This window comes from Platalea leucorodia, assembly GCF_965183815.1.
Source record: "Platalea leucorodia genome assembly, chromosome: 14".
NCBI lineage: Eukaryota > Metazoa > Chordata > Aves > Pelecaniformes > Threskiornithidae > Platalea > Platalea leucorodia.
In genome coordinates this window covers 4,442,845-4,514,933 of record NC_138836.1, presented here as the reverse complement: position 1 = coordinate 4,514,933, position 72,089 = coordinate 4,442,845, and the positions used below count along the sequence as shown (strand labels likewise).

General features: G+C 42.3%; 2 protein-coding genes across 2 annotated transcripts; one reads left to right on the top strand and one right to left on the bottom strand.

Annotated features, from left to right (window-relative positions):
- Nucleotides 1-21,480: 21,480 nt before the first annotated feature.
- On the bottom strand, nt 21,481-32,310 carry PCTP (phosphatidylcholine transfer protein; the record flags this gene model as incomplete). Its single annotated transcript, XM_082327061.1, has 6 exons — nt 21,481-22,458; nt 22,960-23,027; nt 23,738-23,909; nt 24,245-24,324; nt 27,945-28,062; nt 32,164-32,310. The coding sequence occupies 6 exons, from the start codon at nt 32,308-32,310 to the stop codon at nt 22,393-22,395; spliced, it is 651 nt and encodes a 216-aa protein (XP_082183187.1). The 3' UTR covers nt 21,481-22,392.
- An 11,791-nt stretch (nt 32,311-44,101) lies between these two features.
- On the top strand, nt 44,102-47,946 carry TMEM100 (transmembrane protein 100; the record flags this gene model as incomplete). Its single annotated transcript, XM_082326400.1, has 2 exons — nt 44,102-44,180; nt 47,480-47,946. Exon 2 carries the CDS (start codon nt 47,542-47,544, stop codon nt 47,944-47,946), a length of 405 nt encoding a protein of 134 aa, XP_082182526.1. The 5' UTR covers nt 44,102-44,180; nt 47,480-47,541.
- Between the last annotated feature and the right edge of the window lie 24,143 nt (nt 47,947-72,089).

The window sequence follows — 72,089 nt, the reverse complement described above, 5'->3', positions numbered from 1 at the left end:
AAGATGTAATGAAAAAATCAGATGGAATGAACGAAGAGGGTCCAACTGTTGCAGACAGAGGGCAATCATTGGGTGAGTAGGGAAGGGGAAAAAAAAGAGTTCTTGTAAATGTACAAAGCGTAAACCCTCTCTGATGCCAAGAATGACATCCTTGATGGATATTGTGACAAGAAATTCCCTGTTTGTCTTACAAGGACGTCATGAAATGGAACTGCTGCCATGAAAGTCATGTGTACTATTTCGTATACAGCTAACAGAAGAAAAGCAAGCAATGAAGTAGGGAGGGGTACCGCTCTAAAGCATCGGTGGGACCTACACTGGTGCTGAGTTTCTGTTGTAAGAGAAGTACTGCTTTATTACAATCCTCGACTTCCTCTGTTTCCATAAAGTTGGAATTTGACAAATATGTTTGCTAATTTTTCACTCCTTTAGGCAGCACTAAACACATTCTGAGCCTTAATCAAATATGATACTATTGTTCTCTGGAATAGAGACAATACATAATAAAAGAATTATTGGTGGTATGTTTTACATGTGGAAACATCAGACTCTTATCAAGACAAACTGCATCAGAGACGGTATTTCTAATTTTGAATAAAGAAATCAATGCTCATTTTGTTTTGATTGACGATCACTTTGTTTTGAAAAGCTCTTTAGACAGGCAAATTATTAAAAAGAATTGGATGGAATATCCACATCTGGAACAGGTTAGAATTCATTAATCAGACTTTCAGCTGAAATAAATCTTTCTTGGTCCAGTTAAAATGGTAGAAGTGTTCTGATTTGTACCAGTTCACTCTTTCCCATCCTTTGCATTGCACACACATTATCATTTTAAAAGGTCTTAAATACAGCAAATCGAACAGGCAAATACAGGAATAAATACACAGCGAGACATTAAATCTTTCTTAAAGGCACTTTTGTTCTGTGAGTTCTATAACTAAGAAATCCATAATCACTGTAATCATTTTTCTCATGCTAAGCATGCAGATGCTTCCATTTTCTCTGGGGCAAACTCAGAATAAACCTTCCCTGCAAGAACAGATTTCTTCCACCTCCAACAGTTTATTGTGAAGTCTGCAGTTCCTGACAATTACTTCAATTATACAAAAAGAATTTGCACTTCTATGGTATTGTGCAATCTAAAAGATATCAAAGAGAGACTTCACATGCAGTATACAAAGACCAAACTCATACTTCCAGTCATTTCTGGAAGAAAGTATAAAAGCATTTCTCTACAAGAAAGTATACACTTCAGTATTGAGAATGTGAAGCAAGAAATTATTCAAATCTGAAGGGAATGTGAAGTGGGAAGAATGTTAATTGCTCAAGCAAGCATTGGCCCATTAGATTCATAAATCAGTTTTGCTTATCTAAAGCACTTTCTTTCCAATGATACAGAACTACAAATGGTTCAAAAGGGGAAGACTGTTATGTGCAAGGTCTCAAACTTTGCCTCAGTGTCTTCTAGGCAGCTGTTGTACAGCATGTTGAAAGACAATACCCGAAGGCGGGAGGGCAGAGACACAAGGTACTCGGCTGTAAAATGAGCCCATTCTGATTATACTAAAAGATCCTGTACCTTCAGATGGATGAATGTCATTATTGAATCACTCCTCATTAAAGAAACTGCTTTCTAATTACATTTTCTCTGGAGAGAGAAACATCTTCAATTATCTTTTCACATTTTCATTGAAAAAGAAAATTACCTTTCAATAAAAAAGGATGGAAATGAAACCTACCTTTACAATTCCTTTTTCTTCCACAAGAAGGGGGTATTGAAGGAAAATACCTTATTTAAAAGTAAGGAAACAGTCCATTCCTTCCTCATTGTCCTGTTAAAAATGGAGAAGGGCAGTCACATGAGAATTGCCATTTTTTAGAGCTGTGTTTAAACACGATGCTCTCCACATTACTGCATGAAGAAGACCAGCCTCAGGTGGCTGATATTGTCAGAATTACATGAGAGTCAGAGGAGGTAGTGCAGATTTACACCAGCTGTAGGATTGACTCAAAGACTATAATCTTGGTTTCTTGGTTTGTTTGGTTTTATTGTTTCGTTTCATGGGGTTTTTTTAATCCCTCTAGCTGCTTCAGTACTCATCAGGATGATATTTTAGAATCCCAGTGCTGAACAGTCCACGGTTTCATGGCTCTCTGCATCTGTTATTGTACAGAGGCCAGGGGTCTATATAAATCTTTTAAAATGGCAAGGGATGGAGAGAGGGAGAATTCACTCTTTTTCTGTCTCAGTTTTTGTGGTACTGTAAGCCACAGAGAAATAAAATAACATAAAGACCACGTCACTCATAAAGGTGGGGTTTTTTTGTGTAGAAGCAATATTCATAGGCATAAAAACCCCAGACAAAGCTCTGCTCTTATACCCAGCACAGATTCTAAGACAACTGAACAGCTTTTCTGTGGCCACTGAGTATGTCATCATTTCATCCTCCTTTTGTGGAGTTTTGGCCGAGAAACAACATGAAAATGAATACTCCCACACTACCACTGTAACAGAAGATGCATCCGTATGATCTGCATGCAGAAAAACCTTTGCCCATGGCTCTTATGCCTCCTGACAGCCTGGGTATATGTTACCTTTAGAAGCCTCTGTATTCATAAGATGGACATGGGACAATGTGATGCTGGAGAAATAAAGCGTGTTGTGGGACAGGGTATACCGGTTTACCTCTTGCAGCCTTTCTGGGGAGGAGAGTATCAGAGGTCCAGAGGAGAGTCAGCATGATCTGAAGAATGGTTTGGAAGATGGGCAAGGACATAATCTATCAGTACAGCCCTCTAAGCATGTGTCCTGAAATTTTAATGGCATGTGGTTGTATCTTTTTGAATCTGAATTTTAAGTCACTTAATCATCATCCTAAAGTGGCTTAGGGTTTCATAAATACAGACATTCCTAGATTGATGTGGTTTTAAAGGTTGACTTTAAAACATCCTTTTCTATCAATGAGAGCATGAACATGGGATATTTTAAATAAACAAGGAAGGTGTTATTTTCCTTAGAATCACTAATGAGAAATCTAGAAGAATAAAAAACTCCAGAGAATGGAACCTCGTATATAATCATGCTGAATATAATAGAACTGCTAATAATATAGAAGACAGTGTGGTATACTAATCCTGGTAAAAGATAATAATGTTAATCAGCCGCTGTGAAAAAGCCAGTTCTGCAAGCACAATAAAAACTAAGTAGCAATCAGTTTCCCATGCAAAGTGTCCTTCCTGGCAGATACAACTCAGGAAATATTTTAAATATGCAGACTGCTCACAAGTGTTCTGATCTGGTTGGAGAGAAATTAATTACACTATACATAATACATATATACATTCTGTGACGTGGATGATTCACTTTCAAGTGCACCATTTATTCCAATGCATTTAGCTGATTAGCAGGGAAAAGACAAAACATTTTTGACAAATGTTAGTAATTTTCTGATTGTTGAATTTACTTACAGTGATGGTGAGTTTACTGAGTTGCTGCTGGATTTTTTCTACAAAGGACACCTTGATATGCTTCATTCATGTGGAACATCTGAAATGAATAACAAGGAACGGATGGAATTTTCAAGAGAAAAAGAAAATAATAAAACGCCCACCATAAAAACTAATTCTCTATAAATAATCTCAATCAGGAAAACCTTTACCCCTGAGACAATCCAAGGCTGCCTTTTTAGTAGCTCTTTCCCTTGTGACAAGAGCAAACTTTCCCATGCCACAAATCATTCCCGTCTATCATTTTGATAGAATCTGAAGGAAAGCCATCCTACTATTGTAATATGCCCCATTTTATTCAGGCTCAGATAGGGACATATTTGCATATTTGGCTGGTAGGACTTACTAAGCTTAGAATCGGTAATTATGATCTTTCTGGCTGTTTTTCTTGCTTTAGACCAGCAATTTCATTTTTGTAGTTAAGTCCTTGCTTAATTGTCTTCTCAAGCTTAATCCATTTCTGCTGATGTTCTTCTTTTGGATCAGCTTTTCCAGTTATCATTGTGTTCCCTAGTTTATATGACATGATTCACACTGTAGAAGAACGATGCTTGTCTTTGCAAAGAGGGCACAGGAAAAGGTCCCATGGATCAGTATAGTAGTGCTGGTTATTCAGAAACTGAAGATTTCTTTTCTGTCTCCTTGATGGAATGGCCTTTCATTTAATCCTGCGAAGCAGTCTGTCTCAGTCTCTTCTAGAAGCTGATTTTAACTAAGTCTGATTTGTGAAGAGGGCTGTTTCCTCCATGCTTCTGCAGCCTCTCTTCTTGTATCATACCTATCATTAAGGTCACAGAACAGAAGCAGTTCCAGATCCGTCATTAACAGCTCCCAGGATTGCTACCGCTGTTACTTGGTTTCTTATTCCCTTGCTGTGGTTGCAACAATAGGAAATTGTTGGACTTGAAAGCAATACTCTTCTATTAATGCACATCAAGCCTGTTTTGATTGTAAGTTAGGAAAAGCAAACAGTTTCTCTTCGGTGGGAAATAACTGCATTTGCCATTGGTTTTGGGTTATGTACATCGCAAAGAAAATAACTAGCTAATGGGCAGGTTTTTAGATGCTTTTTTCACTCTTTGGTAGCCTGAGGGGAGACGTATTATTTGCCAAGTCAGGAGATTTGTAAGCCTGGTTTGAGTTATTGACCGTGTGGGTTTGTACTGCACAAGGAATTCCAGTAATAAAAAGCTCATTCCTAGCCTGTGTTATTGGTTGTCCGTCTTGGGCAGATGCTAGAAGATGTGAACCAATAATGATCCTAGAAAGCAGAAAGCATTGTCTCAGAAGAGCCTGAATGATGACTTGAATATATGTAAAAATGGGAGAGGGACCAGAAAAGGGAGGAAGTGACCAAGCTTGCAGGCCTTTGCTCAAGAAGATCATTGATAGCTACATCACCGCCTTGTCCGATGGTGCTAAAATGGAGAGGCAATGACTAGCTCCTGGAATCATTGTAGCAGTGAGAATGACCTGCAGGCTGAATGGTAAAGCCACAGCTTTGGCTGTTGGGTGGCAAAAAGACTAAAGGTTGCCCCAAACAGTAGGCGCGTTCCCATTTTTACAAAGCATACCATTTTGGGATTGATTCCCTGTTGTTCTTATACTCAACAGTGCAAAATGACAACATTCCACTGTTTTTGTTGTTTTATAAAGGTTATAAAATGTTAGTCCAATGCAGGGCAAAAGGAAATGAAGATTTGATCTGTAATCTGCTTCTTATAACACCAGAGGGCTGTTGCAGATCTCACCAGCACTCCTATTTGGTATTTTTATTAAATTCAAGAAACAAATGTTACAAATTTGACTTGGATCTTACTGGTTTTAGCATTCCATTCACTATAGGATGAAGTTGGACTGATGTGTATTTTGCTAGATGTTATTGTAGGGTTCTTGCACATTGCAAGGTAGAAGTGGCTAGAAATAAAAAAGGATTCTCTTTGAACTATCACAAAAGAATCACAAGGGGCTGCTTTTCTACATGCTCTCCTAGAAATTACTCTGAAGTATTACTCCTACTCCGGTTGCAAGCTATGTAATTCTATTAACTGGAAAAGAATGACTTCTTATAATATACTTTCACCAAATGGAGAAATGAAGACAGCTACCTAAATTATGTAAAACTGATTATACTAAGAAGCTGTCACAAACTTCTTATGAAAACATGAATGACTGCACTTGGCAGCAGCTGGTGTGACATTTCATCCTTTGTCAATAAAAGAAAGCAAGTTTACAATAGCATGTTTTGATATGCTGTAGCATTTATTACACTACTCTCTCAGTGGAACACATCATGAAGATACTGTTCAGTTGCTTCAGCAAAAAGGCAAGCATAAATAAGAACTTACAGGTTTGATCCAAATAAAGAGTTGAGAGAGAATGTCATTTGCTTTATTTTTACTTTGAGCCACGTTTGAAAAAAAAACATTATTTGAATCCTTTAAAAACTTCAGATTTCAATTTAAACTTATAATTTTACCTCTAGGGCTTAATCAGATGACTACTGAAGTATATCGAAGACTTTTAAAGATTTCAGTGGGTATTGAATGAAGCTTATACTTACTGCTTATATCCAGTTTATCAACTTGCTGTAGAATATACTATAAAAAAGAAGACCATAGCTGAGGGACTTTTTCCAATACTGTCCAAACTGAGTGAATAATTATCCTAACCTTTCCAGTTCCTGAGCAGCATCTCTATTTGGAGAAATAAGAATGAGTTTTAAATGAGAGAAATGCAGAAAAGACTTTTGCATGTGTTTTTTCCCACAAATATTTTAACTCTGCACTGTTCATGCTAGTTATAAACCATACTTGAAGTTCTTATTACACATTTTGAAGTGCTGGCCCAAAATTCAAATCAAGAGTCCCATGGACTCTGAAAAGTTTTGGATCAAGTTTTGAACTATTTCCGCACGAATGGGTTTTTTTTTATTATTTCAACTTTCCTACTACTGCACCAATAACAATTATTGTTGTCAATATACATGAGATACTCAGTGCTGACAGCTAAAGTTATTTTAGTCACATACTATCTAACAGTGCTCAGAGTCCGTACAGTCAAAATATGTTTTTCCTTTGGCAGCCTTTTTTTGTGGTTCAGCATCATTTCCCTCCAAGTGTCTTATCAGTATCCAGAAGTTGGTCTCATAAAGCAAAAAGCAAAACTTTAATTATATTCTTTTCATTATGAGTCAAGGGTCTAAATTTTGACCGAGGAATTGCCTTAGTCTTGAATGTTGACAAATTTTTACCATATGAACTTAGGAAAACTTTAATGGGAAACCATCTGTAGGCCACCTGAGAGTTCTGGGGTTTTTATTTAACAGAGGGAAAGACAGCCCTATCCTGGCTAGGGATTATTGGCTCATTGAGCAACTCCAGTCTTCTGATGTTGTCTCTGAAGATAATAGTCTTCACTTTTGCAGCATAGTTTCTACCATGCCTCTTGTTTGATTTTGGAGCTTTTTCATTGTTACGATCTTATTTTACTCCATATAAATAGAGGACAGATCACAGGGCCAGACCAAAAGTCACCATGTCACTCAACTGTATTCTAAGCTTCATAGATCAACTGATAGGAAATGTAATCTTTTTATCTAATGCTCCCACGTGTCGTATTAAAATATTGTATTTCAGTTGTATGACAGAGGCTGAGTCTACTGTGTAGCACTAGATGGCAGTAACATATTACACTTCCCAGTGAAATCATCAGCTCACTGTGTCATTAGTCATCTGGGTTGGGAAATGTAAACTAAGTGCAAAATAGAACCACATTTCTTTTCTGAGTTTGTTTTGGTCTACAGTCTGAAGTTGATCTAAGCTGACCACAAAAACAATTTCTCATGCTGCATACAGCATACTTCCTTGCAAGGGCGAGCTAATTAAGCTCTTTATGTGTCTGCCAAGAAAACTGTAGATATTGTTAGATCAGACACCAGCAAAATCAAACAGCTTTATGCATATCACATTTAGCAGAATCTGCCATCATGCAATTGCATTGAGTATTAGATAAGTGTGATTAATGGCAATGGCATAGTGTACAAAAATGTTTCAGTTAGTCTTGCATGGAGATATTTCATCAGGTGTAAATTGACATAACTGTACAAGAGTCTCTGTTCTTATTGTCCAAAACAGATGTGAAACAGCCTGTGAACTGTTGAACACTCTCATGTTTTCACTGCAGAAGCTTCTGTTAGTAATGTGCTGATATTGAGATGATAGATGTGTTCACTTGAAAGATGCGGAGCTATGATTTAAGGAATGTCCAAGCCCTCTTATCAAAGATGGATTTTTGTCTCTTGCTTTCACCAAAACACCTCTTGACTGTGGACCAAGCAGAATTCTTTGCTGAGGCAAAGTTTTGACTAATAAAGTTTTGTGTGCGTGAACTTGGATGAACTATCTTGAGTGAAGGTTCGCCCAAAGGAGGGTTGTAGAGTTGACCACATGCTGTTTATTTCATGATAAAGTCGAAGTGTCTTGCAGAGTTTTGTAGTGACTGATCCAGAAAACTTGAGGTTTACTTCTTGTTCTGCTGTTGACTGAGTGGATCACTTTATCTTGTCTCTGTCTTTAAAATGTAAATAATGATATTTAACTGTTTATGAAAGCACGTCAAGATAAACAAATGAAAGCAGGTTTCAGTTGCAATTGCTACTGACTATTAAGTCATATCCTCTCATTTCATTTCAGCCATAATGAGGATTCTATCCTGTTCTTTGCACTTCATTACTCCGTGCTCCTTCAGGCAGAACCAATATTTTATGAGCAGAACCAGTAAGTCGCTTTAATTTTACACTAGTTCCTTTTCTCCCTCTGACTTTTGACAAATGGGGTCCTTACAGTGTAAATCTCTTTAGAGGAAAACCCTTACACATTCTTACCATGAGCTATGTGGTGCCATATAATGTTATTTTTATATATAGTCGAGAGAGCAAGAGAGAATAATCTAGATCTTTCCAGACCCTGTTCTCCTCAAATGAAAATGTTAATGCCAGAATCCATCTCTTGAGCCAACATTTATTCATGCTTGAGAAAAGGATTCAGTCCGACATATTGGTAATATTATACCTTGGTAAGTCTCAGTGAGAAACTGCAAACTTCCATGAGTGATATTTTGGACAATGCTTAAAATTCTTCTTGGTCTACTTTTAAGATGCTATGTTTTTATTTTATAAAATCTAAGTGAAGTATCTGTACTCTGATCTTTCTGCTCAGGTTGGTTGGTATTTTACTCCATGAGAAACTTTGTGATGTTGAGATTACTTACTGTGAAATGTATTTATTACTCTTTAAGATTTTAAGGATCAGAATTTGTGTCAAAATGTTAATTCCAGCTCCTCCTGAAAACACCCTCACCATGATGATGCAGTTTCAAACAGCCTATGTAGTGAAGCAAAGTAATATTTTTCCTAATGTGCTAAGGTTTCGGGTTGCTTTGGAGTGATCTCACTAAAGGAGAGGTTAGTTCAGGCCAGCATCTCAGTTTAAAAACAAATTTGCTGAAAGAAGAGTTTGGAAGACTTGGAGAGTAATAAGAGGGCATTTTTGTATGCCAAGTCATAACAATATGCAATAGAGCAGTCTTCGCCTAAAGCAGACATTGCTCTGCATTGCAGATTTTCATAATATCTTTCTATTTGTTACTTAGAAAAAGAACTTGGGGATTTGATCTGTAAGTTCAAGGCTCAGAGGAACTTTGCACTGGGCTTTAAAGATTTAGGTGTTTTTGTTAAACAGCTAGCTAAATAAATAACATTAAAATGATTGAGTGTCAGTGTATTCTTATTTGGTTACAACAGCTATAATTTTGAACAAATCTTTATTATTTCTCCTTCCAATCTCCAAATTGCCTTTTATAGATCTAATTAACCTTATTCCATGCCCTTTCAGACAAAGCTTAGTTTCATGAAATTTCTATGTTCAAAGAACATTGTAAAATGTTCTTTGCCCCTAGTAAGACAAAACCCACCAAGCCTTTTCTAAGAATACAAAACAGCACAGTGTTTTTTATTACTCTGGTTAGTTCATTGCCATCTGTGATCAGCATGAGTGATCTATTGATGTTGCTAAAATGTTTATCCTGTCTACGGACCTGTGAGATATGGCTGGCTGCAATTAGTATTTGTCTGTTCCCAGGAGGTAGGAAACAATATTTTAATCTGTTTTCCTGGCTGTGATGAAGATACTGTTAATGCATTTACATACTATGAAGCTGGAGAGATAGTATCTTGACTTCTTACAGAGTGCTGTTGCATTTACTGGTGGAAATTTGGGTCAAACGAATCATTTTTACAAGCCAATGGGGGGAAAAAGCATGGCCCAGTTCCAGTTCACTGTTCCTGTTTATTTCAAACAGAAAAAGCAGCTAAACGGTCCAAATCTACTGCTACATTTACTTTTTGTCCTCCTTTTTCTTTCATTACTTGCTTTTTTTGTGTCTTGCAGAAGTAGATTTATTACTACGAATAACATCCTCAAAGAGGACTAAATGTCTCTTCCCAACTTTTTGTACCTCCCAATTTGATGTACATCAGTAATGTGTTCCAATGGGGAAGGCCAGTGTTCCTTGAATCCATCAGTCTTCTGCAGAGTAATTAGACCCATATGAAAGATGGTGTAAAGAGAAGCACACAAATATCAAGTCACCCTTACAGGGACATAGTAAACTAGTAACAGAAGTAAGTAAATAATCCCATTCAGCCCTGCTGAATCTAAAGGCTAGATTTCTAACCCTAAATGGGATTAGCATAAATTTGTAAGATTTTAATCTAGCTAGTGCTGTCCTTTTAAAGATTTGTCTCTAAAAGTCCAGACACTTTGAAAGAATTCTGTCATTAAATGCCCACAATGTAAGCAGATTTCTTTTGGGCCTTAATTCTAATAAAACAGTTGAATTATTTTTTAAAAATTCTTAGATCACAATGAATTGTGTGCAAATGGAATGTACATTATAATCTGCTTTTGTAAATGAAAGCAGTAGCAGCCAATGGCAGATACAATGTTGGGGATTTTGAGTTTTCTTAATTTGGTTTAGAATGGGCCTTTTTGAAACTGCCTAATGTTCAGCTGTACCATACATTACAAGACTGCAAAACAGAGTGCTCGGTAAGGAGAAGTATTTTAGGATGTTGCTTTTTGCAGCACTGCAGGAAAAAGTCATACTATCTAACAGCCCATTTGTCATCCAGGGTGGTTTCTTGCAGAGGGGACAAAATATCTGTAGAACTTTTCAAGAAGGTTTCCTGTCGTTGTGTGCAATTTGTGTGAGGTTTCACAGCTATAATTTTACAAAGCAAGAAGCAAACACTCTTACTAAATTCAGAGAAAAATGGCTCCAGTCTGCTCAGTGATGCCACAGCCTCGTATTTCTATTTTCCAGGAACTCTGTTTTATACAATCACCACCACTAGGTGTCACCAAAAAAATCCGGTAACTCCTCACAGGCGCTGTTTTAAATAAGCGATAAAATCACAAAATGTTTAAAAATACAGTTTGCTTAGTATGAGAGAATAATTTTACAGCCCTAATAGGCTGATTAGAAGCATATCTCCTGAGCAGAATTTATTTGTAGATTCTTCCCCTTTTTGCACTACCAGTGATTGACTTCAGCAGGGCAAGATGACACTTTTTTTGTAATCTCTCCTGTGCATACGGGAAAGTGATTTGGAAAATGTGACAAGTTTCTAAGCACTGTTCATTTTGCCCTGTGGGATTGGCTTAGAAGAGTACCTAATGCTAAGGCACTGTAAGGATTTAGTAAACATAAGCACTGAAGCAGAAAACAAGTAGGTGAAATACTAGAAAATCCAGGTCTTAGGAACATAGCAGAGAAGCTGGGGGATAGACTCCTCTAGGTGACTGCTGTGTCACTGTTTGAAAAAAGGAAGAGCGTGGGACTGAGAAGACATCAAAATTTATGGCTGAATGGAGATATCAAAAGATTAAGTCATAGACAACCAGGTATAGCTCCAGATTTTGGGATCTGCAAAGATCCAGATATAAGTCAGACGTAACAAGGGCAGACTGTTCATACAGAACAGCTACTAGAAAAAAGAAATCAGTCAAATTTTTCATTTGCTTAAATAAATACAAAGTATTTGGTGAATATGGGGAGGAGCGGAAGGAATGTTTTATGTTAATCTAGGCAGTTTTGACTAATAATCCAAAAGATATTACCAGCTAGAAGTTTAAAACACGAAATGGCATTTCATCCATTGGGTTTTTATTGGTAGTAAATGAAGCATGAAACTGAGTGCTTCCTTGGTCACATGGTGACCAGGAAAAATTCAGAAGACAAAAAGAATTAATTTCTTTTGTCACTCTAGAAGTGAACAGGAACCAAAAAGAGATTGGGTACATGGAAGGCAAAACAAAACTCCCACTGTCTTAGTGTAGGACTTCGGCCCGTGTTTACAGCAGGCAGTTGCAGACTGTAATTAATATATCTGAGAACAAGGTTGACAGTTCATCATTTTGCTGAGTTTCATGATTTGGGGGAGATTTAAAACTTTGAGTTGCCAATCTTAGTATTTACTTGGTTTTCAAGCATATTTGCAGTCTCCATGATTAAGAAGCTTGGAAACAAATTTTCTAAAACACCTACTATCAGATGAGAGAAATACGTGTTTTGTGTGTGTGCATGTGTGTTTGTGTAAGGAGGATATTGATACAATTTTGAAGGTATTGTCTTGAGGTTTCTGATTCATTGAGACAGTGAAACTGCAGGGTAAAGTTTCTGTACGTCTGCACCAGAATTCACCTCTGTGTGTGTGAGTGAGTGGATTCTCACGGAGACCTGAGTGAGGGTCCTTCCTAGGAACTGATACTCCCAATTCAGAATTTGCCTCAGTGTTTTCTTCAAGTGATGGGCACATCCTACTGTTTTTCACAGACAAAAGTCTGAGAGCTGTACTTTAGCTTCTGAATAGCATGAATTAGCAAAATAGTTATGTTTTTTTAAAACCAAATAACCTTTTTTTTCAGTTTTTCTGGTCTTTTTCCAACCGTGTGTGAAACATCAGGAAAGTATCAGGAAAAAGGAAACCAAATGCTGATGTGACTTCTCAGATAAAAAAAAAAATGATACTGTGTCCACATTGCTTGTATTTCCCCAAATCCCTGATGTTGTAGTCTGCAGAGCTCAGTAAGCAGCGTGTGCCCAGTGGTGCCCTTATTTGTTACACCGTACCTGTGGCCCTTTCCTAACGCTTTGATACGCCTTCCTGGTTCTGCTGTGTTTGGGTACCCCGTTTCCTGTAGTCTTTCCTCACTATTAAGCTCTATTTACTGCCCTTTTCCAGGTGCTGCTTTGCCCTCATTTACTTCACATGCATGCCTTTCTGTGCATAGGTATTTTTGTTTTCCTTCCCTTCTGCCACATTTCAGAGGCAGTAATCCCACGCTTGGAGCCTCTGCCAGTTGACCCACCAGACTGCGTATGCAAGGTCATTCCGTAAGATAACGAGGCTGCCAATTTAGCAATATCATCCACTGGATCAGAACACGTTGGTTTTGTTTCTCAGCTTCCTCAAGTAATCAGTATCTGCTGTCTTAAGTCCATTAACTAGAGATCTTATTTCCTGTGCAGATGTGGTTAGCTCTCTAGATAACACTACTGAAGCAAAAGTTAGAATAATAATAAATATATTTATTTCTATCCTGCGAGTCCCCTTTGGTTTCCCAAACTGTGGCCTTCCCATAGAAATGAAACAAAATAGTATTTGAAGTCATATGGCAGACTGAGTTGCCTTACTTTGAGATTGCTGGCTTCAAGATGGGAGTTTAGTCTCTTACTCATAAACAGTTTGAAGAGATTAATGTTTTTGTACCTGGACTGTGCTGCCCTGTGCAGCAGCTCTTCGACACAGGCAGAATTGACCCAGGTCAATGGGGAAAAGAGGCAGGATTCTTCTAAAGGCTCTGCTGAGAGGGAAGTAACACCATGGAGCAAAGCCAATGCTGAAATCCTTAAACAGTGTGGGGGGTGACTTTCCACTGCTGCTAGTGCCATACAGCTGTGACGGAAGGAGGGAGTTATTTGTTTCTGCAGATTTAATTCTTTGTGTTTGTTTTGTCCAGAGTATAAGCTGCTTTTTAGCAGTGGAAAAGGCTGTTAGTAGTTGAAAAATGTTAAAATTGTTTCACAAAAGAAAAGTAAAAATACTATTTTCCTTGTTTTTCTGTGACAGTTGGAGCATTGTCCCAGTTTCCCCCCCAAATCTGAAGATTTATTTATTTTCCTCACTTGCACCTTTCTCTAGCTCCATTCTATTTTTAATAATAAAAAATTGAAAAGTGTGAGGAAAATAAGGTGGGAAAAGCTTAAATATTTTGTATTTGCATTTGAAACTAATCTAATACATATTCGTTTCAGTAAGTTTTAAAACTGAGTGACAATTTTGAACTTATGCCACTGCTTATTTGTGTACTTTACCACATTACAGACTTCATTAGTACTCGAAAAAAATTATTGTTTGTGGGACAGTGTAGGTGGTGTAGACAAAAACCCAACCTTGCTTGATAAACAGCAACTGACAGAGAGAAAACCAAAGTGGAAGGCTCAATATTTGTCCTTTTAACTCACCTAAAAGCATGTGACATTAGAATAGCCTCCTACAGTATTTGCAATTTCCTCTAATATCCCCAGTGAACCAGATGAGCTTTGTGGATGCTTGCTTCACTACCAAAAATAGACTGCACTATCCCAGCTTGCTGATGTTTCATTCATTTGATCTCTGCTGTGGAAACTCCTGAAAGCATATACTGATACTGCTATTCTGAAGAGTTAAAAAAGGAACCTTTTTTGTTTTCCTCCTCGTTTGCTGCTGTAGGCAATGAACTTATTCTTACTCCCAGACAAAACAGTGTTTGAATTGGAGCCTTTCTGCAAGGCAAGGGTGGAGCAATGTAGATTATTTTTTTTTACCTTTCAAAATATTAGGAGAAAACAGGAAACTGCAAAAGTTGAACCTATCTTGTCTAGGGAAGAATGCTCTAAGAGCTTGGCGTTTCCATTAGTACAACAGTGCTAAACTAACACAGGTTTGCAGTCTTAAAAGTCAGAAGGCAGTATTTACTGGGACTCTAGCAAACATTTTTGTTCTTCCATTGGTTGGCACAGCAAGCCAAAAATGTCGCAATTTCAAAATATGTCTCTGCTTAATGAAAAAAGGGACAAATGTACCTGAAGAATTGCCCTGTTTTTTTTAATGGAAATCTGATGAAAGGTTTTATTATAAAATACAGTGCATATACTTTGTCACAGCATTTTAAACAAAAACATATTCTGTTTTCGGAATGCTGCTTAAGGCTGACCAACATAATTTCATATTCAGTACTGTCTTTTCAGTCCAGTTTGAATTTTTCCCCCTCATTTTTCTTAGTTTCAACAGTTATCAATTCCAATAGGCATAATACTTATTCCCACATAAATCCAGATACATAGATCCAATCCCATATTTTGGGAATGAAAATGTATCCGAGATTTCTATAATACAGTAAAATGCACAAGCACTGACAGGCATAAAAATTACAGGTGGGTAGAAGAAGATCCTTGAGAGTGATGTTTGTGCTTGACTCTCCAGAGCAGGAAGCATGGCGAAGTTGGTAGCTCACTGGGCTAAGATGTCAGAAGGTCGGATCACACATTAGGATTTGGGCTCATCCCAAGCGTTGACACAATATTGAAGGGGGAAGGGAAAGGGAAAGGCATGTGACAATAAAGGACATTGTATTCACCAGTAAACATTGATTGGAAATATCCATCACTGGACCAGGTAGAGGAAAGTCCACTATAGAATCAACACAAAGATTTCTTAATCTTCTCTTGCTAAATATTGAATTAGGCTGGTAATGAGCACCAGGTCTGGTGAAGAAGACCCTACTTACTAAATATCCTTTAATATTAATTTAATTTCAGTTAAATATGATTGAGTATATATTCCCATCTGACAAAAAGAGAGTCTCACCATGTATAAGGCTAAAATTTTGTGAGTGCTATTTGGCTAGCCTGTCGTCTTTAAAAATACCGTGCCATGATAGTTAAGGTAAAACTAGAGGACCATTGTGGAATGCTTAGATATTCTAAATCTGCATTTCATCTTGTCTTTTTATTACATCTCAACCTTGCCCAGTTGAGCCTTTCCCAGCTTTAACCTTTCAAATACGATCTACAGCTGCTGGATGCAACAGGAAATGAACAGTAACTGGCATCAATCACTTTTTTCTGAGTGTGCAGCACAGCCTCGGTTTGTCTGCGATTGCTGTCCTTTTCCAAAAGTAGTCATCATGTTTTCACTCAGTAGTGTATTTCTTATGATATTAAGCTTCACGAGCAAAGATTCAGAAAGTCTGCTTTAATTTAATTTAGTTTAAATTTCCCGGATTTCTCACCAAACTCCTAGCAATAATTTTAGTTAAAATAATAAACTAAAGCAATAATGCAAGCCTACAACAAGCATCTTGGCAACAATGTGTATGTACCCGTTCCTAAGACAGATCTTGATTACAGGATTTTCATACATTTTTGCATCTCATTGTATATCATAGGAATTTACCTCATTCAAGTTGGTTTGTTAAATAACAGCATTTGGAAAGAAAATAATGCTGCCTTCTCAGAAGGATTCATGCTGTAATCTCCTGGATTTATTATTATTAAAAATCATATAATAATTCAGCTTGGAAGGGACATATGGAATCATCTTATTATCTGGTCCAACCCGCAGCCCAATGCGGCACCAAATCTGAAGTTGTATCTAATTTCAAGGTCAGATGAATTGCCTAGGGCCTTACCCAGCTGAGCTTTGAGTATCTCCAAAAATGGAGATTTCACACTCTCCAAGAGTGACTATCATCACTGTGAAAAAACCCTTCCCTTACATTGTCATAAAATATTCTGATATCTACTGATCACAAAAATGATGAAGAGCAAAGTATTAGTTCTCTACTCAAGTCATATTTTCACAATAAACTTACTAGCAAAGATATTAAGCATACAGAATTACTAGGCTGAAAGAGAAGATGGGTTAAAAACATACGTGTGACACATACTTTATGAAAGGGAATGATTTATTTTATGTGATGCCTGTAATTGCATTTGGTGATCCAGCAGGTATTCCTAGGCCTGTCTTTGCTGAAAGACCTCAAAGGGACCTCAGATTACTTGTTTATTCTTATTCTCTAACTTGTTCCAAATGGATTTTAAAGTCCTTTTTCTAAATTACTGACATGCCTGCCTGCCTGCCATTGTAGTGAATTAATCAAGCTCATTATTCAGTGATAATGCTCTCAACTTCATGGTTCCGAGAACCACGCCTTAAATGTTATCAAGGGTCAGTTTATTCCCATGTTACAAGAAAAAAATCAGTGGAAGGCAATGTACTCTTTCACATACCCACCTCACGCTCTGAGACAATAGACCCTTTTAGTGTCAAAGTAATTTCCTGCTGAAGAAATGTTCCTACAGTTTGTTTTTATTTGAATAGATGAACAGCATCACAAGCCTTTCACAGGGTAAATGGGTGGGCCAGGCAATTTTGGCTTCTTGTGGGATCATGCTCTCCACTCAAATGTACAAATCAATTATATGACTTCCATGCTGAGAAAACACATTAACTTTTAAAATGAACGGCAGCAGCCTGGTCTTAATAAAAATGTTTAAAACCCACTCTTAAACCATAACTCCAAGTTGCAGCTGAATATGAAACATCCATTTGTGGCCAATTACACACAATTTCTACCATGCTTTGGAAGATATGTATATGCACTAGGAATATTAAAAGCCCAAAACCCCACAACTCTAGCTGAAATAGGGAAAGACTTAAAACCTTTCAAGATATGCTTAGGCAGAAATGCAGTGAGCCTTGTAACTTAACAGCAGGCATCTGTTGAAAGTATGTACAGCACATAGGTAACCCTTGGCCTTCCGTATTACAGAAGAAGAACTGCTACAATCCAAAACTTGCCATTCTAGGAACAACACAGTCTATTAAAATGATTCATTCTCAGGAGTTTCTTCCATAGACAAAGAATAATAAGAGAATTAAGCTTGGGGCAAAAACTGATTCTTCCAGTGTCACAAAGCCCATAATAGAATCTCTCCGACCTCCAGTGATGAAATAGACCTCAGAAAAATCTAAAAATCTGCATGAAATGTAGTGAGGACAGGCAAAAGCAAACTCACTTAGTAATCGTTAAAGTTACAGGTACTCGTGCTTAAACTGTAGAAACAGCTTTCAGTTTAACCAGTTGCACAGCTGGGATGCAGGAAATTTTTCACAAGGCTACAATTAATACGTATATTCAAGGCCCCGCAACATAATTGCTTATTATGGCATGTTCCACTGAAACACTTATTCACAGGATGCAGTTTTTACTTTAGAAATGAAGGTTTCCAGTGGTGAGTTGCTCCCATTTAAAATGTTCCTGTCTCACAGCAGGACTCCAGGATACTTTCGTAATTCAGATTCCAGATGAGAATAATCGTTTATGGTCAAGTTCTCAAAGAACAGGCAATACTGAACTAACAGAGAAAGACGACATCCTCTTCATGTGTGCATATGTGTTCATATGTAATCCTAATTAGTATGTTAATTGGCAGCTGCAGGGAAGAAGTAGTAGGATGCTTAAACACCAGCTTTATTTACCTTATTGGTCAGGATTCCTCCTAAGTCTGCAGTTATAAGCCAGAGTGGTATGAAAAAATTTCAGCAAAACTCACCTTGCTATGGAGATTTGTTCTTGTTATTGCTCCTCAAAAAGCATTTATCTTCCATGTAGTCCATCTAGATTTAGAACAATTTACCTCCTGTCATAAGCCTTCCTTTCTGATTTTGTATGGAAGTTTTCAGTGTCTTTTAACCTTTAAGAGATGAGCGAAAAACAGTTTTCTGTCTGAAAGTCTAGTAGTCTCCTCTGATCAGAAGACTACAGTGGGGCAATAAATTTGGCTATGACTTATCCTTCTGTCTAGAGGAAGGCAAATGCGTGCTCAGGGAGAGGTTATGCTCAGCTAAGTGAAATTTAAATACCATTAGATCCCATTTGAAAATGTTCTTTACACATAGAAAACTAACATAATGGAAAGCAAAAGCATTGGTGGGAAGATATATCATCTACTAGTGTGCATTAATATGAGAAGTCTATCCCCCTATCTTCCCACATTTTTGTTCCACTAAATTATAAAAACAGCCAACGACCTGCTTGAGAAATGAGGCATCAACCAGATGTTTCCTGAGCAAAGACAACTTGTGTTTCCCTTTACACATCATCTTCTGAGAGGCAGCACTACAGCGATTGCGTATCTGACATTCACTATGTTGACTTTGGGTTACTCAGAATCTTTCCTTTACTTTACCTTCCAACTCAAATACAATAGTTTTACAGAGAGATCACATGGAAAGAACGGATTTGAATGACTAGGATACAATGTGGAAGAATGCTTTATATTCACTTTGTTGCAACATCACTCCTTATGGAAACAGGGAATGGGTGGCCAGTCATCCCCCAAAAGAACCACTTCTTTATGTGAAGAACAACGTGCAAAAACATGTTTTTGTAAGAGCTGGTAATTTTAAAACACAAGTTCTATATGTGAATAGAACCAAAGCTCATTGTGATTTACGAAAAGTCTGATTATTCCGCTTTGGATCAGATGCCTGTTTATTGCCAGAAACTACAGCATTTTTCTAGTTCTACTTAGCTACTAGAAAAACTTCATTAGTCCCTATTAATCTGTAGAGTGTGATACCTACCGATCTGTTAATGGGGGTGGGATATAGAAGAGAGGATCAATCATCATCAAACAGAAATGCTTCATTCTTTTTATTCAAACAACCCTATGTTTACAACAGATCCCTCTAAAAGAACAAACTTTGAGCTCCATTTTTAGGCAAGCTGGTGGAAACAGAAAGCTAACTTTCAGGTGCTACATTAACAAAGAGCACGGGAAGAGGGGTTCCATTTTTTTTTAACCCTGTGCACCAGACCTCATAACACATAATGACTTACAACTTTCACAGCAGGTAAATTTCTGTTCAAGCTCTCCAGAAAAGTTCACATGATGCATGTATAATTTATACAAGATCAGTATTTAACCAGTCATGAATAAAGCTCTAAAATGCTTTATGAACGTCTTTACATCCAAAGGCTGAAAAATACCAAGGCTTTCTTTCTGGTCGTGATCTCCCATTTAGACAAGAAGCCACATCACACAAAGCTGGAACTGCTTTTTCTTCCCTAGTAATATAAGATAGGTGTAGTAACACATACTCAAATAAACTGAAGCGTCACTGCATATTTAGGTCGCTATGAAAGCCCATGAGGACCTAAATTTAACAGATCTGATGTTGTACTCATCTCACATCATTGGTTAGTTGCTTGGAAACAGAGGAGAAGCTGTTTTCAGTAGGTACTGTTTAATCATATGTGTTTTAATTTGGAAAGTTGCGTACAGCACAAGAAACTGACTGTGCAATAGTTTTAATAAGGGTACGTGAGCAAAGGCCACGTATTCTGTATTCTCAGTGTGGGGTCTGTAGGAAATCAAGTTTTCAGCAAGATTGACACTGGAGCCATTCAGCCTCTTGAATGCTCAGTCTTACTGCTTCAGCCCACTGCAGACAAACATATACATCTTGATGACAAATAACTATAAGGACAAAGATGCAATCATGAATTTATGAATATAAAATGCTTTCACTCTTTCTCCTGCTTTCATTTCATTAAAGACTAAACAAAATTACAAATTGGTTGGAGAAAAAGGATGAAAAAAAAATTACCTCATCTGTACGTGATTCACCTCTGTGCACATACGCAGCTCACCAGGTACACATTTCTTATAAAACCTTGGAACTCCAAGTTTTAAGGTAGGTTGACAATTACAGATAGGTTTTGTACTACCGTGGTACAGAGATCAGTTTTGTTCAGAAGGAGTTGGAAATCAATTAGTTTGCATCATTGTTCCAGGAAGATTCAGCCTCAGCTAGTCCACTTTTAAAATTATGTTTTATCAAGTCTAGAATAGTTTGTTTTGCTTTTCTGTCTTCTTTTTGAACAATCTACCTAGTCCTGCCTTTGCTGCTTTGCCTCATGACATAACTTGTATCCACATCCTGTTGTTCAAAAGCAACTCTGGTATTCTTGTGATTGCTTATGACATTTGAATTCCCACATACTTAGCACATTGCTAAAATGCTTTCTGAATTCTGAAGGTAATTTTTTTGAACACTGCTGAAAAAAGAAATTTGAGAATTGATATACTGAGGTAAAGCACCATCATATTCTTGGTATGATGGAGATAGTTCATTTTCAGTACACATAAATAAAATTTGGCTCCAGTTCCAGTAAGCGCATGTGTACAAAAATTATGGAAAGTTAAAGGTAATTATCGTTCAGAACTATTCTCTCTTGATGTCTGTTCTTTTATCTGCTGGAAAAAAAAATGTGACAGCTACATTTAAAATGGATTGAAAATTGTCTAGCACTGTAATATTCAATTCAGTAATGGTCTCCAGGTCAAACACACTTGAAAAATGCCTGAACTGCTGGCAGCGAGCTCTTCAGAACACATGGAATCCTACTTAGTTCTCATGAATCCAAGTTATTCTTTCAGAAGCCTTTAAAAATAAAACAGCCCATGATATCAGCCTGTTGTTTGTGACCTGCCCAGCACAGCCACTCTTAAACGTGAGAGATGGAACAAGAGCACTGCATGGACAGAATAATGATTTATTGGAAACAAATATTTACACAAAGTATAAAGGCAATCACTTCAACCATTTATTTTTTAACAAGACAAAGCTACCCCATTACAAGATTTGTTCCGTAACAGGATTAGATTTAGTAACGATGCAGAATATTTTAAATCCCTGAGATTGAGGCCCTCTCACCTTTTATCCACCCCATCCTCACCCACCCCACCCCCCCTGCAAAGGTGCTGGAAATTTAATTTCCTGCTCAGTTGTGCTTTTAGCAGATTACCATCCAAAATTACTCTTTCATTCTTTACATCAGCATGAAATTTAAAAATGCAAGCAAGCCCAAGTTTCACATCAAGTTCATTCATGCTCAGTTGCAGGCATCCAGTTTAAAATTACTTCCAATTTAAAGCTGGTATCCAAGCTGCTTCATACATAAGGCTACTGACCCTGAAGATGTAACTTGTTCCCTTAAAAGGCTCCTCCTTTTGTGCTAGCTGGACACAGCTGATTGTTTTTACTTTTCATACAGGGGTACTGAGATGTGAATGCAAGGCTTTAGGCACAAGTCCTTTTAAATCTGGACTTAAAGCCATCACAGGGAAGCTTAGTAACACAGTTCCACTTCCTACTGCAGATTTCTAGTAATTTACCTATACGCCCTCAACATTTTTTAGGTTTATAGCAGGCAGCCAGTTTAAGAATGACAAACTTGGGTAGCAAAAGTGTTTCCTCCTAAGCGATCCAAGTTCCATTGTTCAGTTTCAGTAGGAAGCCACCTTGCAAGGCCACAAAGGCAGATCCAGGCATAAAACACACAGAGAATTTTCAGTCCAAGTTCAGACATTTTTCCTAGCAAGATAGTTGTCTCTTGTCTGAGGATGTAATATTTCGATCAACAGAACTCCTCTAGCTGACATGTGACAATCAGCATAAGCAAAGCATGGGGGACAAGGCTAAACTCAAGTACTTTCAAAAGGATGCAGCTGATGCTGGTGTTACCTTGTCCGCGGCTAGCTCTTCAGTTGGAGATGGAAACAAAAATCCAATAAAATTCAAGGCATAAACCAACTAAAATAAAATTCTTTCCAATATTAGAGGTAGATTTTATCCAGTGTAATATATAATAGCCACTCCTGTAAGTGCAGAGCTCTAAGAATTAAACAATTCAGATCAACTTTGACCTATGTGCTCTTAGAATAATTACGGCAAGCTTTTTGCATATCCTTCAAGAAAGTAGGCACACCGCTCTGTAAAGAGAAAAGTGGAAAAGACATTCTTGCGTAATGTAATCAATAAAAACTATAAGCAAGATGAGAATTCCCACTATATAGATCAAGGCCTTCAAACAAATACAGGACAATTCTAAGATCTTATACAAAGCAGCAGACCATTCCTTTAATCCTTCACGAACGGACTGCATTATTGAAGTTTGCTTGTGTTAAGGCTATTCACATATGCTCTGGAACATGGATTAGTTGTTGTTGTTGCACAAATTTACCTGCCTGGTTGACTAACCAAGGGAATTTGATAGGAATTAAAAAAAAAAAAAAAAAAATTAAGACAACTGCCATGAGAGCAGACAATAGTGAGACTCTAAAAATGGGATTGCATAAGAGCTAGAAAGGTCAATGCAACCATTTCAGAAAACAATAAGTCTACCCAACATGCAGAAGACAGGTATGGAGGCAGTGAATACATTGTCTGAAACAGATTAGCCAAAGACAATGGTGCTGTCAACCTTTACTTACCTTGGCAGCCCAATTGACCAGCCATGATGGAATCATGCCACCAGGATTATCAAAATAGTACATATAGACTAGAGATGAGAGAGAAGTTACCAGAAAGTTATCCAGCCATAGTCCGAGTATTAACTCTAATACCATACAACAGAAGCTGTCGGTGTGCATAACTGAATCACCAAGTACAACAGTTCTCCTCTAAAGTTTTCACAAAAAAAAAAAAAAAAAATCAACTTGCACTGAAGTGGAATGTGAAATAAGTATAGCCATTCCCAGGTAACCTCGGGGACGCTGAGAGTGCCATAATATTAATTTAGACTATTGCAAACCATTTTAGGCAGCCTGTCTTATAAAATAACGTTATCTTTAAAGGACTACTCTCAGACAGGGGTCAATCTCTAGGCAAACCCTTTCATCTATAAATCTGTCAAACATGATAATTATATCATTGCTGAGTTAACCAGATTGCAGCTAGCATCAGACTCTACCCAACTGAACCGGCTGGCAGGAAAAGCGCAGGCTGGAGGTGGCGGGGCAGAACGAAGTGGTCAGCAGTCTATTCTCAACTACCCAGCCCAACTGTTCAATAGAAGATTCTTAACAATAGCACACTGCACTGGACATTTCCAAAAGTTTCATTCATTTTAGAGTATTCCTAGTGCTCAGTACATCCACTTCAGAGTAACTGTTTTTAGCTTAAAATTTCCAGCATCCCTCTTTGTGCATATTGCCAATGCATACATTCTTTGGCTACATGACTTGTGATCACACTTTCTTGACCTCTTACCTTTAGATCCAGTCTTGCCATCACTTTCAATTGCCAGACTTTGTTTATAGCTTTTAACTCTGATAATACCAGGCTTTTCAGGGCACTGAGGAACAGACACACTTTGAGCTAACACAACCCAGATCTTCCGCCCATCAACATCCATCTCCCGACATTCACGAATATAGACATACTGTATTCCAAGTTGAGGAGACATGTCAAAACACTGTCAGCTTGACATATGATGAATTGACAAGTGAATTCCATTACAAACACCAGCCCCTTCAAGTTATTTCTTATGCTTCTACAGGATTCAATCCTGCAGAGTAATAATTCAGCTATGTGAGCTTTAGTTGTGTGTGGGAAGAGGCGCCCACACTCTTCTTCATGCTATACATATTCATGCAACACAAGGACTGCAAGGTCTTAGATTCAGTGCAGCAGAGCAGTAGAATCAGTACATTGCTCGGATCCCTGGATGACCAGGTGACAAAAACTGCAAGAGGAACAAAAAGCTTGAAAGGATACATCTCTGTTTGAGAGAGGAAAAGGGTACTTCACTTCCCAGTAGATTACTTTTTCACCATCATATGTTTTCTCATGCAGTTCTACAGTTGAAAAAGGAAGATTGTTAGATATTTTTAATTTCTACTGCAACAGAACCATACAGGGCATCAAGAACTGCTCAGATTTCTGACATGAACACATTTTACATGCAACCCTTATGTCAAAATTGATATCTATGTGAAGTTGTAGCAGCAGAAGACATTAAAAGAAAAGTTCTGTAGCAGGGTTGTTCAGGAACCAAATACACAAAAATAGGTGGCCTGTTTTTCTGCTGCTATTGAATTCACTGATGGAAAAAAACAAACAAACACCACCATCCCACCACCCCCTCCCCCCCAGAAAAACCCAAAACACAAAACCAGAATAATTCTGGGGGGAGGCAGAGTCAAATTCCTTTTCGGACAGTTAGCTCATTCAAAGCCTTTCCTTCTCAAAGCTTTTTCCTCACCTATGCATATTCTGTATAACTCTGAGCCACAACTACAGTATGCTTTTTCACAAGCATGTCATTATCCTTGTAAATGATTCTGAGTTAACATGGAACTAGGATGAATACTGCTTTCTAACACCTGAAGAGGTCTTACATGAGGAATTAATGAAGTTTGGAAAAGCTATTAGGAATTTTACAGCAGTATATACAGGCAACAGTGAACAAGAAGCTTGAGCAGTTTATGAGCCTTCATTCCACCACCTTCACTCTGCCTGGAAACTCAATCAGAAGGCAGCTGAATAGGAAAAAAAAAATATCTAAGAATAGTCCCTAAAACATAGCAGTGACTCAGATAGTAGTATGGCATGAAGGAGAAAAATTAGTTCAAATCAAACTACATAACTGAATTTGAAAAACTGTGTACTGTACGGCTTCTTCCCTAGCAGCAGTAACTGCCGTTATCAGGTAACAGACCTGACAAGCCTTGGGGCTGAGCCAGGGCCTCCTGTCTGCTCAGGGACTGGTCATTACACGGGTGCAGTGACAAAGGGTGTGATCCAGAAAGCGGTTCCCATCAACAGTCAGAGCGGTCTGTTCCTCCTTTAGAGCAGACTTCTGCCCGAGGTGCTGCATATCCTTCAGAGCTATGCACACAGTCTGCCACATCGCTTTCAGTGGTTTTGAAAATAAGGCAAGAACAGACTGATAATCTCATTGCTGAGGCAGATGGGAGATTCTTTCCCTATATAACATGTTCCAAACCGGGCTTCTGTTAGTCTGCCCTGCAAGTCCGCTGTCACCGCAAAAACAGCTTCTCCTCTTCTCCGGGTTACAGCAGTACTGGATGCACAATACTCCCACCATTGTAATAAGTGACAGCATTATGCTATCCACCAGAGGTCACTGGAGCATTGGTTTATTGCCTTTACTTTCATTTCTAACTGCAGAGCAGTCCTTTTTCAAAGGGATTAAGACACTATTTTAAAGACCTCGATTTTTAGCTACAAACTCATCTACCTTTGCATCTTTGCAAACACAGAAAAAACACACAATAGGTAAGTCACGTCCCATCTGTATTCACTTTAGTCTGTCAATACTAGTGGACAGCTTCTCATCAAAGCAGAATATACTGCATTTGAATCAATAACCAGATTTCACTTAGCATTACTAGGATAGATCACAAGTCCTTCCTATTCCTAATAGGCACAGCTGCATTTGCTGCTTTAGCAGTCAATTATTACCCTTACATTGTTGGGAAGTATGATCTCAGTCAGGATGGTGTTGCAAGCAGGAGTAGCAAGTTTCAATATCGCTGCAGCACAGACCAGGCCTCCGGATGCCCACATCTTGTGGATATCCAGGAGCCTGCTTCGGAAATAGCCAGGGTACTAACAGCAACGCAACAGCAGCGGCAGACCAACACCAGAATTTCTGAGGCCTCAGGCAAATCCTTGGCAAGAACAGATCAAAGCACGACCATCTGAAAGACTCACAGGAATCCTGTCCATACCTGCCTCCAGTCAGGCCTTCATAAAGAGTTTTGCTGAACAGAACTAGAGGACAGAGATTAGCTCCTCTTACGCCTAGCGCAGGAGCAGTTACCTTTTCAACTAACAAGGCAACTGCTTCTGCTCTGGTCACATTTTTATTTCAATGCCAGCCAGCAGTTCAGCAGAGAACTCTTCTTTGGACTGCCATTATTGCATAGCTGTAAGAGCAACAAGGAATACAAACAGTAAAACAAATAGCATGAAGGCTCTGAATGGAAGTTTTCTGGTTTTTCTCCCTAAACATGAAAGGAGAAAAACGAAGCTTATGTAGTTTACATGGAAAACGTTGGCTAGCACTATTTCATCGTATGTACAGTTCTAAAGAATGGGTGGGCTTGTGTCAATTTTTAAGCTAAAAGGAAAGCGTTAACATTATGTTTATGCCCTTCAAGAGTTAACTTCTGTGAAATGCTGGAGTTGAAGTACCAGCACAAGTATAAATTCACATATCACGGTCAGCAAGGATATAAACGCCAGCTCCGCAACATTATCTAGCTTTTAGTTTAAGGGTGTAGCTTCCCCCAACTGCTTCCTTTCTTTTCTCTAAGAAGGCATTACAAAAAAAAAAAAAAAAAAAAAAAAAAAAAAAAAAAAAGTGTTTGTTTAAGATGGATTCAGTTCTCCTAAATACACTTGAATCAAAGACTACAAGACTACTGAAAAAACTTAAAATAACATAGTATTTTTACATCCAATATGATAACGTTGCGTCCCACTCCAGCTCTTTTTTTTCATTAACAGCAAAGTGGCCTTTGCTACAAGAAAGCTCTTGCCCATTTTGACAAATAACACTTGACCAAGTACTGACACGAGTCAAATACGTGGTTCTCTGTACCAATACAGCCAAAGGCATTACCAGTAACCGTTCACCATAGAGCTGTCCTAGACTTAACAAGCACAACATTTAACAATTCTTTGGCTTTTTACGATGTCCTTTGTTCAGCAAAACACTTTGACCATGTTTCAGTTTTATTGGCCTGAACTGATTTTAAGCACAGGCTTAAGAGGGAAGGGATCCTCATCTTTAAAACAAGTGGATTTCTGGATGCCTACATCAGCTGAATCCTTGCCTTGTCACCACTGACTTAAGACGTTTTAACATCATATGGATAGCCAGGTTCAACTCCCTTTTTCAAAGACAACATTAAATAAACACAACTAAATTAGTTATTCCTTTCTCTGCCAAAGCCCGAAGTCACCAACTATTCTCTCGATACACCCATTTCTGATTGTAAAAGGTGCCAAGAACAACCAGCGTTTTCAGGAAAAGACATTCCATCACACATCAAACTGGTGCAAGCCATTGCACCGCTCCGCTGCAATACGCAAAGATGCACAAAAGGTACCAGCTCCATTTCTCCCCAGAACATCTACTGAAATTTAACCTAGGAATTACAACTAGAAGCTGCAAGGTGCTCCAGCGTAACCGATGCCAATTATGTGCTTTAACCAACACGGAAAGAATTCATTCCAGAAGGAAGCTATATGGCGATTAGATGTTAGCTGTTCCACGTCAGTGTTTACTGGTACATTTGCAGAGTGCAACCTTATCCCAAAAGATACTGAAGTCTGGCTGAAAGTCTTTGGATGCAGCAACTTTAAAACACCCTTGAACAAACTTTTAGTGGGAAGAGTCAATGTGGACATAAATCTTGCTTTTAAACTGCCTAGATGGGCTTACCTTTAACATACTGATCCCATTGTTTTCTGAAATCTAAATCCATATAGACATCTGCACACAGTTTTGGGGGACAGTCAGCAAGACCACCGAAGATTTTATACTCATAAAGTCCTGATTGCTGTGGAAACAGAACAGGGAGAGGAAAAGTCACACAGGAAAGGGAAGTATTCTGCAGCAGGGAGAACAGCTGAAGGAAGTTAGGTGGGGCACATACTACAAATTTGCTCAAGAGCTGTGAAAGCAAGTGTTCAAAAAACAATGCAAGATTCAGTCTTTAACCTCTCGACTTTTTGATCTATACATGAAAGTTTAAATCCAGACAGGCTGACCTGCCCAGCACAATGGTTGTTCCTTCCCTTACACCAGTACCCTTTTACTTCGTAAGTAGTTCCAAAGGGAGCATGTTTCTGCACACCCCCCACCCCCCCCTTTTCGTCTCCAGTGGTCAGTGTGGACTAAATCCTGCCCACACTGAACCTTACCAGAAGCATTAAATTGTGGTGGCAAGGTCTCCAGACCCTATGTAATGTGTTTAAGATTCTCAGACATTTCCAGGAGGTTACCAAGTACTGCACGATCTGGAATAAGCTTGCCAGCGAGTCAGGTATGCTTATACTTCAGGCTGTGATACAAAAATGCTTTCTAATGTTCATGCTTCTATACGATGCACTATTGTATCTGCCTTGAATATTTATCAGCTATTTTCTTTCTGAAAGCTGTCTGCACTGAAGGGGTGGGGTGCAGGATATCTCCTATGTTAATGCTTTTACTGTTTCTCTCAACATATGGAAACTCCATCTGTGCCTATAGAGCAATGTTTGTTCTATTGTTAGTACCAGTTCAGGACTAAATTAAAACAATGAGAGTATTTTGAATATACGGTGTAGGAGTCAAATTCAAGCACTCCCAAGGAAAGGGAGGGAAGGATTATACAACATTCTGTAGGTGAATAGTTGATTTTTCTTCTTCCCCTCTCCTTCACAAATCAACCCTAGAAGATGAAGATTTGATGTACCAGAAGATAACAGCGGGACCAAGAAGCTTAAGCTACTCATCTTCACTGTGGTTTCACTGAAGCATCAATCCCTAGCTTCAAACCTGAACCGTTCATCACCGGTGCAGCCCTGTGCACTCATGTTGTCTTTGTAAAAGGCATCATCATTTTTATTTTCACAAGAAAAACTAATTTTGAAAATACCACACCTGAAACTAAGCTGAGACCCAACAGCCTATGTCAAAGCACTACACCGGTACTTGAAAAACAGTTGTTTTAGCTTAAACACTATTTCATTCCAGGTCACTAGTCAGAAATGCTATGTGGATTATCTTGCATGTATGTATATTTACATATAAGTGTCACATAAGGCAGGAGAACAGCAAACCACAATTCTCCTCGCTCTTCTAGTAATTCAGAAAAAAAAGTCTTACTTCCTCATGTCATTGGGCTGCTCTTCCACTGAAGAACAGAAGACTTTGTATTCTTTTCCTGAACTTTGATTACAACTGCATCTTGCGAGGTAACAAACCAAGCTCACCCAAAACTTTAACTCCGCAGCCAACATGCAAAGGTAGCTGTTCGTCAGCACACTCACCGTTTCTTTGCATCCTCTAGCTTCCTCTTTATCTGTTTGACAGAAGAAAGCCATGCTGTAATTTTCTCATTTAAGCTATCAGAGCTTGCCTCAAAGATTTTGCATAGAATTGTGTGCTTTGTACCTTAGTGAGGACAGACTACAGCTTCACACTTCCAAACAGCGTAAAAGCTTTAGGACCACAAACTATTACATTGGATTGCTTGTTTCTAAAGCTTTTATGTTCCACCCAACAGGCAGCTGGAAGTGCCTGTAATACTTTTTAATTGAGAATTATCAAAAGATATGCACACAATATAGGTCTTTAAAGCATTTTTGCTATAGATAGAACCTACATCAAAGGTTAAAATAGAGCTGTAGTGATGTCATTTACTGTCACATAATTCAGAAGCCACTAAATACCAGAGTGCAAGTGCTGCACGACCTAATCTCCTGCCGTAACAGATGGGATTCTACCTTACATTCCAAGGTAGGCTCCCAATGGGTTCACGGTATCTGTTCAGTCACCCTTACATCTGTAGCCTTCAAGTTCTTATACAGTAGCTCAAGACAGATTGAGAAATTATGCTGTTCTTCTCTACCAATCTATTTGTTCCACTGCCAGACAAATCATGGCATACATCATTAAATATCTTCTACTAAAAAAGGTAGTATTTTGATACCTATGAAATAACAAATCATGATCTGAGAAGTGAACGGTACATCTTGCAGGAGGTAAGACAGACAAAGGCATTCAATAAAAACAGCAATTTACAATAAGAAACTTAAAACAAGAGTGAACTGTTTCAGGTTTTCCGAGGCCTATCAGCAGGAGAGTCAATCAGCAGGCTGGAACACAGCACAGAGCAGGAAAGCCCAGGAGATCTATTTGTGCAGCCTGCGGAGAAGGTAGAAAGAGAAGGCAACGGGAAATATAATTGCTGCCTTCAGCTTCCCGGACTACCACTGCTATAGTGGACTTGCAGTTCAATAACTGTTAAAAGCCAATTTTTCCAGTAACAACTTTAAGCAAAGACCCTTCTCCTAGACTTGGTTCTTCTTCTCATGTGGCAATTTGAAGCAACTGAAAGACAAAACAAACAAGAGACTTATTTCCCAGCAGAATGAGAAGACTGGACTCGAAAAGGTCCCTTGCATCCTACCTAGTCTGTCCAAGAAACAAAACAAAACAAAAGACACCTCAATGTTTTCCAGTCAGCCCAATTATCCTTCTCTGTAAAAGCATGAGAAGGAGAAGCCTGAGCTATTTCCCATCTAGCCAGCTTCACCTCATACCATAGTGGCAAAGCCAGAGCAACACAGGCTGCCCCAATTCAAGTCTCACGGACACCTGGACCCATTTGTTTGGCTAAATCCAGCCTCCAACTTCCCAAAGTTACTTTGCCTTCATTCCCTGTGCGGTGCATTTACCGGTCTGTGATGAGCTCCAGTCCTGAAGTCTCCGTTTCACCCACTCCAGAAGCAACACCCCCAGCACCCGCTGCTTCACCAGCAGGCCCAGCTCCTGCGCAGAGACCTGCAGGCGCCGCAGGCTCCCTTGCGGCGCGCTCTCCTTGACAAGCTCGTTAACTATTGCCCGTTACCGTAGCCATGCTGGGAATAGTCCCTATTTACCCCCAAAAATTCTGGTGTGTATGACGTGACTTTTTTTTTTTTAAAAAAAGACTTTCCCTACCCTGTCTTGCCTTTCACGCAGACCTATACGTTTGCTTTATTTGCTATTTTTTCCTAACGCGACCATGCCTGAAATGATTTTTCAGAATACAAATACAAAATGCTCATACAAAGCACAGCATGAAGTCCAGCTTTATAAGGAGTTGAGAGGGAACCGTGATCACAGAGCTAAAGACATAGGGTATTTATATGGATTCAAAAGTCATTATTAAATCATAAATCTGCATCGGAATGGAAACACTCACTATGGTAATCACTTACAAGTCAGTTCTGGAAGCCCAAACTTTTGAGCTTCTTAAGAGAAGTCCCCCCAAAAAGGGGGGAATTTCATTCCAACCTTTTCCAAACTACCTCCAGATTTTAGAGGGAGAAAGGCGGACAATCAGTTTGAAGGGAGTTTTGGAGCGAAGGGAGGGAGGCGGGAGCCTGCAGATCAGGATGCTCTCAGGCGGGGAGCGCCCAGGGCCAGGCCCCCCGCGGCCCCACGCACCCCTCGGGGGGTCGGGAGAGAAGCGGGACACGCAGAGCAACGGCCCCGCGTGCTCGGGCCGCCGAGAGCACCTTCCACCAGGAACTTCAACAGCCACCAGCTGTTCACCAGCTTTAAGAGCCTCCCAGTTTGCAGGTTCCCCCGGCAGCTTGCAAGGGCGGTGTTTACCGCAGCGGAGCAGCTTTCTCCATCAGCAGTTAACAGCATTACGCTGAAAGCCGCTTTGTGGGAGCCTGGAGAAACTGACCCGAGGCCGGCAGCGCCCGGACGGGCGGCGGACCTCAGCCTGACCCGTGCCGGGAGCCGGCGGCTCCGGAGGGGCCGTGCCGACGCCCCGCTGCCCCCGGCAGCCAGGCCCGCGTCCCGCCCCGCTCCTCGGCCGCGCTCCCCCACGCAGGGCTCGGCCCCGGGCGGGCAGGGCCCGAGGCACGGCCGCCCCCCGGCACGGGGGAGCTCCCCCCACCTCGTCGTACAGCCGGTAGATCCTCACGCCCATGCTCTCCACCAGGAGCTGCCAGGGCCCCCCCGCAGCCGGCGCCGGCTGCTCCAGCTCCCGGCAGGCGGCCCGAAACTGCTCCTCGGAGAAGCCCCGCGGCGGCGGCGCCTCCATTCTCCGCGCCGGCAGGAGGCGGCGGCCGGGCGCGGGGCACTGGCGGCCGCGCCGGGCCCAGCCAATGGCCGCGGCCGCCGCCGCCGCCCCTCCCCGCCGCCCGCCCGGCCCCCGCCGCGCCCCGCGCCGCCATGACAGGGCCGGGGGGCCGCGGCGAGCCCGGGCGCCGTCCCGCTGCCCGTGCGGCCGCTGCGGGGCCGGGCGCGGGTTCGGGGCGGTGCGAGCCCGCCGGCCGGGGCGCGGGCGCGCCTCTCTGCCCGGCGCGGTCTCCCCGTGCGCTCTCCGGTTTCGGGTCTCGGTTTCTCAGCGGGACGCGGGAGCGGCGGCCTGTAACCGTGCGTGTCCTCGGCCTGCTCCAGCGCGGGGCCCGGGTCTGCGGGCCTCCTGGCGGGGCCTTTCCTTTTGGGTGTTCCCCAAGGACGGAGATTCAGCAGTCTCAATGGGCACATGTATTTATATATATATTTTCACACTTTAAAAAGCAATTTCCCCTATGGACTGTTTGTATGAGAATATATAAAGAACCCCTGAAGGCCGTACAGCCGGTTGGTAGAGGTGTTTGACACAGGCGGGCACCCAGCGAGGCCCCGCCAGCCTGGCGGCGGGGGCAGCAGGCCCGTGGTGGGCTGGGGTGGGCAGGGTGGAAGGGGACAGAAAGCCGGGTCGCTGGGCTGACCGCCCCGGCAGCGGGCACGCACCTCGCACCTTGCTTAGGCCGCTCATGAATGACACCAGCTATAACAAGATACTAATGTGTGCGGCTGGCACAGACAGCCAAAGCATTCAGGTCATCAAAACGTTAAGTGGCTAGGGCAGGTTGTTCTCCCTGGTGGTGTAAACGTGTTGTCGTTACAGCTTTATGCTTCTGATTCCTGTGAGATTTTCGTGCTGAACACTGTGTCTTCGGAATAAAACGCAAGCAGCTCTGAGCTATGGGACACGATCAAACCTCCTGACTGACAGAGCCTGCCTGACAACGCTAGCCCAGTGTACTTGGTGGTAACCTCTGTGCAAGGCTGGCAAAATTGAGCTTTTTCTAGCTTCCCTGCCAAGCGGCTGATTTCTTTGACAAAGAGTTCACTTATGTCAGCTGTCCCTTCCAGTTCCAGTCAATTGGTTTGCAAGCAGAGCATGAGGATTTCTGGCTGACTCTGGTTTGGACATATAGGCTGAGTGTCATCCTCGCACAGCCCAGAAAACTTTTGGAGAGAGAGTTGTGGCGGAAGGCAGGATGGCATCTCACGATCCTCCCCCCAGCATGTAGATTTGATGCCAGAATTTGACATGTAGCATCTTTCTAAAATAACATCACTAATGGTGGAAAGTCTCTGCTCGTACATTACCTGCTCTCACCTCCTCAGTGAAACTGCTAGGCAAACATTCCAGTTCTTTTGTTTTATTTTTGTAGTATCCTTACATGTCTTATGACCTTTTATTATTAATATTTATACAGTACGTATAAAATATTTTGGCTTATTCGTGTTCTTTGTGAAATACAATAGCGTGCTTTCAGTCAGCCCAGCTGGTTCTCCAAAACATGATGGCAATACATTTCTTACTACTGAACCCTTATGAGTAGATTCTTGGCTGAGCTAAGCTGACTTCAGTGGAGCTGTGCTGCTCACCCAGCTGAGGATCTGGTCTTCAAAATGGAGTATGATGATCTGTGAGACTGATTTAGTTTATCTTGCAGAAATATGTCTTTAAACAGTAGTTTTGCAGCAATTTTATCAGATTTCTGTCTCACTTTTAAATCCCATTCATGCTCTGAAATAGGACTCACGTGAGACTGAAAGAGCTTGTGGCTCTTGTTTGTACAGAGATGACTTTCACCCAGTCTGAAAAAGGAGTTGTGAGTCAAAGGTTGGTGTTTAACATGCAGCAAGGACACATGCCTGTAAATGAGCCTGTGAGATTACGTGATCTTTTAAAGAGCCTTGTTTGTGCAAAAGGACTAAAGTGATCACAGCTCAGCGTTGCCTATTGTTTTATGGTAAATGTTTTTCATTATATGGTTGTCTACATGGCATCGGAGTTGTAAGTTGGCTACAGCTGCCTGGCCACTCCCTCCTCCCCCCAGCACTCTCATGGAAAAAGATTTATCTCACAAGGCTACTCTAGGGACCAAAACTTTCAAAAAACGCATTACTGTGTGACCTTTTTTCTTGGTAAATAAGGAGTGGCGATTACTAAGAAAGCACAAACAGTTCTGAAAAGGGACTTTATTTTCCATTTTCATGTATGTTTATGTAAGTGTTATTATTTATCAGTTGGATGTCCATGTGTTGCCCTTGTCTTACGGATAGAAGCTAAACCTTGAACCCAAACCCTTTGATATCTGCGCCACTAGATAGCGTGGCTGTAGTCTGGGGTGAGTTCAGACACAGCAGGGACTCACTTCCCAGAGCTCTGCCCCAACAGGCAGTGGGATAGCAACTGCTTCAGGGCAGCTGGGTCTGGGAACATGAACCGAAGCCTCAGCGCAGCTACCCAAGGCAGCCTAGATACAGCACGATCCAGTCCCACACATGGATCAGGGACCTAAATACTAACTGAATGAAAATAGAGGGTTACTATTCTAGGGCAATGAGGGGGAGTTTCAAAAGTGCCCACAACGTGACCCACATACTTAGTATTTCTTAGGTATTTAGCTGCTGCTGCTTTCAGTGGGAAACGATACCTCAAGGAAACTTGCTGATCTGGATGATCGATGGGATTAATGCACCTAAATTGCCCACCTGTTTTTTAGAATGGAAATAATCTGTATTAATTCCACCCTAGCACCTAGCCTTTCTGCTACTGAAATCAACGCTGAGTAATCCATTGAATTCTATGGTGTGGAATCAAACCAATAAACTGGAGAACTCCTCCATCAGGAAATCATATGTGGCCAGAAATGAAAACAGCAGTGAATACTACATTGATGTTTTCAGGCTCCAGATGATTTTCAGTGTTTATTTTGGATATGGGTATCCATATGTGAGAGCGCTACCAGCTATATTGTGTTTTCCTGCGTCTGTCTCTGTGTGGCACTGGTGCACTTTGAGAAATTCTTGAAGATGAACTAAAGATGTGGGATTTTGATGGATTCAACTGCTCTGCAGACATTTATGTCATTCCGTTTTACTTAGTGCATGCCAAAAACTTTGCAAAAGTGCTGAATAGTCCTGACACACCATTTATACAGTATGCACATTCATATTTGTGTTATACACAGCCAAACCAATTATAATCTTCTGCTACTGTTGTTTTATTGACTGCATTATGTAAAAACCTTTCTTACAAATTATTTCATGACTTTTGCAGCTTGCAAGATGCAAGTTCTTCATCCAGAAAGATGAAAAGTAACAATAGCATCCCCCACCACAGACATGCATGTGTAAGGCACTCTGTTCTCCTCTCCTGAGTCAGTCAAAGGCAAATCTGTTTTTTCAACACTCTTAGAATATGCAGAAAATCTAGCCTGTCTGCTGCACTGAGATATTTTATGTATTTTATATATTTTATATATTTTATTTTATATATTTTATATATTTTATATTCCTGCCCAAGTATATAGGCAGAAAGGGGGCACCCAGAGTGACAATCATCTCTTTTGCAAAGAACTAGCACAAGACGTGCACTGTTTGAGCTGTCAGAAGAGGTCTTAAGTGGCCATTAAAGACTGGCTTGTATCCGCCTTCTTCATAGCGTTGAATTTAACCCCAGACTATGACTATATCTATATTGAGTTTCAACAGAGCTCCACCCAAATAGAAGAGGATTCAGAGAATAACTGGAGTTCTGCTGATTTCCTGCCTTCTAATACCAAATATTTTTATCTTTGGTAAAGAGTTTTTAATACGCTGGACTCCTGGTATCAGGACCCATTTGGCCATGTTTACGTTTGATTTACACCTTTTAGCCACAGCTTTTTTGGAAAGTAACGCACTCCCAGTGCAAATAAACTGGAGATTGTGAGGTGCGACCTATTTACCTGGCCTTGAGAAAAGAGGGGTAATTTTAAAACTTTGCTGTAGGAAAGAAGAGATTGCACTATTATCTGCATGACTTAAAATGACTCATTCAAAAGATAAGCAAGGCTGTTTAGATCTTGACTTGATTTGGCAAATAGTTGTCACTACCACACCCTCTACTTTCCTAACCTGTTTACATGGATGTAGAAATCTTTCTAAACATTTCTTTTAGCATGTGATGCTAAAGCAGATGATGCGTATGAAAAGCTCTCTTTTGTGGGAATAGTGAGAACGGGTCTTACTGCAATAATTCTTCCTTGTCTTTCGTAACTACCCTTTAGGTCAGACACTTGACTTACTGTTAATATTTCACAGAAGTCATCTATTATGTAGGAGAAAATCTGGGTATTTTAGCTATATGCAGCTTTTTAGATAGATCTTGTGTGTAAATTTAGTCCCACGGATTGTAGTGGAGTAGGACAAAGAAAGACTCATCAGACAGAGTAAAAGCCAGAAGATTTAAAATTAGCATAAAGAAATTAGAAAAATTAGAAATAAACCATAGCTTTTTTACAGTGAAGATAGTAACATTTGAATGAATTGGCAAGACAAATTCTCCATCTCTTAATTGGATGGATTTCTGAAAAAATATGCTTCAGATGAGCAGAGAATTCTGGTTTCATGGTACAGATCTTGGACTGAATGTAAAATTGAATGCTTTGTGTTACACAGGATGTCAACTAAGATAATCTGAAGGCTTCTTCTGACCATAAACCTGTATATCTGTGCATCAACAGCCATTAAACACCACTGGCAAATGGTGATTTCCCCATAACACTTTCTTTCCCTTCTCACCAATTTTCCCAAGCCGTGTAGAGCCCACAGAGAAGCTTTGATTTGAAGGAAGTAATGCAATCGATGGCCTGTGCAGGTTAGCTGAAAGCTCATCATTTTCTTTCTACTGCTAGAGAGTCAATTACAACTGGCTGAAATGCTCCATATTCATTAGACTGACATTTGCAGAGGGAACAGTGTGTGCTCTTTATGCCGTATCTACTGGCAGAGCAGGGAAGCAAGATACAAAATCTCTCTTGACATCATCTGCTGCAGGTGAGCTTGGACAATTCACTTTTTCAGCTCTTTGCATTTGCCTTCATGTCTTTGTGCCCTGTGAATTCTTTGGGGTGCTCAGTGCAAGTGGGAAAACAAGAAAAGCCCTCTGCAGAGCCAGGGGAAGAGATCATTCCTATCCTGACTTAAATCTGAGCTGAATCTGCTGGATCCTGCTGCAATAGTCTCTAACGAAAAGCACTGTTATGGTGAAATTACATTGTCTGGTGGTTATTTACCAGGCTTCCTCCTAGCTCAGCCAGAAAGCTGCCATGTCGGCTAAAGATCCAGAGGTTCTGTAACCGACTTGTGCAAGATTCAGGATTTGGTTTCTGGTGATGTGGCACATCCCTCTATTAATTAAAAGCACGTGTCCACATAGGAATGCAGCTTTTCAAATGTGAACTTCATGTAATTATGAAAGCAGTAGGAGATAAGAATAATTGTTTTCAGTTCCAGATGCCCCGTCTTCTTCAGCACTGCAGGAAGATTAAGTGCAAGCTGAGTAGGGCAGTAACAAAGTTCAAATGCACAGCAGGATAACTGATGTTGACCAAAGTATTGGTAGGATCTAATGGAGTTCAAAGAAAATTCCTTTCCGTATTCCTAGTCACCAAAGAAGTTTCTCGCTATCGTTACAAGCACCTCCATTTCACGAGCCTGCTTACGCACGGAGCGGGTGGTTCCCATAGCTATCGGCCAACGGCGCTGAACTCCCTTGAGCTGCAAACCGTTTCAGTGAGAGGGCAGCTACAGCATTTTATGTGAAATGATTTGGTTCTCTGGTTTAACTGGCTTTGTTAAGGACTCCATTCCCCATCACAAAACACTTACACTGCATGACATGATAAGGACAAATTACAACATATTAAACATGTTGAAAGAATGCTTTCTAAAAGTTCCAGTAAATATAATCAGCTGGCGTGTTGTGTCCATGTGTGGGCTTAGGGATGAAATAAAGGAAAATTCAGTGGAGGGTTAGGGAAAAGGCAAGAAAAACTACTTGAATACGGAGCCCACAATGGTTGTACTTTGCCAGATTAATGAGTCACTGTTTGCTGTGCTGTTAAGGCCCAGGAGACTGTTAGAAACTCAAAGGAAGTCATGAAGTATTGCAAGTGTGTCTTAGTAGGCAGAGCAACAGCATTGCTCAATTCGGGAGTAAAACTCTGCTCTCTCAATAGGCTGCATGGGTTCCAGAATCGCACAGGCTTCTTGCTTATTGTCCCAGCCGCTGGGCTGCACCTCCTCCGAAGCAGCTGTGTTAAGGCCCCAGGGAGGAGATTTTGTCATTTAGAGCAGGCCCTAAAGGGGAACTATGTAGCATTTAAGCATGGCAGTCCAAAATTGTGAACCTGTAACCCCTCACTGCAGCTGTTGCTCAGTCCTGAAGTTTCCTCAGCTGTTTGCACTGAATTTCTACAGGTGCCAAACGTGCTGGTTCGGGTATGTTTGGTGCTTCTCTCCTTATATCCTTGGAGAGTCATGCTCGGAACACAGCAGGACCTTAAAAGGCAGAGGTAGTCACTCGTCCCTTTTTTAAAAGGCCAGAGGGGTGTTGCCCAAGTTGTATTCGACCCTTACGTGCCCGAGAGCTACAAACCCACCCTTCCAGGGGAGAGCCCCCTGATGTCTCAGCACTAGAGGGAGACACCATTCCCATCACTTTCCATCCCAACTTTTCTGCTTCACAAAAAGGAGTTACAATTGTGCTCGGTCTAGAAGAGAGCGTGACTTTCTAGCCTGTTGTTAGGGCATTTATTTGTACAGAAACATGTGAATTCTAAGCTCAGCTTCAATGCTTGTTTATGTGTTCTTCAGATTAGTTCCTCAAAAATCAGTATTGGGAGTTGTTTTATGTAATACTTTCCATATTTTATGTAATACTTTCAGTAATAAACTTGGCATGGAAAAGTAAGAATGTCCTAGTGAAACTGTTGGTGGTGTAAGCATGGGAGGGAGGTTTGCTATCAACATAGGAGGACCAAGTACTACACTGGAAGGACTAGAGAGGAATTGATGTAATAGGAATGGGGCGAAATTTAGGTCATGCACATATGTGCTAACAGCAAGAATTTCTCATATAAAGTGATAAATGGAACTGATACTGGAGAAAAATCCAGATATACTGAACAACCAGAGGATAATCATGAAATGTTAGTATTTCTGGTAGAGGCAGGAGAATACTTGCACTTAGGTGCAGAATGCTGGTAAGGCCACATCTGAAAAAATGCTGATCGAAAGTAAGACTGAGAGTCTGATTTCTACCTCTTAGGACATTAGAGGGTTAATTGCAAAAAGAAAGAAGATCTATTTCAGCCAAAGGCTTGTTTATCCATGTGTAATTGCCTATGAATACGTCCAGCTAGAAACAATATTGAGGTTCCTAGACATCAGCAGAATAAGGCTCACAGCCTTCCAGCAGGAGGAGTGGGAAACCCAGTTGGTTTGAGGTGGAACTCGGCATGTTTAATACAGATATTACCTGGCACGGCTGCCTGTATTAGGAAGGACTGGATTTAGGACCGGACTTAATGCCCCAAGAGATCCTCTCCCTGGTTTGCTTGTCATTTCTGCTGAAATGACGATGTATTTGGAGGGAACACCAGCAAATGGGGAACAAATGCCAGTTTCTTGTATAAAGCTGTGGAGCTCTTCCAGAACCCCCTGGCTGATTGGGCTGGAGGAGATGAACCCTTGGCAGGATCTCCATCTCTGGGGAGTTCTTAACGACGCACAGGGTGAAATCCTGGCCCCTGTGAAGGTGATGGAAGTTTTGCTATTAATTTCTGTGAGGCCAGGATTTCACCCTGGAAAGGGAGTCAAAAGTACATGCATGCTTTCAGAGACAGGGTGGCTGATTAAATACATCTGGTGTACTGCTCTTTTATCAATCATTGATAAAATAGTGCCTTTTAAATATAAACTTTGGGTAAGCTTAACCGCAAAATTCAAACATGTCCTTTTACAAGCCTTTAAAGCAAGATTTGTCTGCTTTTTGTCTGAAAAGAACAGAATCATGGTAAAAAATAACACATACCATACCCACCCACTCTAAACTCCTGTAGTATTTGATGTTCCGCTGAAATGAGTGATTAAAGCATAGAAAAGCCAGTTAAAGTATTTCTAGATGACACATAAAACTTTATCCTCTAAGGGTGTCATCCAAAACTATGTTCCTCCTCAGTTAATTCCTGAGCAGCTGAACACCAGCTAGGAGTTCATCCGGATCTCGGCGTGGCCCGTGCTGTCGCAGGACCGCCCAGCACTGCCGCCTTTGGCACCGCGCAGGGCTCGGGACCCGCGGCGATGTGTGGATCCCGATGGGGCCGGGCAGGCGGCACGGCGGTGTGCCGGCGGGCAGGGAGGGCTGGCAGATGCTCTCCCAGGCCCGGTGTCGAAGCTGACCCGGCCGCGGTGCGCTGCCGAGCCTCGCCGCGCTGCGTGGCCCGGCGGAGCAGGAGACACGCGTGGCCCCCGCCGTGCGCATCTCTGAAATGGGCGTGCGAGCCCTGCGGCGGCAGCACCGCCGGCACGGAGGAGCGACACTGCGAGGGCAGGGCGAGCAGGGAGCCTGCCCTGCCCAGCCCGGCCTCTCAAGGACGGCCTCCCTCCCGGCCGCCCTCCCAAACCAGAGCGGGACCTTCCCGGTGAGTGCCGCCCCGCCCGCGGCAGCTCCCGCCGCTGAATTTGCTCCGGTCCCTTAATTGTTTCGCTCTCACCAAGAACTTTGTTTACAGTCCCTTATGCAGCGAGCTGCATCCCCCTCTTAGGCTTGCTGCGGGCTGGTGTCCGCCGCAGTCCCGTCCGGCGGTCGGGAGGTAAGGCACGGCTCGGCACGGCACGGCTCGGCACGGCATCCCATCCCGTGCCACAGCACGTTCTGGCCCGGCTCAGCAGCACGGCCCGGCAGGACTCGGCACGGCTCGGCACGGCTGGCAGCCGCCGGACCCGCACTCCCGGCGGCCGCGCCCCCGCCGGCTCTCGGTGCCCGGGGGGCTCCGGCCCCGCTGCTGCCGCGGCAGCGCCCGGAGCCCGGCTCCCCGCACCGGCGGGCGGGATGGGGTTGCTCGGGCACCGCAGGGAGCCGCTCCGCTCCGGCGGGTCCCGAGGCGGCTCCAGCACCGCTGCCGTGCGGCACGGGGCTTTTCCCGGGGATGAAGCATTGCAATCAGGAGCTCCGGGGGCTCGGCAGCCCGAGGGGCTCCCTGCGCCGCCGGTCGGGGCTGCCCCCGCGAGCGGTGCCTTTTCGGTGCTGCCGGGCTGTAGAGCAGAGAGCTGCGGAAAGCTTTCCTCGCCTGCCCGCGCCCCTTGGCCCTCGCAGAGGTGTTCGGGGATAGGCGTGACCCGCGGTGGTTTGCCCGAGGTGTGCGCGGCGTTTAGCACACGCGTTTGAAAGTTTTGCTAGTGAAAGGTTTGTTTGTGGCGTTTGGTTGACTCCCATCCTACCCTCCAACTGCGTCTGAAAAACGAAAAAGGTGCGAGACCTTGAATCTGGTAATTGCATTGCCTAAAAATTTGGTGGTGGAAACTCATCGGTGTTCTGAGGCTCCGAGCGTTGGCACGGGTGTCGGGGGTCCTGCTCCTGCCCCTGTGGTTCAGGGCCCGATCCTGGAGTCTTGTGAGTACCAATTCTAGTTCTGTATTTCCAGGAGCGTTCACGTGGGGAAGAGCTGGGGGGTTGTGTTCAGGATTACTGTAGTCTGCTGAATTCCAGATGGACTCTGGCTCTCCTTCAGTACAGAAGGACTCCTTACGCTGTTTTCCATAGCTACTTCAACGCAAAACTAACTGTGAAACATGGGCATAATGATGTATTTGAATTTTCCATAAGCAAAAAAGGGTGTCTGAAATACTATGCAAGATACAGAGAATCAGGTCCAGAGCCTGCAGGCAGAAAACGTCAATGGATCCCACGGGTTCTGAGTAAAATGCAAAAAGGGAAAGGATTGTAGTGGCTGAGAAATACCAGCTCTTTGCACTTGCACGGAGAGATTCAGTATGTGGGAAGCCTCCTGAGCGAGCACCACACTGAAATGATTCAGAGTTAAAATATTGGAAGCTTAACGTATAGATTTCGTGTGTTTCTGCTTCTCAGCTTTGTGGTGAGGGAAAGAAGGAGGAGGGAAGAAAGCCGGTCTGCATGAAGTTGCTCTGTCAGTCAGTTGCTTTGACAAAGACATTCATTTTAAAAAGCTACCTAAACTGTATGTAGTCAAGGCAAGTACAAATAAATTACTGACAGAGCAATTAATCTTTTCGAAGAATGATGCTAGCAGAGTGGCTTAGGGGGCACAATTGCACTAGGAAGAGCCTTTCCAACAAATGTAACTGTTCTTGTAATCTGAGTGGAAGCTGACTGCAAGATAGTTTCAGAGGTCTGCTTTTGTTTTCATGTAATCTAGATTATTTATCTAAAGTGTGTGGGGTTTTCTGCATTTCCCTCCAAACTTTTCCAAAAGTCAAACTAATTGCTAGGTAGTGTCCACAAGAATATAGTTAGGGAGATGAGCAAGGAGACTTGCATATAATTAGCTAACTTCAATAATTGGCTCAATGTACTTTAGCTGTGTCACAGGCTTATTCCAAGGATCGTCTGGAGAAGAACAGCAGCAGTTTGTGCCTGTAAATGTTTGTGGTTGTGAAATGTTAGCATGGTCTAAATAACTTAGAAAAAGCCCTTGAAGTTTATCATTATGCAAACTTATTCTCATGAATTTATTCTCATCCCTGGTTACGAGCTCCTGCTTCAGTGTCAAAATAATCTTCCATAACCATGCACATATAGAAAGGGAGTGTTGAATAAGATTAGCAACATAAATCTCTGCTGCTTCATAAGTTTGACCCAGCTGCTTGGTGATTTCACAGCTGTTTCTGCAGTTGATAACGATTTCCATCACTCTGCTTTCTGTGGAGTTGTCACATTGCCCTGCTGCAGATTCTGCCTTGTCCCTATTTGAGTTATGAATCTTGTTTTAAAAAATTAGGTAACAGAAATGAAGAATAGTAAATATAATGGAATCATGTTCATTACAGTGTGTTCTTGGACTCAGTTAGCTTGCCTTTTTTTTTTTGAGAGGAGTTTTTGGGATTATATTACTTAGGGTTTTTTAAAAGCAGAATAGATTTTAAAGGGTTTTTTAGTGGAAAGCATGTTCTTCCTGTCAGTTTACAGCTAGGAAAACCAAGGCACAGGGAGTTGAAGTTATTTGCTCAAAGAAACTGGAGACATAGAAGAGACAAAAAGCCAAGTATTCTGAGTTGTGATTTGGTTCTTTGATTCACATAGGTGGATTGAGCAATAGAAACGAAGTTAAATGAGATTTTTAACTACAGAAATTCATGTGCATTACCTTTTCCTGCCTAGCTCTTTCTGGGGGCTTGCCTGGGTTGTGACACTCATCATCGAGACGTCACATCATCAAAGGAAAATGTTACATAGGGCCAGAAATGGGTGGCTGCTGCCAAGAAAATAAGTAGAAACCACTAGGACAGCCAGAGGGAGAACATCTCCTGCTTCAGTTAGGTTAGGAGCAGGGGTCAGCATACAGCGGGAGCTTTTCCATGCAGGAGTTTTGTTCTTAAGAAGCTGACAAATATCCAACAACTTTTCTTGTAGGAAACTTCCATGCTAGAATATTGTCGCCTCCAATTCATCATTCAGCAACATCTGACACTTCAAAGCCTGGAGCAGCTCTTACTGCTGCATGACTCTGCCTTGAATTGACATACGAGACATCTTAAGCAGCCTTCCTCTGCTTACTGAGCCAAGGGATTTGTTACGATGGACTTCTCATGGACCCGGTAGGTGTGTATGCTGCTGAGTTTCATGTCTTTTCAGTAAATCTCAACTTGCACTTATTAGCGGGTAAAACATTCCTCTGCCCTTTATCCAGTGTTAGCCACAGATTGCCGCAGAAACACATTCTTCCTCCAAGTCAAAGCAGCTCCTTAAGAAAGTACTTCTAGTACGATTAGTGAGAGGATGCTGGTGTTGCAGGGTATCTTTGCCTAAATTTCTTACCCTGAAACTTGAACCAAGTCACCTGTTGGCATAAGTCAGAAGTGACTTTGCTGGCAATGAGGATCTAGTGCCCTGTTTTCTAGGGCTGAATACCTTTACTCACACTTCAGACAGGTCCGTTGTTTATTTAACTTACAGTATTTCAACAGAGGTTTGTTTATTTGTTTTACGTGAATGCCTGTCTGCTTACATCCTATTACAGACAAGAACTGTGCTCCTCAGAAGTCAACAGGTATTTTGCCATTGACTTAATTTTGGTAGTTTAGGAGATTTTTTTTAAAAAAGTCATGTTAGTTTTGACTGTGCAAATACATCTTCTTTCTTCATAAATCTCTCCACAAGACGTCTAAGAGATTTAATGCTCATTGGGGATGTATCTGAAGCAGAGGGACAAGGACTCTAGAGACAGGAGTAAATATACTTTGATTGAATGGTAAAGTTTTTCAGAATAATCGTGTTTATTGTGAGCCCAATCCAAAGCCTCTTCAAGGTATTGGGAAGTTTCCCTATTTCTGTGACTGTTAGAGAGAGTATTTGCACTTTTGAATAGTTATTACAATGTATTTGGAACTAAGACACCTTTTATATGAAAAATGGTTAATTTTTTCCTCCCTCAAATTTAATAATAAAATATTGAACAAATTGAATTTGGCTAATGGTAAGATCAAAAAAGGTGACCTTTGGGGACCACATTATCCCGTTGTGCTGAACTTCTGCAACGTTTTATGGAGAAGTAATGCAGCAATATAATGGCACCAGTGTGGGCCTCACTGCCATGTAAGTCATTATTGAAAATGCAGAACTTGGGCTCAGATCCATGCGGGGACAGAGACGATGCTCTAGAGCAACCCCGTGGCTTTCCTGGGCTGCTTCAACTGATATAAAAGTACTTAATCATGCATTAGAATTCAAAGGACAAAGCAACAGAACCTAGGAGAACCTAGGATATCTCAGGTGTCAGCACAGATATATTGGCTTTGATAAGCACTGATCAGATCCCCTGCCTGCCGGTGGAGATACCAAGTACCTTCACAGAAACACACAGAATCACAGAACGGTTGCGGTTGGAGGGACCTCTGGAGGTCATCTGGTCCACCCCCTGTCCCGCTCAAGCAGGGTCACCTAAGGAAGGCTGCCCACGACTGTCCAGATGGCTTTTCGGTATCTCCAAGGATGGAGACTCCAAATCCTCCCTGGGCAACCTGTTCCAGTGCTCAGTCACCCTCACAGTAAAAAAGTGTTTCCTGATGTTCAGGCAGAACCTCCTGCGTTTCAGTTTGTGCCCATTGCCTCTTGTGTTGTCGGTGTCTGTGCTCAGTGTCCGTGCGGTTGTGTTGTGCTCAGTATTGTCATTAGGGAGGGAAAAGCTACTCTGTCTTGTAACTGCTGAGCCCCTTGCAGGATTGAGCCCTGAAGATAGCTGTGTACAGCAAGATACAATATTGAGCTGAGCACTCTTCCACACAGCAGTAGAACAAAAGCTTTGTCAAACCAGATCTGAACTTTCCTTCTCTCGTTAGGGTTCAAGGAAACTCAGATGCAAACTCTCTGACTAGATACAGAGTATAGCCTGTGTGTGTGTGTGTGTGTGTGTGTGTGTTTAAAAATAGTGAAATCCTCTTTCTTGCAAAATACACAATCCATTACATGAGGTACTGAGATACAAAACCAAGGGCTCTCCACAATGGACGAATATATCTTAGCAACAAGGGTGGGAGTGGTGGGAAAGGAAAAGGAGAATACAAGTATCTGGCAATTAACTTCCTAGTCACAGATGTGAAGGTGATAAAAGTGATAAAAGCATTACTGCATTGCCAACACTCTTCCTTGTTCTCCCAGCTGCACACCATGCTGCTCATAGGAGCAAAAGCTACACAGCCCGTACCGGAGAGTGGTGGAGGAGTCCCGTGAGCTACTCCCAGCAGGAAAACCCAGTGGTTCCCCAGCGTCTCAGTCTCTGTTGTATGTGGCGGGGTGCACTGAGCGCACAGCCCGGTCCAAGGCAGCACAGCCGTGGTAGCCTCAGCCTTGTCAGAGGCTCCCTGCAGACTCCAGGGCAGCCCCCACACCAGCAGAGTCCCAGTGAGATGGCAGGGGTCTGTCATGGCAGCCTGTCGCAGTGGAGAGCCACGGGCTCGCCTGGCCCTCATCGGGTGGACTCCAGTTCTGCACTGGGCTCCACGGAGCCAAAAGCTCGTCTGCCTCATAATGCAGATGCAATCAAACTGTGCGTGCTGTCTGTAGGCCTGAGCGTGTGTATATGATACGGAGACAGGAGGAGAGCAACCTACTGTAACTAAGATGAGTGAATATGACTCTAAATCTCCCTCCCACACAGTAACATGGATGTGGTTTCATGGACTTATAAGGGACCCATTACTTTTGCATGAAGCCAATTTAAATGGCAAGCTGACAGTCTGGCACGGATGTTGCTGTAACAGTAGGATCACCAGCTTTCAGCTGGCGTTTGCTGAGTGCAGGGGACTGTCTTCATCCACATTCCCCCCCATCCATACCTAGTCATGACCATTTGAAATTTTTTCCTAAGTAGCACTTGCCTTGAGAAAGCGTTCACTCTTCAGTCCTGTTTTTTGCTGGGCCAGTTCTTGCCCATGTTATTGTGATGTGCATTGGAGCAAATCTGGGTGTGTGTATAGGTGTACATATAAAGAAACAGTGTGAAAAAGTGTGTGAGCAAGAGTAGAATTTTTAACCACAACAGCCTATGAACTTCACCTCCTCGTCAGAAGATGTAATGCCATTGAAATCTAAATTACATCCAGAAATACTGACTTTAGGCGGTAACTTAAAGCGGGATTTGGCCCACAACACCTTAAGGTTGATGTCTGTCTTGGTCTGTGACTCTGTTCTTTCTAGCACCTATGCACATGCTGATGACTACCGTAACAATTGATTCAGATCCACCTCAATCAGTAGCGTTACAATTAAGCTTGTGCATAAACCCTTGCGGGGTCAGAGTGTCTGCTTGTTTGCGATCCCAAGTGGGATACTTCTGTGTCACCCATTTGTCGCATAATGGTAACGCTTCTTAGTTGAACTCATGATTTTCTCTCCACAGTGCAGTGCGTGTTCAGCAGAGCCTGCTCTAGCCTAAGAATTGACTAAATCAAGACAATCAAGATGACAAACGAACCTATTAAAGAGATCCTGGGTGCTCCAAAGCATCCTGATTCTGTAAGCACGGAGAAGAGTAACAACAATGACTGTGTGATAACCACCATCCCTCTTGTCAGTGAATGCCAGCTGACTGCAGCAACAGGGGGAGCAGAACTCTCCTGTTACCGCTGCACCATTCCCTTCGGTGTGGTTATCCTCATAGCCGGCATTGTGGTTACTGCTGTGGCATACAGCTTCAATTCCCACGGATCAATCATCTCAGTGTTTGGATTAGTCCTCTTGTCATCAGGACTCCTTTTGCTGGCTTCTAGTGCAGTGTGCTGGAAAATCAGGCAGCAAAACAAGAAAGCAAAGAGGCGGGAGAGCCAGACAGCGCTTGTGGCAAACCAGCGAACCTTGTTTGGTTAAAGACAACCAAGAGAAAGCTGGACAGAAGACAGAACCTTTGTAAGTCAACTTGACTATTTATCAATAGGAGAGATTGCAGGTTTTAATTTAACTTTGGAAATGAAATGAAATGAAAATAGAATGGATTAAGAAAGACTCTTAAAAACTCTGCAAGTGCTTTTAATGTTTTTCTTACTGCAGACTTCCAAGATGGAAGAAAAAACACTTTTCCTTCACAGAAAACAGTGTCGTCATAACTGCAATCATCATAACCGCGTTCTCCAACATGCTGATCATGTTGGAAAGGGAAATTGTGAGAACTAAGAAAATAATTCAAACTGACTTGAAATGCTAGAGAACTTCTTAAAATACACACTGTGACATTTGACCGAGGGAGAAGTCATAGCATTTGAAGTGACTACAAGCTTATGGCCAGATTGTCTGTGATGTAAAATTGTAGCTCAAAAACCCCAAAAAAGCAATAACAAACAAACTGCGGATTGCTCGATAAGCTGATTCTTATATTTTATGTAACGCCCTGCCCCCCCCCAATATCTGTGGTACTTTCCCCCTTTTTTTAAACCAACTAATATTAATTTTGTTTTACTATTGAATAGAAATAGGTAGAAATGTGTAATTATATTGTCTAACCTAAGTAACGAGGTATAATTATAGCTTAAAACATGAGAATTTTTTTGTAAATTGAAGTGGTCAGATTTAGCACTTTTGATTATTTTGCTATAAAATTAAAAAGTAAATTTCATTAAAATAATATTCAGTGCTGCTAGACCTTTAGAAAAATCTCTTTTTATTGCTATCAAGATAGCTTGTATCTTCAACTTTGACTGCTTTATAATTCTATTTTTGTAGAAAAGCACCTGTGACAATTACTGTCCACATATGTATTGCTGATCTCTTCCGAAAATCTCAATTGACTATGGATTTTGGTTTGACAGCCCATTCCTCTTGCAGCTTGATGAACAACTTGGTTATTGAAAAATCATAACGGTCAGTTCTGCAGACACTTACTGGCATAGTCAGTTTTAGACAAAACGATTAATAATTACTTGTGGAAGCAAAGTTGTCTGTGTAGTAAGTGTTTGCTGAATGAGCTTTGGGATTACGAACCTTTACAAAAAGCAGGTCTCAGGTGCCCTCTGTGTGTGTCTGAGATGTTTGATTCTGTAACTCCTGTGTTCCAGAGGTCTTCCAACTTTTCTCAGGTAATGAATAATTGAGGGGCTGGTCCCAAATTGAAGCAAAACAGAACATTTCTTCATCTATATCATGAAGGACAAGTAGTGCTGAGCCAAGTCGCAGACTTCCACCCCAGTGTGTATGAGGGTGTCAGAAGGCAGAGGGGCTGCATGGAGTCCTCTTTCTTTTTTTCCCTCTCTCTCTCCCTGCCCGCCCCCCCCCCCCCTTTACTTTCTCCAGGCTCAGAAGGGCTGGATGTGATTTTTGCTTTCCACTGCTACAGTGAGCAAGGCCAGTGCTAGCATGCCTCCTCTTTGTCCTCCTGAGCCTCTGGCATCCACGACGGCTGTGGCGATGCCGCAGCAGAGCACACCTGCCAAACAGGTGCCGCAGGGGATAGCCTTCTGCAGGTCATCCCGGAGCCGTACGCTTCTCCTGCTGAAATCACCCACGCGTTCTGGCTTAGGTGCCGCCTTTTCCTCTGCCCTCCGTGGTTTAAGCTTGTTACATCCATAACTTATCCCCGGATTTGCAAAGTGCACTTTGTGTTTTAAATAGAGCGAGCTATATGTACGGGAGGGGATGTTTGGAGTCAGTATTTGCGTTGCCACACTCCGTGGTTACCAAACGCTATAATAAAATCACTTGCATCAGAGGAAAGCTGACAACACATTTTAGCACTTCCATAGCCCTAACTTAATCACGGCAGGAAGCTTTCCTGCTGCTAGGAGAACATGTTGCGTCACCAGAACATCTGACACCGGTGTCTAATGTCAATCACTTTGCTTAAGGTCATTAAAAATATTAGGGTGTCCCCTTACGATGTACAGGTTTTGCATGAGTGACAATTCATGGGAAATGCGGAGCATGATAAATAATGGAACAGGTGGACTAAAGTGGTGTCTTTCCTGTTTAAAATGAGAAAAGTGATTGACATTAGCAAAGCTGGATAAGCTAAATAGGGCTGTTGATTTTTTCCCCCCTGGGAACACAATAGTTTTTCTGATTCCTTCTTCCCCCTCCCTATTTCTTTTTCCTCAGTGGAATTTTGCAGGCTGCCGAGGAGAGAATTGCAGGGGCGGTAGAGATGCAGTGATTTCCACTACACACGTGTAGCAGCTCAGCCCCATGGTTCCCAGGCTGAGCCCAGAGCAGAAGCAGCTTGTTGCCCTCTTCAGAAGTCTTTCCCATACACGGGTCCTCCCTTCACCGTTGCTGTCATACAGGCGAGCTTGCGTGCAGCATGTGGAAAGTAGAAGTGCAAGGTGAGGCTCTGCTCCAAGTCAAAAGAACACAGTGGAATGGAGGCAATGGGTTTTTGGGAGCAGATTTTTTTAGGAAGGGTAAATAAGAATAAGAGTTGCTCTGCTGCTACTAGAGGAGATTTCCTTTCCCTTATTTCTGCTCTCTTTTATATTTGCACTGCATATACAAGGACACAGCAGAGTGCCTGTACCACCCTCTGCCTTGCTAATTGTGGGGCATCTAGGCATTAAGCAGCATGTAAGCAGTGACAGACAGCACTGGAATGGCCCTAGGCATGATCCTCTAGCATAGCAAAGCTTCAGGTACAGCATGGTGTCCCGTAAGACCAGCTAACTGACAGGTGAAGAGGCCCCTAGGTCATAGAGAGCTGCCATAGCACACACTGCTGAGCTCAGTAGCATCAGCTGTATCTTAGGGAGACAAGCTACATGCACAAGCATCTTCATATCAAGCAGGGAGTGAAAGTCTGCACAGGAATTCACTCTTGTTTGTCCTTTATTCAGAGAAGCAAAACAGTAACTTTATGGGGAAGAATCCCAGCACCTGGTCCTGGTGTCCTGCAGGAGCAAGGCAGAGGTTGTGAACAGTTTAGTCAGAGACCTCGTGCTGTTGAAGATGTTTTCACATATTTCATCACTAAATTGCCACATGGCCTTAGAAACTGCGCAGATTCTGGCACTCCACCATGATTTGTGTGCATTGATTTTGGGACGATCTGCAGTAGTAGTAGCATCTTTTCTGAATGACCAGTGATGACATCTGACACAAGTTTCACAGTCTATGTTTTTTCTTCCTGCAAATCTACATATTACAGACATTTTCATTACTGTCCTCTCTCTCCCTGCACCCCTTCTCCTCGTTCCAACACAGGAACAATATATTCTTTTTAGCCCTTAAAAAACAATCATTCTGGGAGAGGTGCTACACGAGTACAATGTGGCAGGCTTATCATCTTCATTTTTCCAGAAACTGGTGATATTGTTAGACCTGAAGTGTTTTTCACAAGGGCACATTTACAATGCTTTTACAAGGGTCAACCCTCTCAAGCCGGTCAGCTACAAACAGCAAAATTTCTGCTTCAGCTTTTGACTCCCATGACTTAATCTGGATTGATTTGGGGTTTCACGCCTGGATGCTGGGTGCTGCAATCCACCAAGTCTTTGCTACAAAGCCACTTGGAACTCTGCAATTGCTGTTTGGCGTTTCTCATGGGAACATGAGAGGCGAAAGTCAGCCTGGAGGATGCAACCCTGTGGAGATCACAATGACTTTCCAGTTCAGAAACACCTTCCCTTCTGGTGTGAAAAGGCTTTGAATGCGACAAATGGTATTTTGGTTCTGGGAGAGGTTGGGTGGGAGCTGATGCAAATTTTATGGCCAGAATTGCTTGTCTCTCCCTTCCTGAAAGCTCTGGCAGCATTGCGCAAGCAAAATTGCCCTCACAAGGATAGAAAATTATCTAATAGGGGAATTGCACTGGTGTACCGGGCAAATGTTACGGGGATCTTAAATAATAATTTCAAAACCTAAGCACAGGAAATTGTGTCTGTAACTACACCCTGTATTGCTATTGTACACAAAGCCAGTTATAGCCTGGGACAGTATTTTAAAATAATAATCAGTTTGGTATGACAATGCTTAGTATTTGTTCAAGTCAAAACGCCCAATTTACGATTCCCCAGTCACTTAACAAGTCACGTTTTGTATGTGACTGTGGTCCTAATACCATAATTTGCCAGGTTTAAAAAACAAAAAAAAAAAAGGAAAAGAGAGAGAGAAAGGTTAGTTTCGTGGACTTGTGTCAAGAATTAAGTTTCTCTGCCTTGGACACTTGGGAGAGCTCCTGTTAACAATCAACGAATGTACGATATTACTGCAGCTCTACAAAACAGGAACCAGGCTTAGAGTGTGGAACGAAGAAAGGCCTGAGAGTGTCATCAAGATCTGGAAAGGTCAGGCCAGGAACAAGCCCACTGGAATATCCCATATTCTTGCCTCAGCTTTGCTTATCCAGAGTCAAAGTCCAGGGCTACCGCTCCTTTAATATCTGAGGTGGAGGTTGTTGTATATTATTAGCAGGTTTCACCTGATTTGTTTTTACAATGGCCTCCAAAATAAGAAGAGCAGAACGATACTGTCAGATGTAGTTGTGCACATGTATTTCCAACACATGTCATGCCTTTAGACTGTAGGACATTTTAGCTATATCAGTATAAATCTTTGTCAATTACAAAGGGCTTTTATATGTAAAAGTACATTAACATATCAAGAATTGCACTGTACGATGTGAAAAATGATATAAATCCTGGCACAACTCTATGTGTAGACTAAATCTTACAGGCTCAACCATATGGGAGAACAATAGTCTTAAACTGCAGAATCAACTTGAATTTTTGGCTTTTATTCAGGTTGTTGATGTCACTATTAACATGACAGAGGACCTAATCCTTCCTCTTGTGAGCAGCCAGTTGGAGTCCTATTGTCCTAACTCCTGCATCCAAAAATTTGCATTTGTGGCAAACATGGCATTTTTGAAAAACACTTTTTTTGGATTGATTGCTTTCACTTCTTAACTCTTCTGTGCTTTCTAGAGTAAGAGAAAAAAAGTATTAAACTTTAAAAACAGAGAGGAAAAGTGGAAAGAGAGAGAAGAACACACAACAGCAAATGTTGGACACTGCATAAAGTCATGGAGGGATAGTAGAGCTTTACACAAGTGCCTTGTTGAAAGACAGAGACTTTTAAAAATACCTAAGTCTTGTTTCTGTTACATCCTTGGCTGTATCCTCAGTTTCATTCTTATAAAATGCCTGAAGTCCCCAGGTTAACATCAGTCTTAGATCTCACCTCATATTTCTTCTCCTTTTCTGTTTCCCAGGAGCCACTTAGCTCAGCAAAAGACAGGAGTTTAATTTCTTGCCATCTTTTGGAATCTGACTGAAATTAAAATGACCATTTGGGATTTGCAGAGGCAGTGCCCCCGTGGTTTTGTCAGTTATAAGGCATTCAGCCATAGTCTGCTCTTGAAGAGGTAGGCACTATATAGAGGTAAAGATTTCTGTACTGCAGCAAGAGATGTAGTGAATAACCTATTTAAAAAAAAAAAAAAAGGCAACAACACCAGAGCAGCCCTTCTCAGCCACATTCCCTTTCAATCTGAAGGCCCAAGTTTGTGAATAGAGTTAACAGCTTTCCTGGAAAACTGGCCCATGACATTATTTCCTTGTGAACTCCATCCACCTGTCATGTTAGGGCTTGGTGCGACGCCAGCACTGGCAGGAAATAATAGGCAGCAGGATGCTGGTGTGTGTCGATGGCCCTGACCCTCCCATTCCTGAACATGAATAAGCTTCGAGCTCACAAGGCGTCACAGCAGCGCGGCTTCTGGGCCCACAGAAACGCATGGGTGGGATGCACAGCCACTAAAATAACATCCAGCCAGCCGAGCCGCAGCAACAGAACTGCATGGGAAGAGATGGTGTCACATTCTCGCTGCCTGCTGCTCTTTGTTCTTTTGCCTGTGCTCTTGCTGTGCTGCGGATAGTACAATGGCCGCTTAACAAAGAAAAAAAAGTACAAAGTACGCCTGTATGTGAATTAGCTGAGATTCCCCAAAAGAACACAAAAGCTTCATTGAACAACTTTCACCACTTCTTGAGGGAAATGCACTGGCAAGGGAACATAAGCTATCAGCTTGAAATGGTTTGCAGCTAGCTTTCTCCTGATACTGCACCGTTGCCCCTGAGAAAGGTAGTTCAATCCAGTATTTAGGAGGGCAAACTCTTGGGAGATTAAACGGTGAGTTAGGAGAGCCCAAATCATCCCTTAAATGAGCCTTGGGTTCAGTTTGTGACATGGTGCAAACTCAAGTATGCGTTCTCCAATGCTACCCCAGCAGCCCCTTGTCAATCTGGGTAGTTGGCATCCCCAAATCCTTCACAGACATTGGGCAGAGTGCAGAGAGGAGGACAGGAAGACTTGTTATTCCCACTCTCCCCTCTGCCAGACCACATGTGACAAAATCTGTTTAGGTTCCTATATGGCAATCCTTCTCTGAGGTACTCAGAGTATTAATCTGGAATATTAGTCCTCTTGCTCCACATCTCAAAGCTGTAGGAGATAGCTATGCTCTCCTGAAGGACATCTAATTTTTAAACCCAAAGTCACTAGTCTGTTTTTTAATATCTTGAGCTGCTCTGTATTGGTAAAAAAAAACCAAAACATAAAAGGATAAAAGATCACATATACACACATGCATATGCTTCTTTGACTACACATAGGGGCAAATAGCATGAGATATGTATACTTCTAATGCTTGCAGCATAAAAATGCACTCCCCCAAAGGAAGCTTCTTCCCAGGACTGATGGCCGAGAGCCAGAATAATTGCTGGAAGGGCCGGGCATGTTGGGGTTGAAGCTGAAATGAAAGTTTGTTTGTAAGCCAGTGCTCACCACCTCCCCACTCCCTTTGCAGTCTGATGGTTAAGAAAGGTCTAATCCCATAATCTAGCTCTGGCTTCTTGTGGTGAGATGTCTGCTCCTCTGAATCAATCCATGATCATTTTTCCTCATCTTCCATGTAATGGAAGAGCTGAAATCCCTCTCTACTTCACATCATGTAACTCAAGAGCTCCTCAGTTGAGAGTGCTGGGGTCAGATACACAGTCCGTGTGAATAAGCTTAGTCCCCTGGAATCGATGAGGTATGTTATGTATGACCATCTGTGTTGCCACTTCTGTTTTGTTTTTAGCTAGGTAGAGACAAAGAAAATTTCTTTCTTTGCCTACCAACCGATGGTGCTTCAAAGAATGACCTCTGCTATCACACAAGCAAAGGGCTTTTCAGCTGTGACTCTGGCTTGTAAAATAAATTCGTAAAGAAACATCCTGATCTCTTAGCCATTTCCCTATAAATAGTTTTTATAAGAAAGTCCAATGACTGGATCAATTGTTGCCTGATCTGGAACAAAACTGGTACGGTACAGCTTAAGTTTAATGAAATCCAGGCTTGAAGCAAACCATCCTGTCACCCCTTACCCTTTTTACCCAAAGGCAAAACTGCTGAAGTGAGTAATGTCATTCCTGTGCAAAGATCAGAAAGACAGTCAAGTTATTGCTAACGTTTCAGCTCCTGCAAGATGAGTGATTAAGTGTAATAGGACCAACACCTTCATTTGCCTTTTAAAATTAAAAAAAACCCCAACAACCTAGAAAGGAAGCTTTTCTTCCCTTGGCAAAATGTTTCAGTTCGTCCATCACAGCAGCTGGGACATTACAGGTGGTGTAGCCTCCATTGCGACCAGCTCCAAGTATTGTGGAAGATGTAAACCATCAGCGTTGGGCACAGCGTTCATGTCACATTCACTGACTTGCTCAAGTTCTGCCCCGCTGTGTGCTGACATCGGTGGGGCTAAGGTGGCTTTTCTGAGTAGTCACCTCTTCCTCACTGTAGCCCAGGCTGCTGGATCGTGCCAGGCAGGACTAGAGGGGCTTATCTCTAGACACAGAAAAGTGACCAGAAGTGAGAGCATCAAGCCTGGAGCTCAGGACAGAACAAAAAAAAATCAGGGAAAATCTATGTTAACATGTGTGTTTTGCTCATGCTAATGTTAAAGCAGAGGTAAGTACTCCAGAGAAAGACAAAAGCACAGTGGCAACCAGCTTGGAAAGGCTTTCACTATTGCTGCTCACGATGTATCTGTTCCCTGGCTAGATAAAGGGCTTTGTTTTGCTTTGTATAAAGCAGATGACAGTCAGGAGATCTGGGCTCCGCACAGAGTGTTGCCGGACACCCTGGAGCATCTGATGAAGTGCAGCGTGTTGCTGCTAATGCACTTCTGGCAGTGGCTTTGTGGGACTTCAGGGGAACTGGTCGTTAGATCATTTCCCACGGGCCGCCGACCGAGGACTCGATCAGATGGTATCAACTTTCACTCTGGTCTGTGGTCAAAATGGTCAATAAAAACCGTTGCCCCGGTGGTGGTAAAACCATTTGTGCTTCTGTTGAAGAATTACTACTCAATCGCCTTTATAATACAACAAGCTCTTTCCAGTCAGAGCTACAAAATCTAAAACTGGCACCAGAATTGACCATTACTAAACAACACAACTGCACAGGAGTTGGCAGGAAGACCTTCCCCTACCCAGCAAGTTGTGTTTGACAACTGCCCTGGATCGCAGCACTTTTCCAAATCTTTCCTGTGTTTTTACAGGACTCAGATCTCTTAATCCATTAATCGTATGTGTATTTTCTGTCAGCTTCACACTTAGAGAGTGACCAGTAAGTACAACCGATGGCTGTGCATGACAGAGCAGGGTGCTAAAGGGGAACTGGGGGGAACTGGGACACGCACGGCCCCGTTTCCCATTGCATGGAGGAGCAACAGCCGCCTGACCCCGCTGAGCCAACCGTCGTGTACGGGTCCTGCAGTTCTGATCGTCTCCTGCCTCCAGCAAGGGCTCAGCGCAGTCACGGCGACATCGCTGTGCCAGACCAGCGCCTTGCACCGGATCCCCCCGGAGAGCTGCGGGCCGGGCCGGCGGGTTTGCACAGCACTGAGGTCCTCTTAGAGCCACGCAGGGACACAAATTTTGGATATTTTTGAGCGCCATCTGCTGGAGTTTTATCTGTTTTCTAACAGCACACTAAGCGTACGGCTTATTTATTTATACATACATAATACTCTGTGTGAAGAGGTAGGAAGGATTTCAAATTGAGGAGAAGAATGAGAAAGTCAGACTGCAGCACCGCGGTGCTCCCACGACTGACAGGCATCCCTACGGTGTCACAACAAGCGCTTCGTCACGCTCCCATGTTTTCATGGTTCTGATATTCTTCAATTTCCTAGGGTGAAAGATTTCCAAATGCTAGAGTTACAGCTGGTCAGAAACTCCCCAGTGAATAGTCTTCCACTGAAAGATGATGATCTGATTAACTCAAAACATTTCATAGAAATGTAACAATTTTGTTGCTTACTCATTTTTACAGGAAATTATAATCATTGTATTAACCCGTTTAATTTTCAACTGCATTGTTTTTAAAAAATCAAAAAGAGAAAGATGACACGAGATATTTTCATCTTGCTGAAATGAAATATTATACACATATATGAAAGCTCTATACCTAAATCCATGCATAGATAAACTCCTGAGACTGAGATTTGCATCCCGATTTGGGAAGGTAACAAAATGAGAACAATTCTGGAATTTTTCATGGATTGAAATTCCAGACTGCGAAGAGCTCCGATCCCTGAATTTTTATTTCTCTATTCTATGTTGTTTTGAGAGAGAATAACCTGACTTGGGAAATTCTTTCTCTCCGTTTCTGTCCGTGCACACGCTGCTGATACCTTGCTAAACCCTAATTCTGCCGACGTACTCAGTTCAGCAAAGCAGACTGTTGGCAGTTTCAGTTTCCTGTAGCAGAGGCAAACCTTTTGTACTTTTTCCCTTTGGGCAATTTTCTTTTTCCCAGTGTTAGAAGTGCGCGAGGTCTTTCCAGCTGGGAAATGCACGTTGCAGGCAGCGAGGCCAAGTGCACAAAGAGAAAGGAGTCTCGGTACAAGTTACGACACGGACATCTGGCATATAGATTTGACGTCCCTGTCGCCTCCTTTGCTGGACAATGCTCTTGTCCCCAGAGTGAAGTCTTTGTTAAACGCTGGAACTCTGCGAATGTGACTGGCATCAGCACTGCAGAGTACTTTGAGAGAGTTCTCATTTGCGCAGGTCTGTCGTTTGAAAGAAGTAAAATCTCCCCAGGTCTCCCTAGCATCGTGCTCTGAGGATCAGGTATTTGGGAAGCCAGACCCTGTTGCAGAAAGCCATAGTCTGAACACAGGACAGCAGACATCAAGTTGGGCTGAAGAACGGTTTGGAGTGAATGAGACAGAGAAATGTTGGGGAGAGAAGTAGTAGTCACAGCTTGCTCTCCCAATAAGTGTTGAAAAAACGGCCAGTTTTTACCAGGAGTTAGAGGGCTGGTGTTCAGCCTCGGGCGCTGTTACCTCCTGATGTTGACACACCGTCTGTGGGGGATGACTGCTATTTCCATCTCATTCAGCCACTCGTTTTAGCTGCTTTGGGACAGGCTGGCTGTGCAGAGGGGTCATTCAATCACAGGGACAAGTCTGAGAAGGAGCCATGTGAAGAACACCCTGTGGAGTCCCTCTTCACTTTCTTTCCAGCTTAAAAGTGGCAGTAGGAGGGTTGTTCTGTGGGTATGACGGTGCTTGGGGATTTATATTTAATTTCTAGATCTGCCCTGGAGTGAGGCCCTTCCAGTCTTTGTGGCGTGTATGGAACGCACCACAGATGGTGCTTTCTGATCTGCCTTGCTGGTGAGACTGCAAGTTCCCTGGAGCGGGGCTGTCTCTGCCGTGTCGGTGCATGGGGCACAGCGCAGCGGTGAGCTGCTGTCTCCAGTGGTCCAACGCCGTGCAGCTCCAGCAGACCAGCAAGGTGTTCAGGAGGCTGGTTGCTGGAAAGTCCCTGCAGAACAAGTGTTACGGGCAGGAGAGGAGAGGTGTGTGCCGGTCGTTGATCGGGGTGAGGTGGGCAGAGCCGTTCTGCATCCCCTGCACATCATAGGCAGAAGGAGCAACAATGTAAATTGTATTAAATGGTCTGATTAGTTGTGTTTTTTATCCAGCAAAATTTAAATCCACCTTGAAACAAAGTTTTCCCTTGGGCTAGTGCAGCAGTTCATCTGAACATAAAAGACGCTATTGAAGCAATTTTTGGCATGGAAGAGATTAAGTACCGTGAAGTCAGAACTAAAAGCTTGCAGTTCAGCAACACGCATAGCATGAAATTACATTCCTGAACATGTGAATTATATCATGGTCAGAACTCATGGCCATCTGACAACTGCCTTGGGAAGTTTTATATTAAAGTCCTGTCAAGCATTACAAGTGTCCTAAAGTGATGATGGAATGACTGATTAGAGAGGGGCCTGTAGCATAGCTGGCAGCTGCTAATGAATGGCCTTGAACTGCAGAGAAATGCTCCAGGCTCCTAACGGAGGAAGAACGTATTCTACAACATTAGCTTGTTTTAGAGGACTTTTAAGTCTGTTTGTAAATGAACACGTACATCCGCAAAGTGGCCTCCTTCCGTGTGATCAGTGAGCATACCTAGATTCTAGAAAGGGAGAAAATAAAAAGTTGTGTTGTTTTTTGAATGGAGACCTTGATAGTGGGTCCAAGAAGAGAACGCAGCTCCTGTCTCCATATTCTCTAAATTTACTCTTTCTTTCGGAGAATGGAAAGAAAAGTCTTTACTTTTTAATAGGATCTTTTTAAATACTGGCATGTTTCTATCATCTTATTTGATATATGAAGCATAAATAGGCAACTTTCTCATGCATGGGCTGTGTTTATATAACTCAGTCTTATCATATGACGTTGGAACATTTTGATAGTGTTTGCCAAATATAAGCTTGTGGCTCAAGTTTCTGGATATATTTAAAAATTTCCAAGATGGGCTCATTAGCTACACTTCCCATTAGACACTTGTTCCTAACTGATGAAATTAATTCTGATTTGATTTTCTCAAAGTTCTTTTTTCAGCCATTATTTGGTTTCTTGTTTGTTTGTTTTTAACATCTGTTCAATTAAACAACATATTATCCTTGTGCATATAAACAATCATCCTGTTATGCCTTACTCTTGTCTTCACTAAAGTAGAAGATCTGAAGTTATTAATTCTCCAAGTTTAGAAATGTGGCCTGAGCAACACACCTATAAAAATATACAATATAAAGAAACCACAGTGCTTCCTTTACTCTGAATCCACCAGATTATATCTTTGCCTCACTGGTGATAATAAAACAACTTTCAGATTTCCAAAAACCCAAGTTTGTACTCACAGTTGTCTATCTGTTGACAACTACTTTTTCATTATAAGAGGAGTTTCATCTTCGTGACAGTTTTATGGAACTGAGGAAGGAAATTTATATCATTCTCTAAATCAAAATAGAAAACCATTTCTCTCCACCAAATTTGCGGCACTTTTTAGTAGCAGATGCCTCCAGCAGAGTCACCTGCACCCAGGTCCAGAATCTTTCCACACTTTCTGTGGGTTTTATCCAAAGCACATAAAGAAAGAAGGTTCATTTGCTACAAGCATGAAACTGCACTAGAATGCGTTAAGCCAATTCAACGGCAGGGAATTCAAGTTTCAGGGTTTTTTTCTCATAGTCAAAGTCATTTGGTTTGGGGCCATCAATTAAGCAATCCGAAAATCCAGCAGAGCCACAGTCTAATTAAAATCTAATCACATTGCAGTGAAACTGCAAAATAATGACAGTTGTCATTGCTACACAAAAGGTTGCTGTTAGCTGTCAATCTTTCTATCACCAACAGGAAAGTCAACTTCCACACTGTTTACAAGCCTCGCTTAGGGAACCTTGGGCCTAAATCCTAAACAAACTTCCTCTGCAATAATTGCACATAATAGCACAATGTGGAGACTTTGTCACTAGAAGTCCACTATTCTTTAAATTGCCATATCACAAAGCCAGCTCACTCCTCTTCAACACCCGTTCTGTTTGTTCAGATGCCAGAGGTTCTTGGTAGTATCACAATGAGCTGAGAAAGCAGCCTTTCCAAAAACTAGTAGTATTTGAATGCATCTAAAGAATAGCAATTAAACTCAGTATCAAATCCCCTTATTCCCTGGTCTACGTATTTTATTTGGAAACGATTGAACACATTTGTTCAGATAAAGTCACTGCGAGGACTGCACTTTGGGATGGCTTTCTGCTATTGTTGCAAATTCAGCAAAGAATACAGAGATGCTTAAGGTTGAGCTAGGGTGCAAATGTTCTGCTGAACCAAGCCTAAGGTAATGCATGTAACCCCTGAACCAAACACTGTTCAACTTCTTGCACCTCTGCGCTTCAGCGATAGCTCAACTGGTCAAGCAGAAAGGTGAAATGAGGTGTCTTTCTAACCACGCATCATGGTTCGTACGATGAAGGTTTCACAACTCATGGTCACTATGATGTATTTTTCCCATAGGCCAGGGAAGGAATTTGCATACAATGAGAATATTTTTTCTAAGTTACAACAAAACACAATCTTATTTCATGTCTTTCAAGGAAGGTTTGGAGGATAGCCATATACATTGTGAAATCCCTGGACCAGAAATAAGCCATTAAAACAGATTTTGCAAGATATGGTGTTTTTACAATAAAAGGAGGGAATGGATCTCTTGTTCATTTTGGATCCTAAGAGTAATATTTCATTACTCTTTTTCCAAAACAAAAGTAGAACAAATTGATTGCTTTCGGTTCCTTATTCAGGAACATTCCAATAACATCACACCTTACACTTTGGCTTCTGTAATAGCTTTTCCCTGAGCTCTTGACAGCAGGGTTCTGACTTTTGCTGAGTTAACAGCATGTTCTCCAGAGTAATGATTCTGGAGGCAATAAGGAAACTGTAAAACGGAACCTGGATACAAGATACAACATGCTTGAGACCTCAGACAGACTGCTCAGTATTTTGCATGGTCCGTCTTAGAGTTCATGTTTAAGACTAAGGAAGCAACACTCAGAACACCCATTGTGCCCATTGCAAAGGCCCTTCTACATTTCTCCATGAAACAAATTCTCTTGGGCTTTTATATATATGCTTGTGTGTGAATGTGAATGTCTCTGTGTGTTTGTATGTGTGTGTGTATATACACACAACCTTTAATATTCTCCCTTCAAGAAATGATATAATCTTTAAAAGTACTTTTATAATCAGAAGCATCGCTTTCTTTGCAGTTTAAGGCTAGCAATTGATTAACTGAATTATTTACAGCTGCCAGTGATCTTAATTGGTTTCTGATGAACCAGAATGCATTATAAATGTAATTGCAAGTCAGCATGAACTCCCAGTAAACTGAAGGCTCTTACTGGTCTCAGTAGGATATGCAGGTTTGTAAGATTGTGACTTTTTTTTTTTTTTTTTTTTTTTGATCTGAAAGAGCTGCTTCTCTAATTTTTTAGTATACTGAAAAAATATGGGTTTAATTACAAATTAAGATGGTAAGCCACTAAAGTAAAGGTGGGTTCTGTGCATGGCCTAGTGTCTGTATCAAGTTTGCATGTTAATAGATCTGGAACAGTGCCACTGAGTATCTTTGTGCCTGGCCTAAGCAATTATCATTTTTGGTGGTATCTATTGAGCCTCTTGGTGCACTCTGAGATCGATTTCTAGTTCGATTATCTGCTGAAGCAAAAAGCTGATTAGAAAATATAGTTTCCCTACAATGTGATGTTTTCCTTGATAAGGATAAGCACACAGGGCAGTTAGCTTTGATGCTAAGTAAGTTTTCCTTAGTTAGGAAGGGATCCCTTAGTTGCACAGCAGGATTTAGTTTTGCTGTCTGAGTATCAGAGTGCCCAAATTCTTCTGGCTTTCACAGGGAATTGGTACCTACAACGCACTGTGCTCTGAGCTGATGAAGCCAATATGATACTTCTAAAATCTCCAAATTATGCTCTGTCTTTAAAGTGTTCTGGGCAGGATTACATCCTCCACAGCAGTATACCTATACGTGGGAAAGAGAAATGTAACCAATTCCCCTGCTGACCTTTATCTTATTGTGTCTATTTAAAACAGGAAAAGCATGCCCATTGGCTCAGCTAATACCTTAAATAACTAAAAGACACCCTGCTATTCCCAATTCCTGACGACTTCCTTGTTTACTTCCCTCCCGGCTAACAGCGGCTTGCATATATATTTATACATGTATGCAAATTTTTAATTCCAGACAGGTCTTATTGAAGAAAACAAAACAATCTAAGGAGCTCTTCCAAAAGCACTGCAGGGTTAGGTCTGTGGAAGGACTGAACCACCTTATGCCAACCCCATAGCGTTCCCTGAGCCGCTGCCTGAGGTGCCTTTAATTTTAAACTAGATAGATAGAAAATATGTTCAATGTATGAATTTCTTTCAATGTATGATTTTTTAAAATATTATCACTTTTCCATCTTTCCACCATTATATGCAGAACTTCATAACTTGGTTAATAAGACTGGATTTATAGAGGTCTTAAGCGGTGTTCAGTGTAAGGCAACTGGACAGCAAATGCACTTAATGGAGATCTTTAGGGAAAACACTGATGTTCTAGGTCTGCCCATTTGAAGCGAAAGTGTTGAGTGCCTTAATTATTTACCCCTAGATACCTCCCACTTTCAAAGGTGCCTTAAAATACGTATAAGGCCTTTAGGAATTTAAAAAAGCAAAAAAAGCTTTTTCCTAAAGCCCCTTAGGAGCCTGGTGCCATTTTGAGCATCTGGATCCTCAGACGCTTCTGTGAAATCTGCAATTTGCCGTTAGCCTGAGGGATCTGGGCGAGGTGGAAAATGAGCTGAGTCTGGAACAGCTGAACGTCCTGGTGTACGTCTGGAGTTTACTCCAAAATTCTAAAGTCAAATGTTCTCTTATCAATTCCTGGCACACCAGGGAGTAAATGTGGTCGCCTGGACCTGCAGGAACTGAACTGATAAGAGCTGTACGCCAATGGATCTGGGAGTCACTTCCACAACTTCTCAAATCAAAAAAGCTGGGGCAGATCCTGACTGCAGGGTCTCAGAGCAGCATTCCCTGTGCTTCATTAGCTACGTTTGGTGCACGTCCATTTGGCGCTTGTGGAGATCCAGCTGCTTTCCAGGGGTGAGCAGCTGACTGGTGAGACAGAATGGCAGATACGCTATAGCAGTATGTGCAGATGGTTGTTATTTCAAATGGCAATATGTTTGGTTTTTATTTGTCAAGTATGTTCCCGAGCAGATAAAAGGAATGCTCTCTGTCTGCGTTGTCTGTAGTGAGGCTTGAGCACTGTTTACTGAAGAAGGGGAGGCTGAGAAAGGACTTGGTTATCACAGAAAGCAGGGCAGGAGCGGTGACTGGAGAGTTAGCTTTTGCCTTGGCTGATGTTTGTGGGAACTGTGCTGTGACTCAACAGGCTGGCGTTGAATGTGTGGGGAGCAACGTTGCTTCCTCTGTGTGGGCTGCACCCGCGGGGAACGGCTGGGGAAGGTGAGGCCCTAATGAAAAGCAAAATTCTGCTTTTGGTCACATTTGTTCCTTCCAGCTTCCCCCAGTGAACATGGTGAACCCCAGCCCTTCATCTCGCCATGTCACTGCAGCCTGACGTGTCCTCTCTCTTTACCCTCTTGCAAGAGTTGTCAACCATCGCTTTAACAACAGGAGGTCGTGCAGGCGTTGGCTGTCGGCAGCCCCTGAGCTGCTGGTTCACATGGCCCCTGGAGCAGGGTCCAGGGGTGTGTTTTGGCATGTCCCATGCAGTCTGGACCTCTCCCGAAGATGGTAGCCAACAATCCTTGTGGTTTGCCAGACAGACATGTGGTGGAACTGTCATTATGAAACATGTAGTTTTGGGAAAGGAACTTACTTGCAAGAGTGATTATTTTGGAGTGAGTCAGTAGATCCACATCAGCACAGATGTGAGGCAAATGGGAAGAAGAATCCTTCCAGTCTTGTGTAAAATCTCAGCTCAATTTATGTTAGAAATACCAGAAGCTTGCAAAGGCATTTACAGAGATACAGTCCCTGTGTTTTAAGGGGAGGCAGCAAAAAGAAGTCATTGCAGAGTTAAAAATCATCTACCACCTTTATTACATGGAGGAAACGTGGCATGGGATGAAAGGAAGAGCTTTATTTGCTGTTGAAGATGTTAGATTCCATGTGGTAGACAACATCCAAAAATATGAAGTCACTTCCAAAAAACACAGCTGCTCTGCGAGAGCTATGACTTCCATATGACTGGGCTGTATGAGAACATCTCGGTGGCAGTCTCAGGACAGGAATGTTGTCATGAACACTGCTGAACTTTAGAGATGACTGGATTGTTTTTCTGGTAGTATTTAGTGACACTACTTGGTAATGCTAGCCTTTTGGAAAAAAGATATTCCCCTGAATTAGCACATTACTGGGTTGTTTAATGAATGTTCTGCCTTTAAGCAGCCTATTCTATTGCTCTAAAACTTTTATAGATTTGATTTATCTTAAAAGGTATATTCTAGCTTAGGCTGTTGGCAAATTAAAGAAATTACTGGGTGAAATCCTGGGAATGGTGTTTTGCTCAGGCTCGGCTCAGAGGGCCTTAGATGAAGGGGTGTGATACTCTCCCAAGAGACCACTGCTGTAGGAGCAAAACGGAGTGTACTTCAGTGCTACTGAAAGCCATTAGGACTTGGCATTGACTCCACCTTCCCCAGCGTGTTTTTGTAGCTGCAGTGAAATCTCACTCTGGGGGAGAAGGCAGTATCCTCTTCCACTTGCATGCTAAATTCTGTAACCATAACATTTATGTTTTCTGTCATTTGAAGCAGACCTGGTATTCAGGTTTCATTGTAGAAAAAAAGATATTTTTTTTCCCTTCATTCTTGCAGTAAAAGAGCAGTAGGGTTTTTTTTTTTTGTTTAGACACTTGTGTTAAAACAGATTTGTCAGCCACTGCTCTGAAAGATTGATCAATGACTAACAGAACCGAGTCCAGCTGCCTGTGAGGTCTGGGCTGTGCAAACCCCAAAAGAGCCTAAACACACTCTGCGTGTGGGAGAGGAGCCTCAGCTGCCGTGCAATCACTTATGTCAGCAGACATGGGATATTCCAGCACTGGGCAAATAAATATACCAAAAAATGAGTAACCGAGTGAGAGAAAGTGACGGCTCTGGGAATGAAGGTGGTGAACCTGGTTGAATGTAACGTACACTCAAGTGGTTGGGGGAGGAGGACTGGTGTGGGCTCTCTGGTTTCAGTAATGTGTTGGGTCAAGAAGTGTTTGAAGAGAAAAGAATGACCGCTGTGTTCTCACAGGGCTGTAGTCAGCCCAATTAAGTGTGGTTTCTTAAATTGCTGACAAGTCTCTATAAACAAAGCTTGCATGGGCTGATCTGAAGCTTACAAGAGATCATTGATTTTAATTATGGTTCAGCAGAAGTAAAAATTGAGCTAGAGGTACTTGAAAGGTGGAAAGCTTGATGCTGCTGGCCTGAGTGGGTATTTGGATTTTGTGGGTGTTACTAAGCAGGTTTTCCCTGCAGGCGGTTTCCATCAGATCACAGCCCACAACTGGTTTGCCTGGGCTCTGTGCACCACGATAGCAACTTCCCCTGGAGTTATATATATGTAGGTAGGTAGCACTGAATAGTGTTATTTTCCGTAAATTTACAAAGTCATGTCACCCAGCCACTGAATGAGTGAGTTTGATAACTTCACTTCTGAGGACAGCACTTCAGAGAAGGCATTTCAGAGGCAATGTGGGATGCTCTTTGGTTTTGCAATTTACGTACCAAATAAAGTGACTTAAGTGTTCCAGGCTTAGACCAGAGCCATAGATAGCAGTTGTAAACACTTTCAGTGGACCATGCTAGTTTTCTGATCACGTTTTATTTCTCTCCATCCTCCCTCATCCAGATCCAGTGTTTGCTAGCAAGGCCTCCAAATTGCTGGGCTTGTATCAATATTCAGATTTTTCCCTTCATGCAAACAATGGAGAACTTGAGCAAAAGCCCGTCCAGAATATTGGGAATTTCTTACAGACCTCAAACGACTTTGGAGCTAGCTCACAGGTGAACAAATTGTTTCAATTAGAAAGGTTATGTTATGAATGTAATCCGTGCAGGGCAAGAAACAGTCTCCTGCACACAAATCCTTGAGCTGCTTCCTTCTGTTTCTTGCTTCTCCTTCAAACTGCTAGAGAACTTTCCAGCATGCGATTAGTTTCTCATGGAGAACAGCTTGTATCTTAATCTTTTTATTTTTCATTTGTAAACCAACACCCTCTGATTTGCCTCATCAGATCTAGAAATTGTAATGATTCAATAAAGATGTGGATGCCGGCTTGCTGGGCGCTTGTCCTCCGCAGACAGTGTGCTGCGTGTTCAGTAGCATGCCTTGGCTTACAAACTTTCCCAGCAGGAAGCTTATAATGAAAGGGTTATTGAGCAAGAAACAAAGATTTAAACTAAAGTCACTCCTGACTGAACAGCTGGCTTTGTTTTTTAATTTGTGCTATCAAGAAGGGATGGGGGTAGGGGGGAGGAAGTTTTCTCTCCATGTAGAGCACATCCATGACCTTCAGGTGCTTAATCACAGCATTTTACTGCTCACTTCTAACACTTCCCCATCTGCAACCTCTCTGTTCTGAAAAGCAGTGAAGTGCTTTAAAATTGTGATTAATTGTCAATTTAATTGCCACCCCCTCCCCAAAAGAAGCTAACCACAGCCAAAGCAGAGAGAATAAATGATTGGCCTTGGGAATGCTGAATATTGGAGCACAGTGTTGGAGGCAGAGCTGGAGCCCAGGACACAGCACTCCTCCTTGCTTTCTTTCCTGATGAGCGTATATTTTTTGGAGGCAGAATGTGTGTGTCAGGATGGAGGGGAAGGGTGGAAATCTGGGGATGGAATTGTACTTGCCAGCTCTTACCGTGAATTAATTGCATTTGGCTTGCCCAGCAAGTATTCATTGCCTTGAGAGAATACAAACAGAATTTTGCAAGACTGAACTATCCCAGCTCCAGCTGTGATGCTTCCTACCCCAAGCACTCCAGCAAAAAGTTGTGCTCTACCCTTCATTTCTTTATTTTGAAAGCACTAACGATTTTGCACTTGATGGATGCCTGTTGCCACTGTATCCATCCCTGACTTCTCCCTTTCTGTCTGCCGCATGTCTGGTCCTGGCTGGTTAACTCCTTCACCTCCAGATGTGGCTGCATTTCATGCAAGGTCTGCAAGTGGTGTAAAATTCATAAAAAATGTGGGGAGCTCCTTAACATGAAAGTTGCTCTGTCAGTGTTGGGTATATCATTAATGTGGCATCTCTTATCAAGTGCTACTGCAGTTCTCGCATTCAAACCGTTGCCATGAATTCCTGCCGTGCAGAAAGGTCAGCACTTCCCCAGCAAATGTATTCCCACTGCGCAGGGGTCTGAAAGCGGCTGGGCAGTGGGTCAAAATCTCCAGGCAGTCTGGGAGCTACTGCCCAAACCAGCTGCCTGCCCTCCTCAGGGTGGGAAGGGGATCCTGGCTCTTCTGTCCCTTGCAGATGACGACAGTTCAGACAGAAAGAGGAAACCAAGTAAATTATTTATATCTTGCACTAAAGCTACTGCTCCTGGGTGATAACTGTTTTCTTCTCTCTGTGCCCTGTAATACAAGCAGCTTCAGAAGGAAAAACTAAAAATCCCACCAAAAACCCAACAGAGGGTTTTCCATGGTAGAAAAGGGAGAGGAAACTGTTTAGGCTTCAGGCTGATAGAAATCCTTGGTTTATCAAAAGAATGGGAGAAGCTGTTGCTCTCCTTTGGGAGTCCTCTGTACCTGTGAATTGCTTTAGGCTCAAAGCTTCCCCTGCTACTGCACTTGCATTACTGACCCTTGCCTGGCTCACCTAGGGTAGGGGTTTCATTTCAGTAGCTCTCAGCTGGAAACAGTGTACCTCCGTCCTCCTTAGAGCCGTGTGGTTTTCTGAAAACATAGCTTGAATGGGCATCTTCTCCCAAGGACCAAGTTCTACCTTGCTTCTCCTGTCCCCTCTGTAGGAATGGTGTTAAAGATGCACCTTCTCTGCTCAGAAAGATTTTCCTTCTTTTTTTTCTTGGCCTCTCATGTGATGCTGTGAACTCAGCACAACTGCATGCTTGGCTTGTAGCGCCTGGTCTTCAAATCCTTAATGCACTGGGCAGTCAAATTCCTATGGGATGCAACATTCACGCAGTGTTTTGCCTGTGGAAGAGTTGGAAGACAATTGAAAGTCAAACCCAATAAGGGGAAAGTGTCTGTGCTCCCAGCTGTGCCACCCATATCTGGTACGGGACAATTTGTTGGCAGCTTCTGTGTCCACGAGGATCCCTTCCACAGCCTCCTTGGAAACAAAACAAAAATGCAGGGACCAAACCACAGCTGGGGGCAGAGCTGTTTCTGGCAGCAGCAAACCTGGGCCCAGTGGGCTCCAGGAGCTCGGAGGCTTTGTAGGTGGATGGTGAAGCAGCAGTTTTGTGGTCCCCTCTCATCATCCAAACCAGAGCTATATATAGGTTATACATTTAGCTGGGAGAAATGTCAGCAATACCAAGCCTGGCCCCATCCGTGATTGCTGGTGGGCAGGCAGTGCTGTACGAGGGGAACGACCAAGGCCATGCTGTGTGTGACTCCTGTCCCCGGTACCTGCAGGAAACCTGTGCTGCTGCCAGCAAAGGGGCTTTAACCTGTGATCTGGATGATTTTTGATGTCCCCATTGGAGGGTAGGTCTGATAGCCTCATGGGGCAGGTACGTCCCCTCCTAGCGTCCATGCTTACATCCAGAGCCTTGAGCCCTCGCTTGCCTCCCCTGGCCCCTCCAGAGCCCAGCCTGTTTCTATATAATAAGTAAATCTGTTTTCTTTTGCCTTGAAAGGAAAAGGGCTGAGGGCCTCCTAAAACCAATTGGGTAAGTTGTTTATTGTGCAAATTTCAATAAGGGTTTTAAAAAGGAAGTGGTCTGTAAACCCTGATAAACATTGTGTGGTAGATAGCGGTAGGAAAGGGTTGCGGTTCCATCTGAATGTATACACAGACCTGGGTCTCTCATGGGTACGCGAGAACAATGAATTCCATATCATGCGCCGCAGGGCTGGCTCCCGGGCTGTGGACTGCCATCTCCCAAAGCCGCTGGCACCAGTGGCTGTCAGGGACAGGGTACCAGGGCAGCAGGACCTGTCTCTGGCCCGGGGCAGCAAGGACATGAGTTCCCGCTCATTAGGCGATACAGTTAGTGATGCTAATTGCTGTGGCTGGCCCTCCAACAGAGACAACTGCTCCTGAAGAGTGCAAAAAGAGGGTGAGCATTGAATGGGGAATAAATACAGGTAAACATCGAGGCCCAGTCTGAGTTGGGTCTTACGTGTGCTTTTGCTGCTCTGTTGCCTGTAGCAGGCTCTCTCCTCACAGAGCTCCGACAGATTGGGAATCTTGGCTCGTAGCTTATAAATCCTGAAGACAATTTTTTTTTTTTTGCCTGGCCAAGGACTATTTATATAATTATGTGCTTGAAGAATTGGGTTCCAAATAAAGATATGATTTTAGCTATAAATACACATTATCTTTCTTCAAAGCATTAAAAACTCCCACAGAGTAAACTTCTAACTCTATTAGCTTGAGTTAGTGTGTGTTTAGAAACTTAAAAGTCAGTGGAGGAAAGATGGCTCAAGTGAAGTTACAGCAGGAAAAGTTCAATATTAAAATTAAGTATAAAATGAATGTTGCCTACAAAAGATTACTCTTTTATTGTCTTGTTAAGAAGGATCACTGTACTGGGCCTAATGGTTATATTCTAGGACTTGCAAATGTTTCTTCCAGCAATTGGCTTTCTAACAAAATTATTTGTTTCCCATTAAAATGTAGGTAATTCCTTGCTGTACCTTAAAAGGAAACAAACAAACAAACCCCCAAACAAAAAAAAAAGAAACAAAACTGGAGTTGGCATGGCCAGAGCAGAATCTCATTTGGAAGATGTACGAGAACCTCACAGGATGGTGATTTGTATTGGCTCTGAAGCCCTTTATGTAATAGTTTCACTGTTATATTGAAAACTATATATCATCTCTCGCTCAGTTTTTTTTTCCCAGCGTTACTGAGAAATCCCTGGATACTGGTCAAGTTCTCTGGACAGATGAAGAGAAAATATTTGGTGTGCTAAGATCATGCTGGAATAGCTTAAATAGTTAAGTGCTTGCTCCTGTGAACCCATATTAAAGAGCTGCCCTTCACTGTATGTGTAGCTCCACTAATCCTGGTGAAACAGCATGAACAGAAACGACTCCTGCGAGTAAAGCTGTGTGGCTCGGGCACAAGCGTTGCTTTTAGAGAAGGATGAAGGTGTGTCTGATGCAGCTGCGGAGGTCACGGTGCGGATCACAATGAGGTAATAGGAAGCTCTGTAGTTTCTCTTGGTCCAGATGAGAGAAGTGTTTGTTTAGGAGTGTCCTCCCCAGAGCTGGGTAGCGGCAGAGTCATAACACTTAACTTGCATTTCGGAGGTAGAGCTACAATTCTCCTGGGGTAGGGGTGGGAGCGTTGCAATCAAGGCTCCTGCCCTCAGCGTGATAGGAGAGGTGGAGGGGAAATGATTTTCCAAGTCACTCCTAGGAGCTCTGTATTTTCACGTTAAAAAGGCAGGCTTGACGGATCATGCTGCCAAAGTGTTGGCTGGAATAAACTCCTATGAGCCTGTTTTGCAGAGAGGAGGTACTGGACGGCTGCACTAGCTTCTTCGGGTTATGACTTCTGCTTTACAAATTCAGAGTGTTTTGAGGATGCATTTGTGCATCAAGATGCTCCAGTGGAGCTCTACAAAAGTGGTTACGATCCAAAGATATCCAGCACACCATGGCTCAGCTGCTACAGTGCGCAATACCCAGTTAAATGTGGGTGTGAACAACCTCTTGTTCAAGGAGTTCGGGGTCAGCTGGAAAAGCTGGGGAGAAGGTTTTGCTGTCACTAGTGTACTCACAAAAAACCAGGCCCAATAGACTGAACGTTTTACTGGGGGCAGAGGATTTACGGCAAAGCAGGGGTTTCCATGTCACCTGCATCCCAGTCCAACAACGCAGCCATGAGGCAGCAGGAGAAAGGAGCAGCGAGGCGCTGCCATCTCACGCCCCGCTCCCCGAGCGCTGGCAGGATTACGTCCTAAAC